This window comes from Micromesistius poutassou, assembly GCF_964030765.1.
Source record: "Micromesistius poutassou genome assembly, chromosome: 8".
Taxonomy (NCBI): Eukaryota; Metazoa; Chordata; class Actinopteri; order Gadiformes; family Gadidae; genus Micromesistius; species Micromesistius poutassou.
The window spans coordinates 4,191,781-4,249,420 of record NC_140278.1 but is presented as its reverse complement, the minus strand read 5'-3'; the positions used below and the strand labels follow the sequence as shown (position 1 = coordinate 4,249,420).

Genomic DNA, 57,640 nt, shown 5'->3' with positions numbered 1-57,640 from the left:
TTAATGCATTAATATGCATTAACTAATAATAAAGAAACAGTTAATTAACAGTTAACAAATGGTCTAGTAACCATTTACTAATGGTGTTCAGGACCTCTTCATGTTCATGCTTACTAAGGTATTAATTCATACATTATTTAATAGGGTTAGGGTTAACCAACATTATTAAATAATGTATACGTCTTGCAATGTGACTTGAATTTTCAGTATTGTACGAATTTATATTGGCTTTGAACCTTTACCCTATTTAATCCTGTTAAGATTATTAAGTTGCAGTGCATGGAAAATGTGAGTCACATGTTGATGGTAGACATTGTTATTGAGTCAAATATAGAGAATTGGTTGGACGTGTTTTTTTTTATACTTGTCAACAGGGCAGCGGAGGCCAATCACGTTGAATGGAAACTTTTTAGTGGTAACGGCTATGGATCACAAACACAGACAACATGTGACTTCTCCTTGGAATCTTTTAAACGGTTTTTCAGGGTTTTGCAAACACAATAATGTTTCCGTTTATTAGTTTAAAGGAAACGAGCAGAACCACATGTGGAAGGGCAATCCCATACTGCCACCAGTTAAAAGATTTGAGCTGCAAGACGCCGTGCCTGAGAGCGTGAGGGAGATCAGTCCTCATCTCTCTTCTCCCGTGACATGCGTTGGATGGTGTCAGCTTCAAAATGTTTACAGAATGGTCTCTGGCTTAACTCATTCCCTGCCCTAAATGTCTCGCTCTCTCACTTTGTTTTTGTTTCTCTCTCTCTCTCTCTCTCTCTCTCTCTCTCTCTCTCTCTCTCTCTCTCTCTCTCTCTCTCTCTCTCTCTCTCTCTCTCTCTCTCTCTCTCTCTCTCTCTCTCTCATTCCCGGTCTTGCTCTCTCTGCAGAGCGTTGTCTGGAGGACCATGAGTTGGTGGTTCAGGTGCAGGCGTCCATGAGCAGCGAAAGCAGGTTCCTCTTCAGGAAGAACTACGCCAAATATGAATTCTTCAGAAACCCCATGGTATGACGACATCTCTCAGCCCTGACCGTGTGTCCAGCTCTTATAATAACCTTGCGGGATATGCTGGAGCGCACTCCATGGCAAACTCCATCTGCGTAGCTCATACATTCAACGGCTTTGTGCTACTTGTATTTTTAACTCATTAATTATTACATTTTAAAGGAAAGCCTTATGGCGGCAGCAGTTTGTTTTATTTTATTTTTAGGGCTTGACCAAAACCAGCTGGCAGATCCCTTCAAGTGTGGAATAATTGTTGTGCGATGACAAATGCATTTGGGAGTCACCAAAGCTGCCAGTCACGAGTTTAAGGGTACGGCGATGGCAGCCTGTTCATTTCCATAAAAGAGGAGATGGAATGTTCCGTGTCAGAATGCGCCGGTCCGTCTGTCAGTGTTTAGTGTCATCATCTCAGTTTCGTTGTGATGAAATATCGGGACTGTCTGCGGCACTGATGCTTTGGCATGTCAGCCGCTAACCCACTAACTATACATTTATTCTCCCTTTGTCTCTCGTTCTCTGCTCCCTTTGTCAACCATTCTCTCGCTTTCTTGTTCTCTGCCTCTCTCTCTCTTTCACTCATTCTGTGTCACTCGATTCTCTGTATCTATCGCTCTCTTTCTCTGTATCTTTCTCTCTTGCTTTTTTTCGATCTGTGTCTCTGTCGCCTGTGTGACTATCTCTCTCTCTCTCTCTCTCTCTCTCTCTGTCTCTCTCTCTCTCTCTGTCTCTCTCTGTCTCTGTCTCTCTCCCAACAGACGTTTTTCCCGGAGCACATGGTTGCATGGTGCCAGGAAACCAACGGCACAATTCCACCGTCTCTACTTCTGCAGGTACACACGCACACACGCACACACGCACACACACACACACACACACACACACACACACACACACACACACACACACACACATACGCACAACTACACACGCACACTTGCACAACTACGCACGCACACACACACACACACATACGCACAACTACACACGCACACTTGCACAACTATGCATGCACACACAGACACACACACACACACACACACACACGCGCGCGGACAGCCGCGCGCCCGGGGAGCGACACCAGTTGGTGGGCATTTGTTGAAACATTGAAACATGAAACATTTGTTGACCTCGTCTCGTCTTTCTCCGTCGCACGCCAGAACGTGGCGCGGGCGACGCAGACACGGCACGCACGGCGGCGGCCGCATTCCGGTACCTCTGACCCCCCCCGGGGAGGGACGGGCGACGGCTTAATAACCCCTCGTTATCGCTGCCTTAGACACATGACGTGCGTCTGTCTGTGTGTCTGTCTGTCAGCGTGTGTTTGTGGAGTGCAAACAAACCGGCTGGCTCTCTCCTCTCGTCACGCGGGACGAGAGGAGACGCCCCCCCCCCCCCCCGGGGGCGTCGACGGCAGAGAACACAACATCAGAACAGCGTCCCGAGGAGCAGCGGCCGCCGCGGAGACGCTGCGTGCGCCGCGGCCCGCGGGACGCCGCGAGGATAGAGGGCGGGGCGCTCAGGACTGTTTTTCTCACGGCACACTCGAGTGGCGCCGCCCGGGGTCGAGTGACAGCAGAGCGCCGTTTAGCGAGTTGTTTGGTTAAGGTTTCGTCGGTCGGGTGTCGCGGGTGTCACGCAGTTCAGAAAAGCGCCGGGGGTCAAAGCACGCAATCAAAACAGTAATTAGGCGAATAGTTGCATGCGAGCGTTGAGGGTGTGATCACGAAATGACGACGTGACTTCCCCGACCACTAGAATGCGAACGTGTTTTCCGTTTGCTGGAAAGAGAGCGTTTCTGAAGACCTTCTTTCTCGCTTTCAAGGACTTTTTGTTTCAAGTGCTTCAGATATAGGTGTGCCTCAGGCAATGGATATATCTTCCCTGACACATGATTTTACACGTCAAAACGTGAATTTTTTTCCCCCTCACATTTGTTATAGATGTGCTCGGATGAGCTTGGGAGAAGACATCTATCTGTATCGATCTGTTTCTAAAGACTAGAAAAGATTGGTCTCAAAGCCCTCTGTAAAAACGGATCCGACAGTTGTACTGTTATACTGTTACTGCTATACTTCGGAGCAAGTTCCGTGTTAAGGGAAAAAAACTTTTCCCCACCGGTTTTTGATTCCAAAATCAAGAAACACAAAATGGGCATCAGAAGCAAGTTCTGCCTCAGGGCATGGGGCTAAAGCAACGATAGCCCAACGTTTCTTTTCTTTCTTTTTTTTCAGAACTTGTTGGCGGCAAGCAGCTACCCAGAGATCCAGGGCCATCTGTACGTGAAGGAGGTGGGGAGGAAGTCATGGAAGAAGCTTTACATGTTCCTGCGGCGTTCGGGCCTCTACTGCTCCACGAAAGGAACCTCAAAGGTAACCCCTGACGTTTAGCTTAGCATTCAGTGTGTGCTTGATTGATGGCTTGCGCATATTTAAACCGACGGCTCGTCAAAGGTCTTGTGTGCCGTGAATATATATCTCAAAAGTTGTTCTTTAGTGTGCTTCGATTAGTGTTTCGTTCTCTCCCCAGATTTATTAGCCAGTAAATCTTCGCCTCAAAGAACGGTGTGTATCGGAAGCGACAGACACACTGTCTGTCTGGTATTCGCCTACCCCGCCCTCCCCCTTTTTAAACTCCCCTCACGGAGCCATCCTTTCGGCGTCTCGTTTTGGATGGCTCTACCTGCTCTACCTGTTGCTCTGACGGCCTCACATATTCATTACCTCTCGCCCGCAGGAGCCCAGGCATCTCCAGTTACTCGCAGACCTGGAGGACAGCAACATCTTCACCGTGGTCGCGGCGAAGAAGCAGCACGCCACGCCCACAGACTACGAGTTCTGCATCAAGGTATGACGGCTGCAGCGGCACGCAAGGGCAGAGTCAAAAGTTCAGGGGGAAGCTGTTTCACATCAAGTCACTGACTGTATAGTCCAAAATCTGGAACACAAAGCAGGTGGATTGTATAGATCTAGACGTACATACAGATACAGATATAGATATATCTAGATGTGAAAAAATCGTGACGGCCATCAAGGGAAGCCAGTCGGACTGCATTGAGCAACTCCTGCAGGGGACTCCCTGCTCACACCTTTATACCGATTGTGCCGTGAAAGGAAAACACCACAATAGACGTTAGATGTTCCGTTCTATTCTACTCCACGGCAGCCACCCCTGCAGTGGCTGCCACATGACACTTTGAGACACACTATATGCCTCTATATGCCAGCAGGGCCACTCAGTAGCTAACCACGGCCAACCCTTGTAAATCCCCAGGCCAACAAAGGCAGGGCGGAGCTGAAAGAACTGAGGATACTGTGTGCCGAGGACGAACAGAGTCGTACCTGCTGGATGACCGCCTTCAGACTCTTTAAGGTACGCGTGAGGACCGGGCCGTAGCACAACGTCACCGACATTGACCGTTAACAATCCCATCTGTAGTTATGTCCCCCTCTCAGTGATGAGAAGGAACGCCCCTGCCTCCTCGGGGTGTTGTGTAGTCACACGGCCTTGCATGAGCATTAGTTGGTTTTGATACTACTGCTTGGTTTGGTGCGGGCGGTACCGAAGGTTTAAGTGGGGCTGCTAGACTAACCAACGTTTAAAGGATAAAACATGCATGCGCTGTGGAAATGCTGTGTGGCAAACTCAGATTTAGTCAAACCTAAAAGGTATAAATGTATATATGTAATAAAAAAAAAAACATGACCATTATATACAGTATATATAAGTATAGTAAATGAATTCATAAATATGCAGTGCATTTCTCAAATGAGTCAAAAACCTCAGCTCACTCAAGTAGATCTAAGTAGTAATCTAGGACAGTTTTGTTCATCCATCACGTGTCTCCGTTTTCTTCACAGTACGGAATCATTTTGTACCAGAACTATAAGATTCCCCAACAGAGGAAAACTTTGCTATCACACTTCTCAGCCCCAGTGGTAAGTCACCCCCTCAAGTCATTGATAAAATAGATATGTGGTGATGACGAGTATAGCCAACAGAATGTGTAACTTTGACTAAAAGAAAACGTATGGTTTGTTTTTTTATATCTCCTGCATGTTGAATACACTTTATGTTTGTGACGGTTTTGTGAATACACTTTATTAGTGTGTCAGTGTGAAGTGAACCATGCAGCCACATTGCCGTCTGTCGCCTGGCAGTCAAACCTTCCGTGTCTTTTTGCTGCCCCCTAGCGGAGTGTGTCGGAAAACTCCCTGGTGGCCATGGACTTCTCAGGGAGAATAGGCAGGGTGATCAAGAACCCTCTAGAAGCTCAGAGCGCCGCAATGGAAGAGGGACACGCTTGGAGGGTGAGACGCTACACAGGGTTGTTTAATCATCCCTAGTCCCTAGCCGTATTTAAATGATTTAGGTTTTTAAGAAGCCTTTGAACCTAGAAGTTGATGCTATTAACTCTAAAATGTTGTAGGTGTTGTAGTTTGGTGGCTCAACGTGCTTATGAGCTGACCTTGTAAGCAATACGCTTGTAGCGACCCAGGTTCAAGTCCCACCTGTGGTCATAAGGGCCAGCCCCTATCTTCTCTAACATGCCTCTCTTCACTGTCCTGATCATTATGGCACAACAATACCATACAAATAGATATATTAGAGAAAATGAAATAAGTGAAGGTCTTTCTGTATGGAAGATGTTACTGTTTGTTGTTTTATAATCTTGCTATTCAAAAAAAAAGGAAATTCTTGAAATTGATTGAAATATATTGTGTAAAAGATATGTATATTGAATATAGTAATGGTCAATAGTATTATTACAATGAGACAAATTCATACAAATATGTCTGCATGTCTATTCAATGACATTCTGTGCATCCTGGGTATCCATTCTCATCAGCTTCTGTGTGTGTGTGTGTGTGTGTGTGTGTGTGTGTGTGTGTGTGTGTGTGTGTGTGTGTGTGTGTGTGTGTGTGTGTGTGTGTGTGTGTGTGTGTGTGTGTGTGTGTGTGTCCGTCGCATCCCTCTCAGAAGAGGAGTCAACGATTGAACGTGCTGGGCTGCAACAGTCCTCTCCACCACTCTTCGCTAAGCTCAGGTAGATGTGACAAAGTAACAACTGCAGGCCTCTAACCGTTGAAAGATTTGCCCTCCTATGCGGGTCAATGCTAAACAACGTGGCTGAACGAGTTGCCTGTGTTTGCTGAATGGGCAGTGATCCACGTGGCCCAGCTGTGGTTCCACGGCAGGATAACCAGGGAGGAGTCGCACCGAATCATCCACCAGCAGGGACAAGTGGACGGGTGAGTGGGGTTTTAGTAAATGGTTGATGTTATTTTTTATTATTTTTAAATAGCATTTCGTTTTGGTATCGCTACCTCAAGGAAAAACTATGAAACTCACCGATAGATTCTTGTATGCTTTTTTTAAACTTATTAAATACTTCTGTTACTTCTGTTTTTAAATTAAATTTTATTAATAAAACACAAATGTAGGTCAATGGACAATCATGGTAAGTCAGTCCTTATAGCAGGCTGAATGAAAACACTATAGAATCACCACTGCCCTTCTTCCACATCTCGAGAGGAGACCTCTGCAAACAGAGATGATCACTTTAGTTCCTTAAAGTGTTGTGTGAATGAGTTTTGAATGTCCTTCGTTGCTCTCTTCCTGCAGGTTGTTTCTGCTGAGGGTCAGTCAGAGCAACCCCAAGGCGTTTGTACTCACACTGTGCCATCATCAGAAAATCAAACATTTCCAGATACTACCGGTAGGCACCACTCGGTTCTGTCATTGATTGTATAACACATACTTATGTTGGATTGAATGCAAGTGAAAATGAAGTATGGGATAGTGAGGGTCATAACGGGTTGTGGGTGGTAAATACTAAATCATTCTGTTTTTAGTTTACATGACAACCCATTTAAAGAAAAGAAATGCATAAGAAAACAAAAGCCGTTCCAATGAGCCTGGAGTTTTACCTTCAACATAAATCATTTATATTAATCAAAATGTGTCCTCTCTCTCTCTCTCTCCAACTTCATGTGCTCCTTTATTCCTGGCCACCCTTTGTCTGGTGTCTCCTTATCTGGTCTCTCCCCTCATTCTGTCTGTTGCATCATCTGGCCTCACCCTTCATCTGGTATCGCCCTTCATCTCAAACCACCAAAGTGTGAAGAGGACGGCCAGATCTTCTTCAGCCTTGACGACGGCTCGACCAAGTTCACTGACCTGATCCAGTTGGTGGAGTTCTACCAGCTCAACAGAGGGGTGTTGCCTTGCAAACTGAGACACCCGTGCACCATTGTGGCCTTATGACGTCTTCCAAATCCCTGACACATCCCCCCCACCACCCCTCACAACGCAACTTTTCCCTCTTGTTTTGTGGCGGTTTTTTCGTATACATTTTTCTCGTCTGGAGAAGCGGGTGAATGAACTGATGCTTCCGTTGTCGTTTTTCTTTATATTTTTTATGATGGACTCTGCTGGAGACTGCTGAGCTAATTTCGGGTGGTTTTGTGGGTTGGTCGTTACGGTTGGATGGACAAATCAAAGCGCTCGACACATCCAATCAGGTGCAAGGAAAACTAACAGGAACCGGAGAAGCTTTTATGGCCAAGATGGACAAGATGAATCTGCCATTTTATTTTATTTTGTTTAAATGCTGTCACATAATCGTTCAATCGTACAATCCCCCATAGATACAATCAACCAATAAACTGGTCACTCGCAATTAGCCATTTTGTTGCCACTGCAGACACAAGTTTATCTCTTAACTGAACAATCAGCAGGTTGCTGTTTTCTTCTGTACCATTATTTTTTTAATCCCCACCACCGATAGATGTTAATGTTTAGCATCTCTTAGCATATCTCTTATTTGCACTCCTTAATCTAGAGCATGCTTTTTGACATCACTCGTGGCTGTAACTATCCTCCGTCATGTTACTGGCAAGTCACTTAATAGCACCATACAACGACGCCCTCTGGGGTCCAATACATGTAAGGACATGCAAGACCTATTTTACACGAGAAAACCTAGCGGTACTGGTGTCATTGACATTATGCCATTTTAATCCCTGCCGAGGTCCGTAACCCTCAAGAGAGGATGAATGTGTGGCAAGTTTTTAAACCATTTATATGATCAAACAAACCTGGAAGAGGGAACATAGACAACAGCAGTGTAAACTAAGAGGTGTTATTTGATCAAAAGCTTAGCCCCTCATAGTGGTTCACCCTCACAGATGATTGCGCCAAACACACAGGATGTTATTTCTGCCACTGCTTTATCTTGCTTGTCTTTGCATTGTTTTGCGTCTCATTGTCACTCTGTAGGCTTTCTGTTTACGTGATGGGCTACCAAGATCAGCCGCCATTCTCCATTGGTTAACTGCACAGCTCACGTTCCCTGAGATAACAAAATAACAGGGCCTTAAGTCTTCCACATGGCCCGTTCACAAGAAAATGGTGGAGCCTTTTATTCAGGTTATTTCAACACCGTGATAAAGCTAGTTCATTTTTGTTCTTCTGTCGGTACCAAGATACCTCTGTTTTGCATTGTGATGTTATACAGTCAAACAAGGTCACTCTATGAGGTTTGGCTGGAAGTGCAGTTGATTTTCCTCAAGGTATTTAGTAAACCAATATTTAGCCTTGCTGGTTACTGTTAAGCCCCAGGCTGACCAGGAAGGATAACCACTAGATGTCCCTTTTTGTAAAAGGTTAACCCAATACTCCAAGTGTAACTCGGTGGAGTTGAATAACCGAGGAGGACTGGGAATACTGTCTCCGCCCATCGTTCCACTCTATTAACACCATGCCATTGTTGTTAGTAGCGCTTTCCCCCTTCAGAGAACACAGAAGAACTATGAACTATTAGAAGTACAACTGGATCAAACTCCAACTTGATTAAGACAACCGTATACTTTAAGTCATTAGTCAAACTGATTTATTTTATTGGAGCTTTGAGCCAATGTCCATCTTGGGAACTCGAGTAACAAAAAAAAGGTTGATGTGATAAATTAATCGTCTCTGACACCATGGGAATGCACTGGAATGTAGTAAAAAGGGCAATGCCATACACATTACACTTTATCATGACTCTGTTTATTAGAATCAGTGAAAGTGTTTAATTTTCCCAAATATTTTCTAAGACTTTGACCGTAGCCCATATTTGCATTTCTATATAAACACCTTCATAATGCATAATACATCATAATTATTTCTATACATCTTTGTAATTCATTTAGTTATATACATCATGTTGCACTTTATATCATATTTAATGGAGTGTGTATTCATAATGCCTTCAGCCATTGTAAGCTGCAAGTAACTCTTACAATGCATCAATCACTTGTTATCATGTATTATGAAGGTATTTATAGATTATTGTAGGTTTGGGCTTCACAAAAAGTCACACCTTTTTCATACCCTTGGTTTGGTCTGTTAACAAACAAACATACTCATACATCATGCATCCTTGTTCTTCCCACAGGATACTATGTTGGTGTAGTTTAAACTTGCTATACAGCCTGATTAAACCGATACTGAATATCCACGTAAAATATGGGCCCTACACGGTAGTATGGAACAACAATTACATATTACCTTGTGCTTTTTATTCAACAAAGCCTTTTAGAAAATATATCCTGGTTAAAGATTTGGCACTATCAGTTTTGAATCAGATCAATTTATTTTAAACAGAGTGGTCAACCCAAAATGCCATTACATAGCAAAACAAAATATAAAATCAGATTTAACTACAAATGTTAATTTACGTTTAATTGATGTCCTAATTCTACTAAATCATTTACATAACTCACCTGTATTGGAGTATAGCGTGTTTAAATTGCACCAGATTGGTTTCCCATCATAACAGGTGGTTTTGTCTGTGTTTTTCCCGGTTTTATTTTCCCTGTGATGCAACATTACGAAAGAGTCTTCACTTTGTTTGATTTGTTAAACAGCCCACGGGTTCTCTTAAGCTATATTGATGTGTTGTGTCACCATTATTTAACTCAAATGTAATGAATCAAATCAGTTTAAAGTAAGTATTGTTTCAGCGACGTTTATTTATTTTTCATTAATAGTGATGACTTGAACTTACAGTGCTGTTTAGTGCTGCTTTTTTTTGGCCATTGACATGTTATTGATGGCCCATAAGATTTCGATTTTTTTTTATTTTCATGTTTGTGTATTCAAACACCAATGTGGCAATGTGAAGTTATACATACACAAATTACAACGTTGATTTTTTTTTTAATTTGAAATAAAAACAATATATTTTTTCCCTTTTTCCGAGGACTTGTTATCGTGCAAAAAAATTCCACAATGAATGTCAGTGATAGATTTTCTTCTTTCTCCATGTGCATCCAGTAGCCTACTAATGGGCCGTGTGTCATTGAGATGAACTACAGAGTCTCTGAACAAGTTAAAGGACAGAGTGTAGCCTGGCCCCAGCTATAGACTCCTACAAATTGCCACGGCACACTTCTAACTCAGAAGACAAAAAAAAGACAAAAAGAGGCCTTGTTATCAGGAGATTCCACTGACTGAAATTGAATTGCACAAAATAATACATGAGGAGAAATAGGTATGTGCATATTAATTTGCGAGGAACAGAGTACATTATTTCTTCAGGGTTAACTTGGAGCAAGATATAAAAAATGACAGCAAAATTGAAAAGTAATTTTTGTTTTCTTTGTGGAGGTTTAAATGTTCCAAACTCAACGACAGCTAACAGCTTATGTTTGCTGAGCATCACCTCGAAAGAAAGCCCTCTAGCAACATGGATATGGTTTATCACAGAAACAAACAAAATACTATATTCAACTTAACAACAAACCTCCATGTGTGCAAGTAGTTTGCACCCATGGAAATGGAAAGTTGTATGGATGTGTATATGGTACAACGAGAACGCCCACCCATACACACATGTCATGACGTAACAACTTAACTTTACTTTACTAGTTGTATGGATACACAAACACCTGTATTTCTGCCATTTTTATATGGGACCATTCACCACTCCAAAAAGTCCAAACCCTGCTCTCAAGGTTGTGAAGCCTGCTATTTGAATAAGGTACTGTATGTGATTGGTTGGTTGGCTCCATACAAACTCGTAACATTTTAATTAACAGACACTCTTATTTCGGGTGGTTGGACTGTTGATTTTTTAAGGAATGTTGTGCTTAGGAAAGTAAATTGCGATGAAATGAAATTACCCCTATCCTATACTTGTGTGTGTCTTTGGATTTAACACTGTCACAATGTGAGATTTACTCACTGTATAAATCAGATAAGTAAATATACAAGATGAATATGATTTATTTCAGGGAATGCAAAACATAAAACGGTAACTTTTATTTGTAAGAGGAAGCTCCTGTATACATGTTGTGCTTTGTTTCAACCTGTAAATAGTTGAATGGCTTATACATCCTAATTGTAACTGTTTCAGGTATTTTTGTATAAATAATGGACTGATATATTCTGTTCATTGTAATTAGAATAAAACATTAATACATTGATATAAAAAGAACAATCCCGTGTTTTATTACAAGGATGACATGCAAAGTTTATATGTGTGTCAGGGCAATGTCAGGGCAATTATGTCGTTAGTAAAACACTTGAAACTTCTTGTCATGGCAAAGCAGTGACAGGATGCAGAACTTTCATGTTTGAATACTTTGTGGAACAATGCAAGTCTGTTCCTTCTCGCTTAATCTCCAAAATATACATACACAATAAAGACATCCATCCGAGGATGTAATGTTCTAGTCAATTGATAAAAGTTCTAATCAATTTACCATGCATTTTAAAATAGTGTTCAAGTTTTTTCATTCTGGGGTGGGGCTGCCGGCTGCCATGTAAAGGCCCCTTCATTTCAGTCTAATAAGCAGAGGTATGTCACATCAACCCCTAATCAGCACGTGACTCCGTATCGGCCAATAAGAAGTGATGCATGCAATGGAGAGGGAGTCCAATCCAATCCAACTTTATTTGTTAAGCCCTTTAAAACAACCACTGTTGACCAAAGTGCTTTACAGAGAATAAGTGAAAGCATCCCAAATACAAGACAATAAAAACAGCTCAACAGGACAACATAATTAGTAAGGTGAAATACAATAAAATAAGAAAAGATAAAAGATATGATAAAAAGATAAAATGAGAAGTTTAAGATAAAAGATAAAAGATAATGTCAATGTCTTCCTAAGTGTCAAAAGCCAAGGAGAAAAGATGGGTTTTGACGAGGCATTTAAAACCAGACAGAAGAGGCCTCTCTGATGTGCTGGGGCAGATTGGTTGCTGGTGGAGTCGTCAGTTAAAAGTAGGAAGTCACTTTATATGTACAGATAAGATCGTTACTATGAGAGTAGTTTTTGTTTGTTTTGTTTTTTTGATGTGGTTTCTTAGGAACAGGTAGTCAGATAGATTAGGCCTGCAAACCTGGAAGCATTTAGGCCTAATTCTCCTTTTTGTGACACAGGTAGCAGGTTTATGACATTTGCAGAGTGCACACATCTAACCAGCTTTACTGTTGGGATTGTTTGATTTGTCTGCGGCCTTGCACCCCAGGCCATCTATATATATATGTGTGAGCGGCTGGATGATGGGAAAGAAAAGTTGTAGACGACAGCCAGGTTTGGGAGTGTGGGCCAAAAACGAGGGCAATGGTGTTAGGACAAAAAGGTGAAGTTTTATTTACTCCAAAACCAAGGTCAAAAAATAAATGAACAAAAATAAATCAGTTACATTAGTTACAAAAAGAAACCACTGTTGCATCAATCAGCATGGCATAGCAATAGCCTAACAAAATATACCATGTACTCTTGTACTGGCCTCTTGTCAAGCCAGCTCCTTCCCCCCGACCACAAAATGAAACTCCCCTTAAATAAGCCAATCAGTCCCAGGTGGACTGATTAGGCCATACCAATAACACAGGGAACTTCCCTGGCCAAGGCTGGGTTAACCTTCTGCCCCCTAGTGCTCCGGAAGTCCAAATACCACATAAAATATGATGTGAGGGGAGAGACTAAAATGTGAATGACATATCCAGACGTTGGACCTCCTGAAAAAATACTACCCCCGAGGTAGTATATTCTCCGGAGGAAATGCTAATTACCTTATATGTGAATGAGCAGTAGGATGTCGGCATTTCAGACCAGTTGAGTGGGCGTGTTGATGACGCTTCGGTCTACGTTTGCATGTCATTGAGTGGCACCCGCATATGGAAGCTTGTAGTAAAATTCAAATGGCAATGCAATTTGCAATTTGCAATTCAATAAGTCATTACATTGTGCAATTGACAATTCATTATGCAATTTAATAATGTAATTTGTAAATACGTTATTTAAAGTGTATTTTAATATGCAAAGTGACAATGAAATCCTCAATAAAATTTGCAAAAGTTCTAACAATAAAAATAGAATAACATTTTGTCAAATTTTTTGAGTTCCTTTATTCAAATTGAAAAGCTATAGCGTCCCCGTGATTGCAATGCACTTCGCCACGCTCCGTGTGTTGCAAAATTCAAATGACATTTCAATCCGCAAAACACTTTGCAAATCGTTTTGCAAAACGTTTTGCAAAACGTATCAGCCAATCGCGTCTGGGGGGGAACTACGTCACTTGCTCGTCAGACCAGCTGATCATCCACGCACATTGCAATTTATTTATTTATTTATCCCGCAGCAGCTGCCAGACCGTCTTTTCCGCCATTTTCAGTTATAATTACGTAAACTCAGTCAAACCATAGACCTATTAAGAGTCAAATCTGGCACAATGCTAGGCATAGAAAATAAATTGCAACGTGCGTGGATGATCAGCTGGTCTGACGAGCAAGTGACGTAGTTCCCCCCCAGACGCGATTGGCTGATACGTTTTGCAAAACGATTTGCAAAGTGTTTTGCGGATTGAAAGGTCACAGTCCGCGCTGCCTGCTTGTTCTGGAATATTCTGATAAAAAAGCCAGAAGTTATTGACAACTCAATTATATTTAAATATATTTAATACAATTACATTTCTTAGTACTATTCCAATGCATAGCACACAAGGCATATATAAATCCACAATTTCCATCACCTTGTTTGAAACAAATGCCCAGGATCCTGGCACTATCTTTGCTGCAATGGTGCTATAAAAGACAAAAGGATAGCATGGTGAAATACACTATAAAAGACCTCACATGATTTTGACGTGACGTGACATTTGTGGTCAACATTTTAAGCCATTTAAGCTTGCTTAATTAATTGGCTTCCATTATTGGTTTAAGCAACAGTGGAGCAGGTGTGCATAGTATGACTCTAGATTGTGCTACCTTGATCACCACAAATGTAATGAACACATCACCAGAAGGCTTTTTTGAACACAGCAGAACCAACATTGAACGGTTGATAACATACTTAACTCTACAGGCTTCTTTAGAACACAGCAAAAGCAACATTGAACGGTTGCCAACATTGTTAACTCTACTAGGAACATTGAACGGTTCCTAAATATAACAATATGAATAATAACAATATAACACCATGCAAAACACAAAAACGAACCGAATATCAATTTACGGGAACAATGAACGGTTCCTCAATATTAGACTGAAACATGAACATGGATAAATAATGCCAGTCTCCATAGCAACTAAGCTTGGAGCAATCAAGACGTATCCGCTTAAGTTTAGGCTTCAGGACCTGTAAAATATACAATTTTCAAGTAAAGAATGAATCTGCATTGTACTACTGCAAATGTACATTACAGCTTCACTGTAATGGCTTTTTCATAACTTTTAAGTGAACATATGTGACAAAGCAGATTATTTTACATGACATAGATTACACTTCTCATGACAATGTGTGGCTGGAATTTAAAAACTAATTTGTGCCCACCTCAATTAAGATCCTAAATGCCCCCAGGACCAAATAAACTGTGCAACTGTACTATTGATCATGACCCATGGTATAATACAGTGGGCGAGGGAGGGTTTGGGTGGGTGTGTGTATGTGTGCATCACACTGTTTCTTGTATACTGTGTATATGTTATATGTGGCCTGGGGCCTATATGTATGTATTGTCTGTACCGGTACTGTTATTACTGTAAAGCAGCTTTATATGACAGCATTGGAGTCCAAGACAAATTTCCTTCAAAGGACAATAAAGTGTATCTCTCTTATCTCTTAATGTTATTCATTGAAAATCTTTCCTTCCTTTCTTTTAAAGTTTGCAGATTCATTTAACATCAACCCCCACAAATTTATTCTAGTCAACTTTGACTGCTCGGCCATGTGGTAAGTAATCCCCCCACAATACCTGCATTATCCAGGTAGAGTAAATACCACTGTGGATCCAATACACAGTGTGAGTTAAAAGTCATTTGCACTCACTTCAGTGCCAGTACTATCAGACTTTTTATGTATTCGTGTGACCCAAATGTGACCCAATAATAGCACATAGATTCTTATAGCACAACATAATGGATTTTAAGTTGGGAATGGACAATCCACAGACCAAAAAGAATACGGAATTGTATCATAAAAAAGTTATATGAACAATGTGAAATGCATTCTCATAACTATTTAAAGACTTGATTCTGATTGGTAAATGATGGTATTCAGGCATTATATTGGCATTATATTTTGTGTCAAATTATGCATTTCTTTATTAAAAAGCAGTGTAATAATCTGGATAATGTTTCAGGGTGCCCTATAGGTCATACAGAACCCCTGGCCCGAACGTCAAGAGGAGTTGGCGTTATATCTAAATATAATTATATACAAATTGGTTATATAAGCATTCAATAAAACTTCCAGTTTGGGCAGAAAATCCCAGAAAAAAAATCTTGGTATGGAGAATTTATATTTCTTTTAACCGTTTTCAATTCAACAAGCCATGCATTTGTGTTGTTTCAGGGTAAAAAAAAGCATAGACATAACCAGAGCTTTCCAAATGGATCCAGAGTACCTGAAACATGAAAACCAAGCATCTGGTAGGTGCAGTGCAGTCTTTTTGGCCCTACTCTACCAACAAAATAGCTTTTTTACTTAAATAGTTGGTTGGACAAACTATAGTGTGTCAGCCACGCCCTTAGTGCTGAATAGGACCACTGTTCGATGTAGTGGATTAATCTTAATCCAGTGCAGTCCAACAGTGTATGAGGTGGGTGTTAAAGGGTTCGAGATCTGAGTGATTGGCTTAGTTAGATAAGGGAGCTACACACAGGCTATGGCCTCATTTCATTAGCGACCAACAAACCATATATTTTAGTGGTTATTTATTCAATTAATAAACTACACATATGTAAGTGTACAACATTTGTATTGTTGAATGTGATTTATTTGGAGCCCATCATCATTAATCCAGATTTATTATCTAGAGCCATGTGGTACACTGCTGGTCTACAATGTTTGATAGCATTGTTCCCTTTTTATGAAAATAACCAAGGTAACAGAAATGTGTTATATAAATGATCTGACTGTTTTTCCATAGCAGTACCGGCTCAATGCTGGATGGAGAATCCAGTAACAAAAACATTATTCAAAAGGGCCTCAAACTGCAAAAGGTCCATGTCCATTACAATATCTAACTCCAAATTATTTTCCCACAATAGGTCTGGTTAAAGATTATATGGTAAGAGAGTCTGTGCTGTAGTTAATTTACAATAATAGAATTATAATATCATAAATAAATACATTCTAAATATCAAGATTTTACTTTTTCCCCTCTCTGCACCTCTTCTCCATACCTCTTTCTCCTTATCTCTCTCACCTCTCCTCTCCGCTGACTCTCAGCATTGGGTCATTCCTATGGGCAGGAGATTCCGCTCACTGAAGTTGTGGTTTGTCTTCTGCATGTACGGGCTCAGCGGCCTCCAGGCCTTCATCCGTAAGGTACACAGACTGTAGCATAGAAATATTGCTGTGTATATTATGAGTAACAGCAGTGTATTTATTATGAGAAACAGCAGCGTATAGGAATACAAATGGGATTGCATGAGGACTGACTTGCCTGTCACAAATTGGAAGCAAGTCAGACCAATCCAAATCAGTCAAGTCAAATTACAGCACAAATTAGAGAGTTGAGAGTTTTGTAACACCTAGAAATGGACTCAAATACAGGACTGTCCAGGAAATAAAAAGAAGAAAAAAATAATCTCAATGCAAGTTTTCTTTAGATTTTAACGAGTAACCATTGACTTGATTTATATAATAGATGCTTATAGAGTCAGTTTGAAGCCCCTGAGTTTGTGTGCCCAGCTTCAATTGTGAAAACACATGGAACATAGAACAAAAATATTGGTACACGATTTAATGACACAAGGCTACCATCTAGTGGATACATGTAAAAACGCCTACTGTCATAATATTTATTTTTCTACTTTTCATTTGAGGAATTATATTAAATATGCCTATTGCAGATAAGATACCAGATACATTAATCTTAATCTTAATATTTTAATCTTATTTTGTATAAACCAAAGGCACAGACTCTGATGTTGGGCGATATTAAACATTATTGAATATGATCTGAGATACACAATGTCTTTTGTTTGCAGCATGTGGAATTGGCCAAAGCATTTGAGAGTCTGGTAAGAGAGAACAACAACTTTGAGATCTGTGCTGAAGTCGTCATGGGACTAGTTTGTTTCAGGTTGAAGGTAAAAGTTGCATTCAAATATGCTATCGTGCACAAGTTATACACTATCAAACAGTGGCATCTGTCAACTGGCCGTCATTTCCGGAACAAATTACAAGTCTCTGGCTATGCGTTTCCCCCAGGGTTCAGATGAGCTGAACAAAGCCTTGCTGAAACAAATCACCAGAATGGGGAAGATTTACCTTGGGCCCTGCAAGCTCCGCGGATGTGTCGTCCTGCGCTTCGCTGTCGGGCAGACCACCGAGTTGCGCCACATCCAAGAGGCATGGAAGCACATCACCGAGCTGTCCAGTGAGCTCCTGCAGAACCCCTTTGATCATGAAGGAAAGGAAAGCAATACTGACAAGTCAGGATAGGGAATATGACCTCATTGTTGCCAAAAAACTGGCAGATGCATTTTCAAGCAGAACAGACCCAGAGAGATATATATTCGCAGCATTTCCCTTACAAATAGCAGACGGATGGCTATGCCATTTTTTTTATCTTACCTACAGCACATTTTATGTACCGGTACATTTAGTTGTATATCTCTTCTGAGTCAGCAGTAAGTATATATGGATGTTTGAGAACCAGTTGTAAGGCTGCGAACATGGATCCATAACGCAATTTATATTTGCTTCCTGATTTCAGTTGTCATCTTGCTTTTTTGGGTGTGCTGGGTACAATGAGGATGCACTCTTTTTCTCTTTAGTGCAGGTAAAGAACGGTTCTGAAAGACGGCATACCCATGTAGCTTACTAATGAATAAAATGTATACAAAAAACTGATGTCTGACACGTTTTATGAAGAAAGCGTTTTCAAAAAGCATTGGACATAGGCTATTGCCTGTTCTGGTCTATGTACCCAATGTTGACAACGTGACATGACATTGGTGCTATGCATTTGTATGGTGAGCTACCAACATAAACAAAGAGGAGCTAGGAAAGGAAATTAAGTATATGTTTAAGTTCAGAAGGGGGGAACGTGTGGCGACACAGCACTACAAATGTCAAGATTGAAAAAGCAAAAAAATATTTGTTGCACAGCTGAACGCTGCATCGTTAGCCTAAGTGGTTTGTTAAGTTCGTCGTACAAGCATCGTACAGTTTTCACACAGTTTCCCGAAAGCATTGTTGTGTGTCGTGAAAACCCTCGTAGCTAACGAGGGCTCCAGGGATACTCGTAGGGTACTAAGAGCATCGTTACTATAGCCTCAGTGGAGTCACCAGCTGGACATTCCGTGGTATTGGATGTGTTTTATTAAAACACATCCAATACCACGGAATGTCCAGCCGGCGCAATTTCGCAATACCCCCAAAACAGTGGTTACCGCCGATATATTACTCGTAGACTACGGTTAGATTTAAACAGCAAAGACAGACACGTTAGAAGTCAACAAAAATATAATTTATTGCAGCAATTAAAAATTCCAAAAATACATGCGCAGACGAAATGTACGATCAAACGCCACGTCACAAGGCAACGCTATCACAAGGCATATAATACAATCAAATGATTCCATTGCTTGTGTGGGAGGTCGCTTGCAAGCTGTACTTGCTGTCTCCCTCTGATTTTAATTCAACCATTGTGGTTAAAATGTCCTAATATTGATCAATGACAGAAGACATACTGTACATGAATCATGCTGAGACCAGCGGGTGTCGGAAAATTTCTGCAGGCATTTTTTGTTGTGATTGTTTGCCATATAGCACTGTAGGTGCTTCGGTGAGGCTGTGATGAAGTTCACTATTTATTGGACTGTGTCTAGACAGTTACGAACATCCCTGACCTTAGTGGAGTGCACAAACGCCAAGTTGAGAGCATGGTTTCTGCAGTGAACGTAGACTGCTTCGGGAAACTGCTGCGATGCGTGCCTTTCCCGCTTACATTGCCCTCACCATCATACCCCTGCCCAACAATATGGGCAGGATCTAGACCAGCAACAGCAATAGCGGTGTCAATGCATCTGCGTTTGAAGGATAATGAATTAATGGGACGTTGCATTTTTTATGTTTACACCAAAGATTCTAGACTAGAGTGCGCACCAATCAATGAAACCTAATGCGGAATCAGAGAAAGTCTGCCCTCTTTGCAGCGCAAAGTATTTCAGAAATCAGCACATATAGATAAATGCTATAGTTGTCTCACAGACACATTTTTTATTTTTCTAATATGTAATTATTTCAGAGGGGGGAAATGCTGTGAAATGTACACATGGTGCGTTCAGGATTAGGACTGATATAGTCGGCCTAGGCCTAATCAATTGTGTTTCAATATTTGTAGCATTCATATTAGTCTATTCTTTTCGTAGGCTACTCTGCTGTTGGCCTTGATGGGGAGATATTTTTGTGCTGCCACAAAATATAGTTTCATCAAACAACATTCCTGCGTCTCCCCCTCCTACAGAGCCCTTTTCAGCACCGTGTCAGTGGACAGCTACAAGCCTACGAACGTTGTAAGAGCAGTGCACGCACGTTCATGTTAAGAGGAGTTTCGGGAAATGCTCGAAAATCTTTTATGAAGCATCGAAAGATCCTTTGTAAGAATGATCGTATGAGCGTGGATCCATCGTTATCGATAACGATGGATCCACGCTCAGTGGACAGCTTGTAGCTTGTAGCAGTGGACAGCTTGTAGCTGTTCACTGACACAGTGCTGATCCAATACCACTGAGGCTATGGTAACGATGCTCTTAGTGCCCTACGAGTACCCGTGGAGTCCTCGTTAGCTACGAGGGTTTTCGCAACGTTCGTTACGCAACGATGCTTTCGGGAAACGGTGTGAAAACTGTACGATGCTCGTACGACGAACTTAACAAACCACTTAGGCTAACGATGCTTTCGGGAAACGGGGCCCAGAACACACATGATGGGTTTTGTTTATGTCTCTCCTATATATTTTTATGCATTTGTTTGTTTTCTCAACTTGATCTTATATCCAAGATCATATATATATATATATGTAGTAAGTATGCATGCAATTTCATGACATAATATTTTGTGATACCCTACAGGGAGCCCAACAGCAAGTACAGCCCCAAACCTCAGGGGCACAGTATAGAGACAAGGCCGAGTACATCAGGAAGCTCAGAGCTCTGCTGGAGTCCAAGGACTTTAGGGAGCGCATCAAAGGCATCGATCAGCTGGTGGCCGACTGCCAGGACAACCCCAGCATGGTCATCCACAGCCTGGTCCGTAAAACACCCCCACAGCTCATAAACGCCCACTACTTCACACTCGCCCTTATCCCCTTTCCTGGTGAGACTACCTCCTGTCCCCTTTTTTGGTAATCTGTTCCCCGTTTCTCCCCGCTCCCCCAGGTGTTTGACGCCTTCAGAGACCGCCTGCAGGTCGTCCAACCGTAAGGTGAACCTGTACGCCCTGGAGTCCCTGCAGGAGATGGGGGTGCTCAACCACCTGGTGCCCCACCATCATGGACAACCACCTGAATTTGAAGAACCGCGCTGTATACTCGGCCACCACAGGGACCCTCCGCGAGCTGGTGCTGAACCTCGGTGAGGACCATGTCCTTGTTGTTGCTGATGTGCAGACAGCAGCCTCCTCCTGCAGCCGTTCTGCTTCAAGGCACGGGTTCTTAGCGGCTAAGCAAAGGTGGATCGAGAAGGTTGCAGGTTTGTTACTGGCTAAAATGTTTTTTTTAGTTTTTTTTAGCAATGATCCGCACCAAACATACGTATACCATTGTGTGGCCAATGAAGAGGCATCTGATACACTCTGCTTTGCCGCCTCCATCTCCTCTTTCTCTTCCTCTTCCTCCGCCTCTCCTCTGTCTCCCATTCTTTTGTCTCTTACTTGGTTTCCTCCTCCTTTTCTTCCTCTGTCTCCTCTCCTCCCCCTATCCCTCCATCTCCTCCCCCCCAAGAACTGGTGACGGAGCTGTACCCCCGCCGGCCCCAGCTGGTGAAGCAGAAGGCTCCACCAGCTGCCCCTGCTGTGGTGCCTGCTGGGCCAGTCCAGAAATGATGTAATGATGGGAACAACGACTTTAAAAAAATGTAATAAATAACTGTTCTGCATTTCTATCAGAGCCTGCACTTTTTTTATACTGTTAAAGAGAACGTGCCTTACTTCTCACAAGCTCCTCGACTCTGGACCCTTATATCTCAGCGAGACTGGCTGTGCATCATGCTGTTTTTCATCAGGTCTCGCGAATCCTCCATAACCTGCTCTCTTTGCAGGTTATGGAGGTATAACAGGTAGCTTGTGTTGCACTTTAACAGGTAGTCTGTCATTATCAAAGCCAGGATTTTACCGATGCGATCCTAGGATCGTACTGTAGACCAATCACAACGCACCGTTGCAGAGTTTAAGGCGGAAATGCAAAGAAAATAATAATCGTGGTTCTATTTATTGAAGGTTAATTATGGAGATTTTTTCTCCATAAAAAGGAGGTTGCTTTCAATATTGGGGAGGTGAGATGGATTGGTGGGCAATTGTAATACTTTGAGGTGGCTTCTGTGGCGGTGTGTGTTAAGTAGGTCTGAGACTTTTATTGAATCTAACACTTTGTTTTAATAGAATTTGAAATACTATTTTGGGGGGCACTGATCTGTTTGCAGGCTAGTTAAGATTTTTATTTTCCCCTCAAAATTGAAATTAAAAATACATTTATATATATATACACATACATATATACATACATAAATACATACATACATATATATGAAAATACCTTGCATGTCTCAGGGGCTTAATGTTTTTATCGTCACACAAAATCTATTGAATTTGTATGTTCGCGCCATATTTTCATATATTGACACCATTGTATTAAATATTATCTTTCATTTAGTCTTTAATCAAAATTGTAATAAAATTGTAATAGCTAAACAAATTTGAGAGCTTACCATATAGCAGATGAGTTGGCTGTTGATGCGTGAGAAGCTGATCCCTGGTGTGGATGTGACATGGACTCTATGAAATACAGATCATTCTTAAATTTACCAAACTCGCTGGATAGTAATCAAGAAGCATAGAATGGGTCAAGTTTTATATCATATTTGAAGCAAACCTGAAACCTGAAGGCTTTATCACTAAATGAAGCACTCCAGCAAAGAGGGTTCCTTCACAGACTAAAGCAGTCTATGACCAAATAGCTCTGCTATAACAGACAAATATTGGAGATTTAAAATCAAAGGCCATCAGAGTAGGGTGATTTTTCCTCACAGCTACGCAGGAATTTGAGACATATAATTATAGTATTGCTATCTGGACAGCCCTCTCCCATATTATAGTATATGAGACTGAGAGTAGGTAAGTGTGTATGAGTAACTTTATCCTGGTCAACCGAAACACAGTTTCGAGTCTCTTCCATTCCGCTGTGTACACCAGTGAGAGTGAGAAAAAAAAAAAAGAACATGACAACAAACAACAAGGATACAACAACGCTCATTTGGAGCATCCCGTTCCTGACGTTTGGAACGAGATGAGCAAACCTGCGTTTGGTTATCACCTGTGCAAATATCCGTTGTGTTTTATGGAGAAAATGGGAAAAATGGAGGTGAAAATACCACAAATCTACAAAACCATTTAAAGAGATCACCCAGATACACAATCTGCCAAAATGTCAGATATGAAAAAACAAATACCACTGGAAAAGGCATTTGGGTTTAAGTTAGCATCCAATTATCCACATGCCCAAAATTAACTGAAGCCATCGCCACTTTTATATCCAAAATGATGGCTTCCGAAGCCTCATTAATAAACTAAAACCACGCTACGTTTTACCGACATGGAAACATCTGAGTGAAGTGGCAATCCCAAACCTGTATGCAGAGGTTAAACATAGTGTCACAACATCACATAATTCAGCAGAGAGAGTCGCACTAATTTGTACCAGCTCAACGTCCAGAGCAACGGATTAGCACCTGACAATTTCTTCTCACTATTTCGATGATGACTGGAGACTCATGTCTCCTGTTTTACAAACAAGGGCAATTTAAACTAGCCACACGGCGAGTAGTCTAGCTGAACTGTTGTCCGAGGCGGTTCAAGAGTGGGAGTTTACAAACAAAGAGCCAGCCATCCTAACGGACAATGCTGCGAATATGGTCCGCGCTGTGGAATTGATGGCCCTGTTGCACAATGGCTGTTTCAAGCAAATTCAAATAAAAAAATGTGATCGTCATTATTCTAAAAGGACCAACTATAGTTTGGCAGCTACACCCTTAGTGCTGAATAGGACTACTGTTGGATGTAGTGGATTAATCTTAATCCAGTGCAGCCCAACAGCGTATGAGGTGGGTGTTAAAGGATTCGAGATCTGAGTGATTGGCTTAGTCAGATAAGGGAGCTACACACAGGCTATGGCCTCATTTCATTAGCGACCAACAAACCATGATTTTAGTGGCATTCAATAAATAAACAACACATGTGTAAGTGTGCTACATTTCTTTTGTTGAATGTGATTTTTGGAGCCCATCATTCATTATTGATCCAGATTTATTATCAAGACTCAGGTGGTTCTGCTGGTCTACCATGTTTGATAGCATTGTTCCCTTTTTATGAAAATAACCAAGGTAACAGAAATGTGTTATGTAAATGATTTGACTGTGTTCCATAGCAGAACCGGCTCAATGCTGGATGTAGAGTCCAGGAACAAAAACATTGTTCAAAAAGGCCTCATGTAACTGCAAAAAGTCCATGTCTATTTGGGCATCATTATTGTAAATAACGATACACTCCACAATAATATCTAACTCCAAATAGTTTTCCCACAATAGGTGATGTGCTGTAGCTCATTCACAATAATATAATTACAATACCATACATATAATTTTGATCCAGCTTGGCTATCATGCCTAATATCAAGTATTAAACTTTTTTCTCTTCACTGATTGTATGATGATGGGCATGTCACAAATGGGTACACAAAACACAGTCAAATTAGAGTACAAATTAATGAGTTAGGAGTTTTGTGACACCTGGAAATGGACACCTGGAAATGGACATCTCCATGCAAGTTTTCTATAGATTTTTATGAATAACCATTGACTTGTTTTATGTAATGGATGCTTATAGGGCCGGTGGAACATAGAAAAAACTATTGGTCCATCCATGATGTTATGACACAAGGCTACCATCTAGTGGATACATGTCAAAATTCCATAACACTTATTCATACTTACTCATATATATGATACCATATAGATATCTTACCCTTTTATCTTATTTTGTAGAATGCAAAGGTACAGACTCTGATGGTTGTTGGGCAATATGTAAGGGATAATCACCGAGAGGCAGGGCAATAAACAGTTTGATATGCCCGGCTAGTTGACGGCTTACCACATGCTGCAAACAGAATACATTGTATATCTCTGATCATATTCAATAATGTATATTATTCTACTTTGTTTAAGAATCGTCATCAAATAGTAGATCAATACGCCACTTTTTTTCTATCACAGAAATTTAAAACATGAGGTCCATTGTAAAAATAAACCTTGTTTAAAAAAGTTTCTAAAATGTGTCGGAAATCTATCGGAGGGTCAGTCGATACATAGTTTCGCAAGCGAGATACAATGTAGCAACTACATTATTAAACTAGTGATCAGATGCAGCCTTGTGTGTTTGCTATAGAAACTAATAAGCTACAGCTGAGCTAACGGGGAGCGTACCTATGTTCCCCGGGTCCTATGTTCCCCGGTCGGTTGTTTTTCGTAGGCGGAATCCGGGAAAAGTTCCGCCTCAAGTGCTAGGATTGGACAGGCAAACTCACACGCTGACTCCTAACCCTAACCCTAAACCTAACCATAACCGTAACCCTCACCCTAACCATAACCGTAACCGTAACCCTCACCCTAACCATAACCATAACCGTAACCCTAATATTCATGATTCTTCCGGATTCCACCTACGAAAAATTTGCTAACGTTATTCACCGTAGTTCTAAAGGGGACTACTTTTTGAGGGAGATGAACTCAAACAGAGTATACATTTATTAAGCATGCAATATGAATAAGAAAAAGCAGAATTATTAAAGTATTTGAATTGTTTTATTATGTTGGCAAGCAAGAAGTAGAATAAACGGGATAATCACCGAGAGGCAGGGCAATAAACAGTTTGATATGCCCGGCTCGTGGAAGGTTGGAAGCCGTCCACTAGCCGGGCATATCAAACTGTTTATTGCCCTGCCTCTCGGTGATTATCCCTTACTTGTTCGCCTGCTGCAACATTCTGTTCTCCTGCTGCAGAGCGCTACAGAAAACTCTTCTTTCTGCCTGCGGGGAGAACCGACTTTATCTAATATAAAATATTGGATAAGGTAATTCATCTGTTGATTGTCTTTAATGATCATCACAAAAGTAGGAAGTGATTAGCAAACTCTGAGTAGCAAACTCAGATGTATATATATTTTTGAAAATAACACATGGAAATGCACATAAAAAAAAATTGTTGCATCGAGATGCATCGACAATCATTTTAGAATCGAATCGTTGACCTCGGAATCGGAATCGAATCGCATCGTGAGGTACCAAGAGCTTCCCACCCCTAATATTTATGCGGCTACATTGTATTAATGTACATTGTATTAATGTAGCCACGTAAATATTGTCAGCTGATCATCTTTGTCAGCTGATCGTCTTCTCTGTATCTCAAGATTTTTGTATGTGCTTCTGTTGACATGTGAACACTCGAAAGAAAGGACTTTGTTTGCTTCGTCAGTCAGTTCGCCAAGAAGAATCGTTCAGAATCGTTTGTTTGTTCATTCGTTTAGTCGCGTTTCCAGTAGCGGTGAATCACGGTTCTCAGCTGAGTCGGTCAGACTCAGCTCCTCCCTCGTCATCAATCAACACAACATTACCTAAGTTCCTTCAGCTGAGGAGCGCTTCATGAATTTGTGAAATAGCAGTGAGCCTAGCTAATTCCTTACACTGAACACAAACACTGAATATGGTTATGGTTTATCAACGGTGTAGATCGCTACTGCACTCAATCCGAGATTGGCTTTAGCACTTATCTCTAACTATTTGCAAAGATAGAATATGTAACCATATGAAACCATTGTATTTTGTTAGGTTACCCTGTTTGTATCATCACCCACCATTTGTGTCTGGATTTATATCATATGAATGACTGAAATCCACATGAGATCATGGATTGATAACCTAGATTAGGTTTAAGGTTACAATGTTATACATTAGATTAGATAGACGTTATACAAATACGTTACTCATTCTAATTCATAAAAACACAAGGATTATCATTATTATGACTGCATTGTGCTATCATGTAATACTGTTACACTATTGACATTGAGGATAGTAAGTTTTCCAACAGTATCATCAAAATAATATACTATTGCTATTAGTGATAGATTCCATGATGCTTTTTTTTTTGCGTCGGTCAGTTCGCAAAGAAGAATCATTCAAAATCGTTTGTTTGTTTGTACGTTCAGTTGCATTTCCGGTAGCGGTGAATCATGGAATGCACGGTTCTCAGTCAGACTCAGCTCCTCCCTCGTTCTTAAATGATCGTGCAAACGGTCATCAATCAACACACAACATTACAACTAAGTTCCTTTCAGCTGAGGAGCGCTTCATGTTCGGAATCAGGATGTTGTTGCACAGGCCAGTCCCTCTTCACCATTCTGCTAACTTAACACAGTGAACAGCGATTGAGAGTCAAGTCTGGGAGAACGAAGGCTTTAAACTGACAGCTTCGGCAACAGAAGTTGTGGCAAACTGCGTATTTCCTGGATGCACTACTGCAGTACTTATGGGGAAATGATGCTGTTAAGATGTGCTAAAATTGACCGGGACGTTTCCATTTTTTTTAATATTTCCCAGAGATTTGGAATGGTTGGAAACATTTGGGATAATCCAAGTACACAAGAAAAGAAAATATATAACATAGGTCTAGTCGTTTTTTACATATTGCCAGAACCAGAACCTTAAATATTGTGCCTTAACAGTGAACACATTTACTTACAACATTTCACATTTCAACAACAAAAATCAAATCAGGACCCTCTTTCCCTTGGAATACTGGCAGAAACAAACAAACTGGATCACCTGTTTGCGGACACAAGCCGGACACATAGTCCGGACGGCAGGGAAACCCTTGGTTCAATGTTCCTTAGAATTCCTGATGACACATTGTTGACCTGATAACCTAAAAGCCTGTGAGGACCTCAGAGTGTAATCCACAACAAACTTCTTTCAACTCCTGACACGTCCAATGTTCACCACGTCAAACACTTAACTGTACATCTGAAGAAACATTCTTCTTAAACGAATCCTGACTCCCTTCAACCTCAGTTCACGGCTATCTTTGAGACGCAAACCTGTTCTGTTTCCACATGCTAACGTCTGATGCTAAAACGGTTATTTGAATTAACTGCCGGTAGGGCGCAACACAGTCCGCGAAACTCCCGTGGACAATAACATGGGATTTTTGAATGATCGTACATAACAAACTCAGTAGGTGATGAAGAAGTAAAAGCTGTGTCACGTTTTGAACTACACACTTTTTTCATCTAGTTTCGACTGGGTTTTTGGATTGTCTGTGCTGTTAAAGCAGCATGTATAATCGTTTACTACTTTAACGGCAACGTGACGCAGCTTTTAATTCTTTGCCACCCACAGAGTTTGTTATGTACGATCATTAAAAAAAAACATGTTATTTCCCATAGACATTTGACCGAGGGAACCGGGATCCTCAGAGGTGGGACCTAGGCCCAGTCCCATTTCTCTCCCCTTAACAAGAACACTTGCTTTGAGTGCCCTTAGCTGCAAGTCAGCTCGCGAGCTGGCTAGTGTTCAAGGGTTGATTTTAAGGGAAAAACAGCATTCCCCCTTGCTCCCCTAAGTATTGGGACACCCTACTCCTTCGCGGGAACGTGAAAAATCTAGGGTTAGGGCTCAAATCTAGGGGAAGGGGGAGAATTGGGACAAGGCCTTATTCTTCAGAGGTCTATGGCAACCATACAAATACATACTTCTGATAGGACCATGTCTGTCCATCAAAAGTTCCCTAGACATGTCTTCAGAATAAAAGCTCCTAAGAATACCCTACATATCGCAGCCCAAAATAACGTTGCATTGTTCATGTAACATTTTCAACAGCTTAAAATTTGATATAAAATCAAGCAGCGATTAACAGCGTTCTGAGCCATTGGCGTTGGGCATTGTCAGATTGACAGTTCTCTAGCCCAAAGGGGGATAATATTTCAGGGGGGACGGTGCCACCCCAGCGCCTATTTTTGACGCGCCCCTGCTTTTATCACACTATCATTCACATTCGTATGTTCAACATTAAAATAACTTCACAAATTGAAAGGTTACATAATAGCAGATTAGTTCGTTGTTGGAGCCGATCGTCGATGAGATTTTCCCAACTCAGTGGATAATAATAAAGATCCCTAAAATTGGTCACGTTTTATGTCATATTTTAAACAATTTACCCGCCAAAGGTTGAAACGATGATGTCTGAATGTATGTGTGTTAATTGTGAGCCAACTGGTTCCTAAAAACAACAAAAAACGGTCGGCTTTATATTATATATATATATATATATATATATATATATATAATATTATATATTTATTTGCGCTCTAGCGCTGCTCGCTCTCTCTCTCTCTCTTTCTCTCTCTCTCTCTCTCTCTCTCTCTCTCTCTCTCTCTCTCTCTCTCTCTCTCTCTCTCTCTCTCTCTCTCGATGAGAACGCATGTGACGAGGTTATTGACTGCGTTGCAAACAAATAATCATTGTGTTTATATTATCTTATCAATAACCTGGTCCGACAACCTTGATAATTGTCTGCCTTGATAAACAACAATATTGTATATTCCATGATCACCTTTCCCCCATGCTATCTAGATAAAAATTGGATTATGATTTAATATTATAACGAGCACGGTCCTACATATAACGATCCTACATTGGTCTGCGGTGAATGGATCTAATGCTGTGTTGGTATATAGAACAGCAATGTTATAGTTTCCATCTATTGAACATGCTCGAAATGTGTGAAAGCAGGCACAAAACGTACAGCTGTTATTTTTTATTAAAGCAATTCACACCGATACCAAATTGCAAGTGCTGTAATGAGCATAATTTATTTTATGAAACATACAACGAATTGATGTCATTAAACATAGCTCAAGTATGAGATTCGTGTGTTTGGTCCCGCCCCCCGGAGGTGTGTGTGTGGAGGGTGGGGGGGGGGGGGGGGGGGGGGGGGGGGGGGGGGCTCCTGATATAAACCAGCGCGTGTGTTTCTCGTTCTTACTATCCGTCTATCCACGAGGGGACAGCTCCCAGGCGCTCAGATCCTAAAGCCAACTGCTGTTTCACCTGCCTCACCTGCATTATTTGTAAGTACACGCACGCACGCACACGCACACACGCACGCACGCACGCACGCACACACACAGAAAATCGATTTACAGATAGGAGTAAGTAGCCAAATGTAGATGACAACATACAAATGAATGACACTTGTTGAATGGCCAGGACTGCTGTGTAAATGTTCTGGGTCAATGTTCACGTTTTGCCACCTGCAGTATATGAGGATCATGCACCATCCCTCTTCAATGGTTTTGTGGTCGGCATGCCCATTGGGGTCACGCTCCGTAGCAAACAAAATCACGGCCATAGGATTACAGGCTTTAGTACAATAATCTCAGAGTGAGAGTGTGTCTTGCAGATTTCTGCCCTGTCACCCAGTTGTGCGTTCACAATTAGCCAATTGTACTGCAATGGTAGGATGTTTGATGTTTGGGATATACAGTGTTTTATTCAGGGCATGAACTGGACTCATTGTTAATGATCAATATGTTTATACAGCTCTGGCTGTTTTGTCAGAGTTGCAGGAGGCAAAGGTTCTGTTTTTTCTCTCAATGGTCATACTTCATCAATGGTTTACTGTATAGCATTCTGCCATGAACATAATGCAGGCTCTGTCTCTGCTCTAAGATGAAGTTAAAAAGCCCTCATGATAGGATATATTCGGCCAATCAAATAGTACAGGCTGACGCGCGCACACACACACACACACACACACACACACACACACACACACACACACACACACACACACACACACACACACACACACACGTGATTATACCACAGGGAGTCAGATTTTCCCAGCCCCTCAAAATCTGCAAAACCTGTGGATTCAAAATAAGTTTAACAGTATTGGAGCTGTCTATATATATATATGAGAATATGTGAAATTATCTTATGTCAATATATTACAATGGGCGAATATGTAAAAATATTTGAACAAACAAAATAATGTACTTGCAGTTGCAAAACTGCAAGGTTTGTGATTGCACATCCATTTTGCAGTAACATCTTTACACCAAAAATCTGCCTCTTAAGACATCACAGGTGTGTCCACCTAGATGTGTGACGGATAGATAAGCAACGCTTGCTACAAGCCACTGGGTAGGCTGGTAGACTGATCTATCCAGCACACATCTAGGTGGACACGCTCACTTTCTGCCCCTTATGATGTCATAAGGGGCAGATTTCCAAAACGGCTTGTAACAGCTAATCATACCACACCTGGTGGCATGTCATGAGACCTTTAATATAGTTTAGCTATGAAGAAAACCAGTGTTGTGCAAGTTCACACTTCACATGAACTAGTTCAAAGTTCAGTTCATACAAAAGAAAATTAATAAATTCATGTTCATAGTTCACAAATTCAGTTTTGAACTAGTACAATGTTCAGTTCATTAACAGTTTTTTTAGAAACCGAAGAAAAACTGTGGGAGTGCGTATTCTGTGCTTATCTTTTAAAATGAATCCTCTCCATTACCAGCTGCCCATCACTACAATCTCAAATTGTTGTGGATATTATTTGTACACCTGTTTCATTCATCACAACTTAGGCACAACTTAAACATGTCATCTGGACCTAAGCATCAATTCAGAATGTCAAACAGAATCTGAACTAGTTCAAGTTCTTCAGTTAAAAATATGTTACTGAATATATAATACATGCACAATTCTGAAGAGAACATTCTGCTAGATTAGTTGATTTAACGTGACGTTGAATTATAAAAGTTAGCTTTTTTGTTAAATTCTTTCAAAAGATTAGCAATATGGATCCACCTGATTCCCCCCATGCACTTCATGAAACATTAGTGGGAAATCCATTGACAGTTTGTCCTAAATTAGCAGTTCACTGGACCAAAATACTGCGGCCTGTTTAAACATTCATTCATGTAGCCTAATGTGGTGGTAGGGTTAGCCTATTGATAGCCTATTATGATGATGTATTGCCAACATGAAGAATTTTTAGGACAGCAATACAGCTGGCGACATATAGTAGAAAGACAGTGAAAGCAATATAATGAAGGATTTCCGTTAATTCTATCTACCTGTGAGGGACACAAATCCAATCAACTAGCTAGCTGGCTAATGGGGCCTGATTTGGGTAACTTCACGATGGCAGCCACCGTGAGTAAACATTATTTCAAATTTATTATCAAAAAACAACAGATGACAGACGGAAATTGAGATAGGTTGCGTGCCAAATTGAGTGTCATTTCAAGTTGGTGCATGGTGCATGGTGGTTGGTGCTTTTATTCTTTTGTCAACTTTTAAAATGTGCGTGACGCTGTATGTGTGTTTGTTCCTCACCTCCAGAGTTACCATGGACGCAGCAGAGTTCCGTCGCCGGGGAAAGGAGATGGTGGACTTTGTGGCGGACTACCTGGAGAACATCGAGCACAGGCGAGTGTACCCAGACGTGGAGCCCGGGTACCTGCGCTCCATGATCCCCTCCGAGGCCCCGCTGGAGCCTGAGAGCTACGAGGACGTCCTCAGGGACGTCGACAGGGTCATTATGCCCGGAGTGAGTTCACACGTGGATTTGTTCTATTGCATTTTATTTAAAAAGTTTTGGCTTCGTTATTCATATTATAAAACTGAATTTGTAATATGAATTTGATTGTTCCCATCTTATCTAAGTGAGAGTTTGATCATAACATATGTTTATTCATACGTTCCCCTGAGATGGGGTGATTGTAATGACATCTTTATCTTTGTTATAACAACGTATTTTTAAAATGGTTCACTTTGAACTTCTTAGATAAATAGTGTGTCCAGTTGATTAAATAAAGTATCCTGAAGACAGTGTTTCAGATATATCTCAAGTTGTTGGCAGAGGAGTGGCATTTTTCTTCTTTAAAATTATTTCTTAATACATTTTTCAAAATTAATGTAGAAGGGAATCTAGCATTTATAAAAGGTCTGGCCACATACTTACAAATATCTCCACCATAATGTACTTAACCTTCAGCACATTGCTGTAAAATATGTAAAATAGAATTTGTGATTAATTCTGAAAAAATTCAACCAAATACCAAAAAAGAGCAGACGTGGCTAATTTGAAAGTTGAAAGTTTCCCTCCGAGATTGACAGAGTATCCCTCACCAGCCCATCTCACAAAATGTTTTGTGAATGGACATCTGGATAGGGGGTAGATCGGTTGGGTATAGTGGATTACTACTACGAGAAGCAAAGAGGCAAGCAGCCTCTGGCTTATACACACAAACACACACACAAACACTTACACACACACACACACACACACACACACAGGAAAGCAGATTTAATATGATGGAACAGCAGTCAGTCAAACAGTACTGTAGACCAATTTTCTCTAAATATAGTAATGTTTTCCGCTGGGAATACGACAATTGGCGAATTGAATGAGCAAGATATGTGCTCTGCCGCAGTTTACATTTAAGAGCATAGCTTGAACCAGAACACAAAAAAATGAACAAAACAAGATGCATCTGTAGTTGGATCATGGGAGAAGGTGACTGCATCAGTGTTACACATCAAACACCAACTCCGCACACTCAAAGTATGTCTCCATCTGTTGTTGTCGCTTATAGTTTCTCTTGATGTCTGTCTTTTTTTCCAGATAACCCACTGGCAAAGCCCACACTTCCATGCCTATTTCCCAAGTGCCTCTTCCTACCCGGCATTTTTGGCGGACATGCTCTGTGGTGGCCTAGGCTGCATTGGATTCACATGGGTAAGGCAGAAACACAGATGCTTCGTGAAAAAATGCTTTGAGATGCTGTTGGTACAATTTCACAGTTGTAGTGAGAGGGCAGTATTCAGCTGAATGGAGTGAGATTATGAAAATGAACCACCCTAAAAAACGGACCCTCCCTTTCTGCTCCCTCTCTCCCATCGTTCGTTTGTGGGCCGTCGAGATGATAAGGATGTGTGCACAAATTTCATTGTCAGGCAATATGGAATGGTCAGCAATTTGCCACGAGCAACCTAAAATCTAGGGGTCTCATACAGCGGCTGGAGCATTCCAAATTCTCACTGAGAATTTCCCTTGCTTACAGTTGACTGCCATTTCTAACAGATCACACTCAAATGTTTCTTCTGAAATCCTAATTACAACACCTTTAATCAAACAAAGTCATACAGACAAGATGTATACTTTTTTATACAGTACTTTTTGCTTGTTTAGGCTGCTAGTCCCGCCTGTACTGAGCTGGAAACTGTGATGTTGGACTGGCTGGGCAAGATGCTCCAGCTTCCAGAAGTCTTCCTGGCAGGAACACAGGGTCAGGGTGGAGGAGTCATTCAGGTCAGTCATCACAGCATTATTTTCTCTGTTCAACATTTGTTTAATGTCAAATGGTAAGTGGGATACACCGGCTGCTTACTTTACTCTGGTACCCATAACCATCTCTATTATGCTGTTCTGTACTTGTTGTTTGCTTGTTTACAGTAATGGTTCAGATTCAGAAGGATGGCTCAACCGCAAAACATTTCCTTCATAGCAAAACCATATAATATCACTACTAAAGATTAAACCAATTTTAAAGTTGAATGCTTACTTGTTTACTATTATAACTGCTGCAATCTTAAAACTTGCAAATCTCACCCAAGCCCAGCATTACCCAGGCAGGAAGTAAAATCACCAACCTAACACACATTATGTATTATTACAAGCTTGATTGGACATCAAGGCACTGTGAAGGTTGTTCCACGCATGCTAACAATGTGAGCGCTTTTACGAAAACCGCCTGTATTGATTTGTCCTTTCTTTCGCGTTGTGGAAATTGGCAGGAAATTGCCTTTTAATATGTCAGCCACAGACGCCAGCCGCCTTTTAGCGCTGCTGGGATTGTTTTGTGCTGTGAAAGGGCTGAGGATGAAGGTCGCTTGACACAAACACGGGAAACCCAGGCAGCTGGGTCCCACCGCCTCTCTCCGCGTACGTGTATGCAGGTGTCTGTTTTGTGCTAAGTGGCGGGGCATGAGTGAGTACACTGATGACAGATCATTTCATGTCAAGTTATTGTCGCTGTGTGTGCGCACATGCACACTTTACCCTCACACAGCCTGGAGGTCTGTGTGTGTGATTGCTTACGTGTGAATGTGCTTATATGTGTGTCAACCATCCCCCCACCCCTCCACACCAGCTTTCTGATGCTGCCTCTCTTTTTTTAAGTGCAGATCGCTATGGCAACAAATGGGCCTGCTCCCACTTCAGCAGTGCTAATGAGTGTTGTAGCAGGGGTGTGTTGTAGCAGCCTCACAACAGAGGTGGTTCGTCTATGATGACCCGACCAGAGCAGTTATTAGCTATAGCTATCGCTAACGCAATTCAACCTGTTGAAAGGGGCAAGCACAGGTCTGTGACACGAGGAGGCTCAGAGTTCCCTCTGTAAGCAAAGGTGTAGTGTGTCTTGGGGTGGGAAGGCTGTAAGTTCCCTTCCATGTAAATGATGAAACACATACGACTGAATGAGGTGGTTTTTTTTGTAACTTAAATTTTTATTGGCAGTTTTACAAATTACAGATAATCACAGTTTCATTGCAACCATAATAATACAGACAACAAAATAACTAAACAGAAATAATAATAATGTAATAACAATGATAATAAAAAATAAAAAATAAAATGACAGTGTGACATGTGGGCTACTCCTTATTCAAACAACATCTCTTGCAGGTTTCATGGTCATGCGGCGTCCTATAAACGTTACATTTGTTCCTCTCTCTTGTACTCAATCCATTTTACCCATCTCGAGTCAAGCTTCCCCCCTTGCACCCTCAGTATAAACGTGAACCTTTCCATATCGTATATTTCCTCTACAGCACTTAACCACTGTTCTTTTGTAGGCGGGTCAACCTTATACCATGCTCTAGTTATAGCTTTCCGACTAGCGACAAGCAAGATCCTGACCAGATACAAATCCCCAGCTTGTATGTTTATCTCCGTCAGATTTCCCAAGTATAGCACCAATCCAGTCATAGGCACTTCATAACCCAAAATCTTCTTCAATATCCCCCATATTTCTTCCCAGTACACCTTCAACTTGGGGCACTTCCAAAATATGTGTGTATGGTCAGCCCCAACCTGGCCACACTGTCTCCAGCAGTCATTATGTTCTGGTGCATACCTCCCCTTCACTTTTGGTGTTATGAAGAACCGGATGACATTCTTCCAACCAAACTCCCTCCACAACCGCGAAGCCGTGGCCGAGTGCTGAATCCTACATACCTTTTCCCATTCCTCCTCGGTCATCTCTATCTCCAATTCTCTATCCCACTTGTCCTTTATATAATTCGTTGAGTTACCCCTGTTCTCATGCAGTGCTTGGTATAAAGCTGAAATGGCCCTCACTTTCTTCCCTTCATATGCATTAACCACCAATTGAATCAGCGGGTTCCGTCCTACAGATTTGTCTATTTTTATTTCCTTACCATAATAATCTTTCACCTGTATATACCTATAATAGTCTCCACCCCCCCAAATCAAACTTGTCCTCAAGACACTGAAAGCTTTGTATCTCCCCTTTATCCATTATAGTACATATTGCCGTGATACCCCTAATCTCCCATCTCTTAAAACTCCAATCATCTTTCCCTGGTTGAAACCTACTGTCATGAGCCAGCCATCTAAGAACCTTGGTTTCCTTTTCCAGTTTATACCTCTTAATTACAGTGTTCCAGATGTCTAAAGTGAATTTGGTGATTGCATCCAATAATTTCCCCTGTGTCCTAAAAAGTTCCCTATCCCCTAACATTGTCTGGATCTGAAAGCCCTCTCTCCCTGCTAGCCCTCCAGTTTCTATGAACCTCCATCTGGCTTCATAATTTGAATCGCACCAGCATATCACCGCCCTGAGCTGCGCTGCATAATAATAATCCTCGAGATTGGGCACTGCCAAACCCCCCCTCTCTTTGGGCAACTGCATAGTCGTAAACCTAACCTTGGTCTTTTCCCTCCCCAAATAAAACGAGATATAAATTTGTCCCACTCCCTGAATTGATTATGTGGTATCTGTATTGGCAGAGACTGGAATAGATACAGCAGTCTTGGCAGCATGTTCATTTTGACCACTTCTATCCTTGAGCTAAAATCGAGGTTGATAAGTGACCACCTTCTCAGATCCTTGTTTATTTCTTGGTTTATGCGTGGATAATTTGCATCGTATAATTTGTCTATCCCTTTCGTAATGTATACCCCCAAATATTTCATTTTATCTGAGTCCCATCTGATTTTTTCTTTCTTTGAGCCCTTTTGGAGGTGAGTAATTCAGCGTCAAGATCTGTGTCTTCGTCACATTAATTTTATACCCTGAATAGTGTCCATATTCCTGTAGTAAGCCCATCAGAGCCGGAAAGCTTACATCTGGTTGTGTCATGTACACCAGCAGGTCGTCCGCAAACAGGCCCAATTTATGTTCTGTCCCTCTTATCTCTACTCCCCTGATGTCCCGGTGCTGTCTAATTGCTTGGGCCAAGGGCTCCATGAAAACAGCGAAGAGCGTGGGTGATAGGCAGCAGCCCTGTCGAGTCGATCGTCCTAATATAAACCTATCTGATAGACTCCCATTCACCCTCACTCTTGCGGTTGGTTCTTGGTACAATGCTTTGATGCATTTAACTGAACTATCATTGAATCCTAACTTTTCTAACACAATGAAAAGGTATGTCCAGCTTACACAGTCAAAGGCCTTTTCAGCATCTAAACTCACCAGGGCCGCACTCTCTCCTCTCCTCTGTGTCTCATCCACAATATGAATGGTCTTCCTTATGTTGTCCTGTGTTTGCCTTCCTCTTATAAAGCCGGCCTGGCCCTCATCCACTACATCTGGCATGAATGTCCCAAACCTCTTCGACAGTATTGAGGTGTATATTTTATAATCTACATTAAGTATGGATATCGGTCTGAAACTACTACACAGGTCTTTGTCCTTTCCTTCTTTTGGGATCGTGGTGATGTTAGCTTCCTTCCAAGAGGGGGGAGTTTTGTCCTCCTTCATCGTATACCTTAATGATGCCATCAATATTGGGTTCAGCTCCTGCCTGAATACCTTATAAAACTCAGATGGAAATCCATCGCTACCTGCCGACTTGCCATTTTTAAGCCTACTTATTGATTCCTCTAATTCCTCTTCTGTTATATCAGAGGTCAGGAGGTCATTCTGTATTCGTCCTATTGATGGCAGTTCCAGACCATCTAAAAATTCCTTCATCTTATCTGGCTCTGCTGCTGTGGGTTGTGTGTATAATGCTTTATAATAATCGACAAAGACCCTCTCTATGTCCTCTGGTTCTCTTACTAGCTCATCAGTCGTGGGATCCCTAATTTTATGTACAGTGTTTAACTTTTGTTGCATCCTTATCCGTCTGGCTAATAATTTACTTGCTTTCGGCCCTCCCTCATAATAAGACTGCTTCACAAATCTGGCCTTCTTCTCTACTTCTGTCAATAGTAACTGATCAATCTTCCCTCTTACTTCCTTAACCCTGTCTAGCGTCTCGATGGTATTCAGTTCTTGGTGATATTCCTCTAGTTTTTTAAGTTGCCCGATTAAGTTTTGATAGAGTTCCAGTCTGACTCGTTTGAGGAGAGATGCTTGTGCTATTAACTTCCCTCTTATTACTGATTTTAGTGCGTCCCACAAAATAGTCGGGTCCACTTCTCCATTATCATTCTCCTCTCTGTATCTAATTATATCTCGCCTTATCCCTTCTGAATGAGGTGTTTTTATGTATTAGGTAAGGGTGTCTTTGTGTGTCAGGCCGTCCTCTTCAGCCAGTCGCTGTCTCCTCCTTTGCCTACACACCTGTTGGCGATCAATCTTGTCAGTCTCAAGTATATAAACCCTGGTTTTCCAGTCACTCCTCGTCAGACCGTTGACTTCACCTCGTGGAAGCTATGGCACAGATTCTGAGAGATTTGTCTGTCCAACTACCTGTCTGCGGCCTTCCCCTTGCCTGTCTGACTAGCCTGCTGTTGCTGACTCCTTGATTGTCTGTCTTTCTTGTGCATTTTGGGTCCACTCTGCCCCAGAATCTGAACAAAATGTTTCTAAGTACGAGTAAGTGGGTGGCTGCCTCGGCAAATATTGGATTTTATCATCGATCCATCATGATAATTTATCCTGACAGATAAGAAGTCATGATTCATGTTTCCTGTCTGAGTTTTGCTCAAAGACACAAATTAAAGTCTATCTGCTTCTCTTGTCTGACTTGAATGCTTTATTGGTTTATGGATTATTTATTTAGTTTATATTATTATGTAAAAACATGTCTCGTTAATGTATAATTCCTTTTCTTCTAGGGTACGGCTAGTGAAGCGACTCTGATGGCGTTGCTTGCTGCCCGCTGCAAAACGGTGAAATGTGTCCACGAATCCGATCCTCAACGATCGGAGGCTGACATTATCTCAAAACTGATTGCCTACACCTCCGAAGAGGTACTATTTCTATTTTATTCTGAGTCTAAAAGTTGTTGTTTGTTGAATGAGTGATAAAGTGTCAGTTTCAGTAAGATAGACCGAATCTTCGTTAATGTCTCCTACATTTACCCATTCATCCTTATTTTGTTATTTTTCAGCCATTGTTAGTAAAGACATTCCACAGAAGGTAGCTAGTAGTATGTCGGTTCTGACATTTAAAAAAACGTGCAGTGTGACTACACCCTTCTATAGTAATAGTCAGAGAGCAGGGCAGGGTTAAACAGAGAGAACGGGTCACTGGCTGGATCTAATCAGGTTTAATACAAGACCAGCTCCGTGATTAGATTAGAGCATTGCCTGGGGGCCATACAGACCTTTATAGACAGAGATGCCCTTTTTTCCACCAACCATTCAAGTACAATGCTCTCTAGCTTACAATTTCCAAGGCGAAAACTATAACATTATTTACAATTGTACACCACCACTAGAATTGTAATTCCTCATACTCATTACATCACCAACATCTCAGAGTGGTTTCTGACCACCATTCCTAAATAGAAGTGACAGGCTAAATGACGTACCTCACCCTTGGAAACATAGAACATCCAAAACCTATACGAACCCTGGGGTCCAAGGCTTGAGAGGCTGGGGTGGAGGCTGTTTGGTGGAAGACCCTAACCTGGAATCTCTGGTCCTCACCTTCTTCCTCAGGCACACTCTTCAGTGGAGCGAGCCGGCCTGATTGGCGGAGTGGCGATAAGGATGGTCGCCACGGATGAGCACTTTTCTGTCAGAGCAGAGGCACTGGAGAAGATGGTGGCTGAGGACAAGGCCGCCGGATTCATACCCTTCTTTGTAGGGAAACGCGCACACATTGTGTGACGCATCCATGCACACACACTACGCATGCACGTATCGTTGTTTGTTTTCACGCCGTGTTAAATCACTGATCAAATACGCTATCAAAATGCAACGATTTTGATAGGGTTTCTCGACTTTAGATTGTTATGGAATCACGCTAATGGAAGTCTTCTGTAACAAATGGGCGCATGGGCAATCTGTCGCTAAATATGTATTTTTTTAAATTTGTAGATTAACGATGACGAAATCCTTGTTTAATCACCAACGAGATACACATCCATGGCGCTCTCTCGCTTACAAACCGACCCAGAGCTGGAGTGAGGAGGGGGGGGGGGGTGCACTCCCTGAAACGGTGCTGCCCGTAAAAAAGGAAACGAGTCTGACCAATAAAAATAAAAAACAACAGGCTCAGAGCACGGCGAATTAAAAGCACCACAGGATGCCTCGCCTACCATGGCAACGGCTGTGATGATGATGATGATGATGACACACTTCCTGGCGGTGACTCAGCGCTGGACGGAGTGTGCTCTCAGGCCAGAGGGCTCTTTGTTGTGTAGCACACGTTATTGTTTCGGCCACGGCTAATGAGAGCAGATCTTTTAGACCCCCCCCCCCACAGATCCCTATCAGGGAGGAGTACGCTGTGAAGTAATTGGTGCCTGGGATCCCTTTGGCAAAGCACTACAGCTCTGAATCACGTGTCATTACGGGGCCACGCCACAAATGTCTGACTCCAAATGAGAGTGGGGATTCATGGTTCTGTCTGGTAGATACCATACGTATGATGTTATTAACGCTAGGCTTCCCCAAAAAGAGATACGTCCAAGATGACGACTTTGATAAGACTTTAATTTTGCACGGATCTAATGCGTTAGAAGAGCATCAGAACAAGGATATTGCATAGGACCTTAACATAAAAAAAAGAAGGTCATGTACATGTATGTTCAGTAGCAGGTTTCTGAATCCCCTAAGGGTTGTCGAAGAAAGTCAAACTGTTAAGCACCGTTTCAAAATGAACATTTACATTTATGGCATTTAGCAGACACTTTCATACAAAGCGACCAACAATAAGTACATTTGTCAGAAGAAAGTGAAAAAATATATCGCTGTTGGTACAGTAAGGATGTTCATAGAACCAAGGGCAAAGCACCAACAATCCCTAGTTAACCCATTCCCCAGTTAACCCATTCCCCGTTTACAACAATGACAGCTAGGATAAGATGCTACGTGACTAAGTACTACAACTAAATACGACATAAATGGTTGCCTTCAGTTCCATATACAGTACTATTCTTTATAAAGAGGCAGAGATAGAGGTGCCTACATGAAAGTTGTCAAATTTGACTGATAATTTGTGTGAATTCTGCTTTCTCTGTGTCTTTCAGTTCTGCGCAACTCTTGGCACCACTCCCTCTTGTGCGTTTGATAAAATCACTGAGCTCGGGCCACTATGTGAGTAAGACCCCTAGTAAATCCAATAAAGGGGACCCCAGCTTGTGTTCCCGGTTCTTAGCGGGGCTTCTCAGCCTCCCTGTGAACACGCTCTGTAATCCTCCATAGAATAATGGACCAATTATTTGGCCATCTTGCATTTGTTGAATCAAAGGCTGCTTGTTTATTTCAGCTCATTGGAAGAGAATTTGCAATGGCTTATGTTGCTTCTACTAAATAACGTTTTTCTCGTTGTTCCTGCTTGTATGCTACAGGTAACGCAGAGAACATCTGGATGCACATCGACGCAGCGTATGCTGGAAGTTCATTTATATGTCCAGAATTCAGACCTTTGTTGGATGGTGTCGAAGTAAGTCCAATTCAACATGTAATTGATCTTCTATTAAAATGTATTTTTATTAATGAACGTATGCGCAGAGCAAGAAGATACAAACGCATACATATTAACATCTGGTGGCTTACATTTGCATGGTATGACGTTAATGTCAACCAACAGGTGGGCGTGAGTAACCGATAACCACAGCAAGAGAGAGAGAGCGAGCGATGTGCCTTTTAGAGGCAGCCATTGCAGCTGCGGCTCCCCGCCTCCAAGACAGACAGAGAGGCACATGAAGCAATAGATAAGAGCAGGAGTAATTTCCTGAGGCAGAGTTAGACCTTTAGATAAGGTCTTTCCCCTTCCTCTTCAGAAAAATATCACTGTTTGTTCAGGGGCGAGAGAGAGAGAGAGAGAGAGATGGAGAGAGGGAGAGAGAGAGAGACATATAGAGAGACACATAGAGAGAGACACACAGAGAGAGACACAGAGAGAGGTAGAGAAAGAGAGACAGAAACAGAGACAGAGAGAGAGAGACTTAGAGATTAATCCAGTCCAAACAATTCAGTCCTTAGTGTTATTTGGTGTAGCATGGAAGAACAAATGACTGGAATTGGTTCGTCAAACATTGAGACTACAAAGGACAAATGCCCTGTAGAACATAAAGGGTCACCTCAGAATTGACGGGCAGCTGCCCTCCTCTCCTCATCTCCTCCTCTCCTCCTCTCCTCCTCTAGTGCTGGTTGCTAGGATATGAGTGATGGGCAGGCAACAGACCCCCCCCCCTTTGAATCTGTCAGCATGGTAACTGCCAGCCAGGATTGCCGTATTGTCTCTCGGCCACCGGTTATTTAGATTGTTTTTTTGCGACGGCAGATGGAGAGGAGGATATTAGAAAGGAGATAGTGATCAAATTACAGCAGGTTGCAAATACGGGCGATTCCTCTTTCTTTGAAGGAAAATCCTGCTCCGGAGAATGAGGCTTTTCATGGGCTGTTTTTGAGGCTTTGGTGTGTAGATGTGGCTCTTTTTTATCTATCAAAACAAAAACCCGGCTGTTTTTGAGTAGATAATGGCTTTCCGGAGAAGGCCTGCCTCTCTGCGAATTGGTTGGTTTTAAAAAGCAAATGATGACATTTCTAAATGGAGATTCAAGTAATATAATATATATTTGGAATGGAAAAATTGTAGACAAAACTCATTCATTGAATATCTGAAGGATTGAGAGACAGACAAGACGTCTGGTGGGGTTGGAGGTTATTTATATGAACCAATCTGAACAAATATCGGAATACAAATGTCGGAATATAAATTTACTTATTTACTCTTAATACAATATCGGAATAAATAAAACAACTGAAATGTTGATTAAATGTCATGTGAATGAATGCCAAGCCTTCTGGAAGTAATTTGTGAACTAACGTTTATCGTCCTTCCTTTCGTTTGATTCATTTTAAAGTTTGCAGATTCATTCAACTTCAACCCCCACAAATGGCTTTTAGTCAACTTTGACTGTTCTGCGATGTGGTAAGTCACCCTAAAAAGTGTATACATGTATATATATATATTTGTGCATCTTTTCATCAACTTATCTAGCTACAACCACTGAGTCATCGACGCAGGTTAAAAAAGGAGCAGTAAACCTCCCATCTGCTCCTCTGTCAACAAAATGAAAAATGAAACACCTCTTGCTTCCTAAGCTAGGCAGCTACAACAAAACCACCCCATTTGGCACATAGGAAATGAGAGCCACAAGGCTAATATTGGCAATCGGTACAGTACAATAGTATTCATGACCTTCACCTTGGCGGTATCATTTCAGGTAACATTTCAAATTCCAAAAGGTTGAAAGGGAAATCTGGCAGCGGTCCATATTTTCTCGAATTGGCCTATATAAAGATAACATTGCTTCCCCCACATGCTGAGCTGAGTTTACAATCTGTATTTAGTGATGTATTAAGTATTAAGTGATGTAATGGCAGCATCTGAGGACTTACTGTATTTACTTCTTGAATGTTAATGGATGCTGTAACTAAACACATGGAAAAAGGAGTGTGTATTTTACTGACAGTGATTCTAATGAGAGTTGGCTTCTTCATCTTTTCCCCACGAGGGCAATTGATGTCTGACACACTTAAGATCACGTTGACACTTACATTTTTGATGCAAAACATTTATGAACATATGTTGATCTGTCTATTTGTGATGTACAACACATCCTATGTCCATTTGACCGTGTTGTTTGGTGTTTCACTTTGACACAGCTAAACTCAATCTCTGTATATAATATATATATATATATATATATATATATATATATATATATATATGTATAACGATAATACAAGATTGATCCCTGCTAAACAGCTTCCTAGTATCCAGTTATCCAATGCTAAATGATATTATTTATATTCTGATATAGTTTAATGTATATCTAATAGTGTTATATGGTTATGAAATGTGCAGTTATTTTTCACATTTTTTTAATGGTTTGATGTAACATAGGGGCCATTCACATTTGACTAACTCTTGTGATTAACTCCACTAACTAACTCTTGGGATTAACTCCACTAACTCACTCTTGTGATTACTCCTAACTAACACTAACTAACTCTTGACCAGCTGTATAGCATTAAGATGCAAGCCTAGTCATAGTCTAACCCTGACCCTCAGACCACAATCCAACGCAAACACATAAAAGAGGTACCTAGAGAAACCATTACTGGACAAAGTAGTTTCAGCAAACTGTAACACCATTGTGTTTTCATCCGTGGCTTGGGCTTCAGCTAGTCTCACAAATCTAGGTCAGACTAGGTCAAATATGTCTAAATGGGGGCGTTTCACTTTCTTTTGCATCCTATTTGTTTTGACCAATCGCGTTGTGGGAGGCGGGTATCTGTAAGCTGGTCATTGGCGAACACAAATTTAGCAGTAGCTTACTGTAAAAAAAAAAGGTCTGTAACAAACGAACTGTAAGAAAAGGTTGCAAACAACACCATGTGGACTGTGGTCAATGTACAAATACACTACAGAAGTACACAGAAATACACACAAAACCGTACAAATACACAGAAATACACAGCAGCACCTTCTCAGAGCCTCATTAAACCGCGCTAGTGCGTTTTCTTCCGTAGAACATCTGTAACGAAACAGGAAACAAGGCGTGGCTCCGCCCCTTGCCTTGCGCTCTGTGCTGTCTCCCGCGGGTGCTCTGCTATAACCCAATCGGACTGCTGCATCCGAGATAGCTTCACCCAGCTGGACATGACGTGTCCTTCTCTGCCGTGACACAGGGTCAAGAAGCGAACTGACCTGATAGGAGCGTTCAAACTGGACCCGGTCTACCTCAAGTACGACAACCAGGAGTCAGGTACGTGCCCATCAATCAGACTCGGGAATAATATCTAAAGTCATCTCAAATCATCATCTCAGAGTTATCTCAAATCTGACGGCCGACCAGCTCAAATCTGGGCGAACGCATCGTTTCACATTGTTCCGCGCCACATTTGTCTCGACCAATCGTATTGCTGGAGGCGGGGATCTGGAAGCGCGTGATTGACATCTGAAATTGGTACAGCACTAGTTGACTGTGAGCACGTTTCTGTAAAGGTTTCAAATGACTGTCTTGCAGACTACCCACTGTAGAAACATGCTTATAAAACCAACTTCTAAGAGATTCATCCACTTGCACAAAGTAGTTTTCTTTCATTGGAACATCTCTGTAAGGGAACAGGAAACAAGGCTTAGCGCCGCCCCTTTCCGTTCTTTGTTTCCTGCCCAGGCTCTACTATAAATTCTACAACATAGTAGGTCTGCCCGAGCTTAGGGCAGCACAGTTTTTTCTAAAATACATTCACACACCCGGTTTTACCATTCTTACTTTGTCTGACTTACTTTGGTCTTATTTGTAGTTTTGCAAGTTGATCAATGAAACCATCCTTCATGATTCTAAAAGGAACCAGCCATGGCAGGGCAGCTATAGTGCTGAGTAGGACCACTGTTGGATGTAGCTAGGGATTAATTCGTAATCCAGTGCAGTGTGAGTGTGAGGTGGGTGTTAAAGGGTTTACGATCTGAGTGGCAGCTTAGGCGGATAAGCAAATTATGTTTACACACAAGACACAGGCGTTGGCCACATTTCATTCACGACCCAACCGTGTTTGTGAATGGTGGTTCTGAGCTGTTTAAAAGAAACGTACACAAGTTACACATTCGTCAAATACAAAAGTATACTCCACAAAATATAAGGAAAACATAACTAGATAAATATACCCAATGATAGTCGTGTGTGCATACAGGCGTGTGTGCACATGCATGTGTGTACAGTCCCCGCTCTCTCCCCCGGCAGATGTGCTGAGAGATGCACCGTAATCTATTTGACAGACAGACGCGAGCGATGAGACAAAAGGAGTCCACCTCCTCCCATTGTAGGCCCCTCACGACTCCTGGCACACAGGATCTGAGCTCTCCCACCTAATGAGCGGTTGTGGGGCAGCTAGCCTCGGGGGGGCCTCTCAGTCCACCCGGTGCCTAAGAACCGAGCTGAGCTAGCCCACGACAGCAGTCGAGATGTGTGTGTGCTCGGTTGCTAATCAACTTACTAACTAACAACTACTAATTTTTTTTAACAGCACAAATCATACTGAATCGGGAGAGGTTTGAAACCGTTTTTGAGGAACACATTTATAATCAGTCAATGATTAAGACGTAGATGTAATTGGAATGTAAATAGGCAAAAAAAAAAGTGATATTCCAGGGGACGTTCCTTCGGATCTCCCTACAGAGGTCCGGGCTAAGCCCTGCATGCCCTCAAATTTGAGTCGTCCCCTGGGTTTAACCAACGACTGATCCTGTGGAACAGTCCTGTGTCATGTATGAGAGGGTTTATCCTGGTTACGGCAGTGATTCAATGCACCGTGAGGGATTTAGATTGCTTTAACAACATGGAAATGGGAATGATCCTGTTAAGGTGATGCAGCGTTGAAGCCGGATGTTCAACATTTGTTTTGTTGACTTATGTTGAGCGTGTCATCCATGATCCATATTTGTTGTTTATTTTTAGCTCAGGTGGGCTTCTGTACTGGGGTGTGATTGATGGCATTGTTTCCTGTTTAGAGAGAAATGCGTCTGTTTGTTCAAGAAGATAAAATCCAGTGTTTTATCTTTATCTGATGGCTTTCCATGCTGGCTCTCCCTCATGGCACTGGAGGTAGAATCCAATCCAAATCCACTATAGAACAATTTATAGTAAAACAATATCCAAAGGACGTTATGAAGCTGAGAGTGTCCATGTGTGTATCATTATTGTATATATACATCTTTAACAAATTGTTTTTCCACAATAGGTCTGGTTACAGATTATAGGGTAAGATACAGTTATATAACCATTTTTTGCCCGAGAGTGGCTTTGGTGTCGTGTTAAATATTGTGTTTTTTCCTTTCTCTCCACATGTTTTCTCTCGACATATCTCCTCCTCTCCTCCTTTCCTCTCCTTACCTCCTCTCCTATTCACATCTTTCCTCTTGACATATCTCCTCCTCTCCTCTCCTATCCACATCTTTCCTCTCTACACATCTCCTCCTCTCCTCTACTCCTCCCCTCCTCTCCTCCTCACCTCACCTCACCTCTCTCCTCCACTCCACCCCACTCCACCTCTCCTCTCCTCACCTCTCCACATCTTTCCTCTCTACAAATCTCCCCTCCTCCCTTCTCCTCCCCTTTCCCTCCTCTCGTCTCCTCGTCTCCCCTCCTCCCCTCCTCTCCTCTGACTCACAGCATTGGGGCATTCCACTGGGCCGGCGGTTCCGCTCACTGAAGATGTGGTTTGTGTTCCGCATGTACGGGCAGAGCGGCCTGCAGGCCTACATCCGTAAGGTACATTACCGACCAACACTGAAATGAAAAAAAATAAATAAATAATAACAAAAAAGACCTAATATAAATACAACAGGACCATTCACTGATATTCATGTCTTTAAGATTGAGGTTCCGATATTACTAGAAGTAGGGATCTCAAACATGTCCGGCTTGAATAAAAGGCCATCGTGTGTGTCTTTTCTAGACTCTCAAATCCTCCTTTCTCCCACTTCATCATCCTCACTTAATGACCTCCTGTCTCCCTCTTGCCATCCTCACTTAATGTTATTTTCTTGTAAAAAACAACAACAGATGCACAATCTCAAATTCGCAATAGAGTGGACGATGAGTTGGAAAATGGTCCCCACAAACGGCAGGTTGAGACACTGAGAGAGGACCGATGTCAGTTTGAAGCCTTCTATTTTTATTGCAAAAAGAAAAGATTTCCAATGAACTGATTTGTGGTGTATACCCAGAAAAGGGTTTTTTCCCAAAATATCCCAGAAAAAAAAAGAAAAAAAAAAAGAAAAATGTGACGGTAAAATATGAATCACGGGCAGCAATAAAATAGAAAGAGAGGGAAAGCATGAAGTGTGGCCGGCCAGCCTTGAGACTCATCAGCGCTCCCCAAGATTGAGTTGTTTTGGACCGAATGTTTTCAAGGCCAATGGTGATTCACTAAAGATCGTCGTGAAGATTGAAAGGCAGCTGTAAAAAGTTTGACTTTGATCTGTTAGATTTCAGCTTATTTCTAAACTGTTCGTATAGATTCTGCTTTGTGTATTTTTTCTTTTTTTCTCATCTTCATCTTTTTTTCTTCATCTTCTTGGAAATCAAGGATGATTTCCATTTCAAGAATTACTACTATGAAGAAAAGATACAGCTTGACAGGTTGGCTCAGAGGGTCAAATAGATGGTTTATTCCAGGATGTAATACAGCACGATACAGACTTAGGTTGAATAATCTATAGTGTAGGCAGGTGAGGAGCAGTCTCCTGACGTGCTCCTTGGCTGTTGATCCCCCTTCTCCCCGAACCAAAGGTTTGAGGCGAGTATTATAATGAAGAAAATGTGAATAAATAATGAACAAATGCAGTCTCTCCCTTGATAAGGTATATGGCCCTGGCTATGCCCCAGACGACCGGGTTGGTTCGTCCTCGTTGGGAGATAACAAATGGAGGAATGTTGGAAGTACCACCTGGTATCAGTTGGAGAGGCACTGGCCTGCTCATAGACTTAAGAAATGTGAAAACAAAAAAATACCAACATTGTACAGATCCATCCATGTAGCCTGCCCCCCCCCCCTGCTGTTTTACTGCATCTTCCTCCCCTCCAGCCTCTACCTCTTCATTCAAATCAGCCTGGATTCTCCATGATGAATCGTGTACACGTAGCGTCTTCCGTAGCCATCCATGGTGCCTCTAGCCACAGTTTGTGTCATACCACATTTATCTACCAAATTGGACGCAAAGAGGAAACAAAAGCAGACATCCATGGGAAACGGTTACACAGCCCTTACAAGGACAAGACAGACTGCCCACGGTGCCTGTCAGGGCAAATAACATGACGTAAATAGATATGTTTACTTATTTATACACCCACCCGCTATATACTCATGGTGTGTGTATATGTGATGATGTTTTTATCTCTGATCTATATATATATATATATATATATATATAATTATGAATGAACTCTTGTACTACTATCATTTGTGTCTTTTAATCCCATATGGGCTGGCCACTTATGAGGTGGAGGGACACTCAAATTAAGTCCATCCATTGACACAAAAGCATATGCATGCAATGCCTTCATATGCTTTTGAAGGCATTCAAAAATTGAAAATTTACACAAGACCAAAAGTGATGCCATTTAAAATGCATCATGCTCTGAATCATCACCACTAACATCCTTTCCACAATATCAAACAGAACGAGTCAAGTAACAAATAATTAAAAGAACAACAAGAACATAATTTCACAACTATTGACATGGGCTGTAAGCCTAACGTTATTTGAGGCAAATGTGGATGTTAATGGATGTTTCAGAATGTTGGTCATGGTGTTAAGCCAGTTTAGATTGAGGGACTTCATTTATAGATCAAGTCAATCCTCCTCGCTGTTTGTGTTGCAAAGATATCAGTGACCTGGGCCCCGTTTCCCGAAAGCATCGTTAGCCTAAGTGGTTCGTAAAGTTCATCATACGAGCATCGTAGAGTTTTCACACCATTTCCCGAAAGCATCGTTGCGTAACGAACGTCGTTAAAACCCTCGTAGCTAACGAGGGCTCCAGGGGCACTCGTAGAGCGCTAAGAGGCATCGTTACTATAGCCTCAGTGGAGTCACCAGCTGGACATTCCGTGGTATTGGATGTGTTTTATTAAAACACGTCATCCAATACCACTGAATGTCCAGCTGGCGCTATTTCGCAATACCCCAAAAACAGTGGTTACAGCCGAAATATTACTCATAGATTACTGTTATATTTAAACAGCAAAGGCATGTTTAGACATGTTAGAAGTCAACATGGGGTTTATGAATGATCGTACATAACAAACTCTGTAGGTGGCGAAGAAGTAAAAGCTGCAGCACGTTTTGAACTACACACATTTTCCTTTGGCTTTTTGGATTGTCGGTGCTTTTAAAATAGCATTTATAATCGTTTACTACTTTAACGGTACAGACAATCCAAAAAGCCAGTCGAAACTAGATGGAAAATGTGTGTAGTTCAAAACGCGACGCAGCTTTTACTTCTTCGCCACCTACAGAGTTTATGTACGATCATTCATAAACCCCATGTTATTTCCCATAGACATTTGACCGAGGGAACCGGGAGCCTCGGAGGCGGGACTTTTTCTTCAGAGGTCTATTCGTGAATAGATGTTGACGCGATTCAGATCCCTTAGCTAGTCCCACCCACTCAGAGGAGGAATTTCCTCCTCTCTCCCATTGAACCCCATGTTATTCACCGGCCGCCAGTAGTGCCCAAGAAATTAATGGGAGTCAATGGAGGCTGAGGGAGGAATGTCCTTTAAAGGCATTAAAGTAGTCATATATAAGGGCATTAATTCATTACAGTAGTCTGGGAAATCTACATTTTTTATTCTCAACAATGTTAAGGCGGATCTTCCTCCCTCTCCTCACTGGAGAAGCCTCCACTCATACTCTCATACTACAGCTGTAAACTAGTTCTGGATATTGGTCATTAACCGCATACATCATTACAGCTCTTGCTGGGGTGAATAATTGGCTGTGAATTAGGAAGTGATGCTGTGATTAGCCAGCTCATTGGCTCAGCACGCAGGTTTGGCTGAATCAAAGATGTATACCAGTCCTGACCACATTCTGGAACCAATTTTGTCTATTAAAGTGTAAGTGTGTAACACAGTTAAAGCACAAAATTGAGTGTAACGTTCACAAACTGGTTGGAAGAAACTGCAATTGTTTTTCTAAATAATGGTTTTATTTTAGTTAGTGACAAAATGGCATTTTACAATATTGAAAACAAACAAAAAATATTGTGTTCACGACCCCCTTTAGCGCTTTCTTTATAATTGCTTTTAACTGTACTTTTATAGTAGAACAAAATACAAACAATGCAAGGTCACCATCTAGTGGAGTTTGTAAGAATTGCTTCCGTAACGACAATTATAAACAGTATAGAGCCAGTTACATAGGCTATACGTTACTATACAAAGCATACCGCTATTGTGCTATCTTTTTTGAACGCTATGATTGTAATGGTAAATCCATTTTAGACATTTAAATTAGCAACAAAAAAAGTTATTGACTTTACTGCTTCACTTTGATGTTTGTTGGCCGATGCCATATATTATGGAATATGATCTGAGATCCACACTCTTTTGTTTGCAGCATGTGGAACTGGCCAAAGTGTTCGAGACTATGGTAAAAAAGGACAAAAGGTTTGAGATATGTGCAGAAGTCGTCTTGGGACTCGTCTGCTTCAGGTTGAAGGTAAACACATCCCCCATTCTCTCTCTCTCTCTCTCTCTCTCTCTCTCTCTCTCTCTCTCTCTCTCTCTCTCTCTCTCTCTCTCTCTCTCTCTCTCTCTCTCTCTCTCTCTCTCTCTCTCTCTCTCTCTCTCTCTCTCTCTCTCTCTCTCTCGTTAAATACGTTAAACGTTAAATAGGCCTACGTTAAATACAAAAAATATATATATATATCAAATATTATACTATAAAAGTAATATAAAAAAGTAAAATGTGCGATATTATAAAAATAACAGTATCTCGTATAAACAGATAAATTAAAGATACACTGTAAATACACAGTATTTACAATATGGAGGATGTGTGTAATAGTGCAATTATTGTGTATAGAGTGAGTCCAGGGGGATGAGTCTGTTTATGGGGAGTTTGAGGTCCTTCTCTCATCACAACAGGTGACGAATCTTGCTGCTGCGATCGCACACTGTTGTATTGCTCCCAACTGGTATGGCAGTTTGTGAGCATCTGGAGTGTCTTTAAAGTGTATTCTCTCTCCCTCCGTGCGTTTCCCCCCAGGGTTCGGACGAGCTGAACGAGGCCCTGCTGAAGGAGATGACCCGTCTGGGGAGGATCCACCTGGTGCCCTGCAAGCTCCGCGGGCGTTTCGTCCTGCGATTCGCCGTCTGCGGGCGGACCACCGAACTGCGCCACGTCCAGGAGGCGTGGACGCACATCACCGAGCTGTCCAGCGAGCTCCTGCTGAAGCACCATTCATAATCATAAGAGTAGTATTAATGATGATTATCATTAACCTCGAACCCCGAAGTAAAATAAATGATGCTTGAAATGGGGACCAATGTCTGGAGAGGGAATGAGACTTCATTGTTAAAATTGTTATGTTGTTAGAGTGGCTGTGGGTACGATTTAAGAGCTGTGATTTCAGTGTAATTTGTCTGAAATGCCATTGCTGTCTGGTCAGCTATACGTGGGTGAAATGCTCTGTGAGAATATCTGTGCTGTTGACTGTGCCTTCTTCTGTATCGTGAGACCGTTTTAGATTCTGACCGCTCAGGGCTCATTTCCGACCAATCAGGAACTCTTTCCCCCGATTGGTTCAATGAATCCATCTTGCCCGTCAATCACATGCGCGCACACAGCGTTATCTCTACTACAGGTAGAGCACGTGTTTTGGGGATGTTTACTTTCAAAGTATTTTTTGCTGTGTAATGTTATGTAGTTTATTCTTGTACTTGGGTACATGAATACATTACATAACTATTTTATGCTTCCTGATTTCAGTTCTCACCCTGCTTCATTGGGTGTGTGTTCATTATAAGAATAGGCTTATCTGTAGTTATTTACCGTGCAGCAATTGTATCGCTGTTGGAGGTGGCTTTGTGGATGTGTGTGTGTGTGTGTGTGTGTGTGTTTGTGTCTCCCTGTCTGTGTGTGTCTCTCTGTCTGTCTGTAGTTTGATGGGGTGTAATCAAATGCTTCCCTACCGTGCGTCTTTCATTGAATGTACAACACGCTGCTTTAAGGGAATTTCAAACAATGTGGCAAAAGTTATTTCCATATGCAGGTAAGAAGATCAATTATTTAAAACGGCAAGATTTTTGCAACTTTTAGATGAGGACATACACACATTTAAATCCGAATTGAAATGACAAGTAATGCTTATGAAGGAAACCCCAATCATCCATGCTGTATAGGCAGACATCAATTAGGGGGACATTTGAAGTTGTTGAATGCTGATGCAGATGTCTTCTATCACACAATATCTATTATATTATTAATAGCTAATATTTGTCCCATAGCATCACAGCATTGACGATCAATATTTGTCCTTCATAAAGAACACAGTTTGAGGGATAATCTTAGCCCCTATAAAATGACTTTGCTGTGAATGATCTGAGAAATGCAATTTATTCTCATCTGAATGTGATGTTTTGTCTGATCAACTAGATTTTAAAAGCCTAGGTAAAATGAATCTGATGTTGGTGATATTTAAATGTTTTATTAACCCATACCACCCCCTTTAATCACTTACAGTATCTTACAATGACTGAATTAATGTGCATTGTATAGATAATGATCCACACTGTGAAATGATAAACTAAAGTATGCTTAAATGTAAAAACTTCCTTAACATCCTATATCTAGAATGTGTGACCCTAATTAGCAAATTTCAAAAGCCTTATGTATAAACTTGCATATATACCAAAGAAAGCTTGTAGGCCTACTTATCCGTCTTACATTTGAATAATACCTTGGGTTGAGGATATATTAGTAGTGCCTCCTAAGTTATCCCTCAGTTTCGGAAATGGCAAGCCTTTACCCTAGCAAATGAACACATTCTTAAGGAATACACTAGCTTTGTTGAAGCTGTACTATCATTATGTATAGTGTGACCGTAATAGTTATGGAGGCTTGTGGGACCAATAATTAACTTGTAGGCCTACTCGATAAGTTCACTTGCTATGTGCTGGACAGAGCAGCAGCTCTGGTACGGTTAGATAATGCATTTGTATGTGTCTTGGTGTGTTTCCACTGTGCAGAACTATGAATTAAAATTACACTGCCAAAAGGAAACATTATTTCTGAGTTTTCTTATCAAAATAATATTGAGTATGTAGCCTAAAAAAAATACTAAATAAAAGTCAGTTTCCTCTGCTATTGCCGCATACGGAGACAGTATAAATTTAAAAAAATAAATAACATACATCCTTTGTGTCATATGCACTTTTTCACAAATCATTTAAACCAGAAAAATAGTAACCCATTTCCTGAGTTTCAGTACCAAGAGTCAACCACAAGAGTACGCCACTGCTGTAATATAGTTTGATATTAAAACCTTGTTATCGGTAATGTCTAGCTTAGTGGGACCCAGTGTTGTGCAAGTTCACACTTCACATGAACTAGTTCAAGGTTCAGTTCATACAAAAGAAAATTAATAAATTCACGTTCATAGTTCGCCAATTCAGTTTTGAACTAGTTCATGTTCAGTTCATTAACAGTTTTAGAAACCGAAGAAAAACTGTTGGAGTGAGTGAGTATTCTGTGCTTATCTTTTTAAATGAATCCTCTCCATTACCTGTTGCCCATCAGTACAATCTCTGATTGTTCTGGATATTATTTGTACACCTGTTTCATTCATCACAACTAAGGCAGTAACTATATTTAATAAACATGTCATCTAAACCTAAGTATCAATTCAGAATGTCACAAAATCTGAACTAGTTCAAGTTCAAGTTCTTTAGTTAAAAATATGTTACGTTCAGTTCAAAGTTCATAGAAAAATGAACAATGTTCAATGAACTAGTTATTTTGAACTAGTTCATACACAACACTGGTGGGACCATGCTTATCTCACAAGTTCATTAGGTATTGAATCAATCCTCTTGAATACACATTTTGACAGAAGTCATTCCAAATTGATAGTAGAAATTGTTAAATATTGATCAGTAAAACAAAGAGGGTTAAAATAACAAAACAAACAGAATCAATAATGAAACAGTATTAATGATTCATTAATACACAGGATCAGATGTTATAATCCCTTGTGCCAAAATCCAAGGAAAACACATATTCAGATTTTATTCTAATTTATCAATATCCATACATTTGTACAAATATGGATTTTACAACCTATTAGTATGAGAGATATCCAAGCAGTAGCATTTGATTCTGTTTCCTGCTCCAGTGGCAGCTTGCCCGATTTGTTTTCCCTAGGATGGTGAAATCGTGACCTGCCCTACTCGCCTCTGATAGTCAGAACAAGCTCATACTCGTTGCCTCCGGTGGTACGGTGGGCTGGGTCTGGGCATGCAGAGGGAGGGTGAGCCAACAGAGGCAGAGTAGGACTGCTTTAGTTCCAATTTATCTTAAAGATGATAATACTATCCTGCACCATTCTCATAACTGTTTTGTGGATTTGCAATGAAATAGTTCACCAGTTTAATCCATGGTTACAACCCAGGCCAAATTTATGTTTCCTCTAAATTACGAAATGGCATTGATTACTACGTTGATGATCATATAAGACATATAACATTCAAAAAGTCAATGAAGAATCTTTTAGGCATACCACTGCATGCTACTTCAAGGTGATATCATGCAGTCGCTTATAAAGATAATGGGAAAAAGGGTTGAAGGCTGTTTAAATCTGCTGTAACAGACTTGTGAACGACTGAGCGACAGGCATATTAAGTGAGTCATTATTTACTGATATCTTGGCTCTGTTAGGCAATCTGTCTTGGTAAATATAAAGATGTTATTTTTCCAGATTTGAAATTAAAGACTTTTTACACTCAAATAACACAATCATGATCCTTCAGATAAGCTCGACCGACAGCTCATTTGTTATCTCACACGATCCAACGGAGCGCACACACACACACACACACACACACACACACACACACACACACACACACACACACACACACACACACACACACACACACACACACACACACACACACACACACACACACCTCTCTCTCATATTAACAGGTGGGGTGGGAGATGATGTCATCTGTGGTTGTGTTCGGCCCCACTTACCTCAGCATCCTTTATCGTGCACTCTGCGGTGGAGCTGGGAGGGTTCGAAGCGCCGTCCACCATTTCCTCTCTTCATCCCGCACACGGGGATGAAGAGAAACGCATTACTGCTCTGTCTGGCCGGCGTCATCACGTAATTTAATCCCGACTATACTCAAGACTCTCGCAGATTCCATTACATAGCCTTTTAAACCCGATGAAGATAAGTGTTTCCCCGTTGTAATTTAATATCAGCCCAAATGAGTGCTGGTCCTCAACTGTTACCAGGCAGGCACGAGGCGAGGCAATGGAGAAAAATAACAACGCAACATTGTGCGTCTTTCGATGGCCAAATGTGGTGGTTGTGGTGACCAGTGCATTCTGTTTCTTGTGTGTGTTTGCCACAAGGAATATCACAACAAGGTGGTGAGGAAATACACACACAAAAAAAACAAGGGTTGTGGGTCAAAGACTTCCCCAATGCACACATTAGTGGTCTGCTGGCGGGGTAGATGTCTTCTGGTGACGTGTGGCCGGGAAAGCATCATTAGTGTGTCTCCTTGGTGCATTACTGAGTGCTTAAACCAGATCCATTAAACCCAACATGCAGAGTTTTATGTGACCCGGCAGGCTAATAAGGAATCACTATAGACCAAGTTGTATGACAAAGCCACCTTGGGAATAACACTCAAAGAAATTATAACATATCCTCCGCCTAGAGGACTTTGGCTGGGCTGCTCCGGACGAGGACGCAGGGTGGTGGTGTTGGAAGCCTGTTTATTGTAAGGTTTGCAGACAATGATAAGAGAAGCAGGTGCTCCATGTTGCAAAAGACCTCCTGAGTGTGTGTGCGTGGTGACGGCTGGTTCAACCTGTGCAGATTGATTACTCGATGTGCGACAGGTGTGCAGCCTTATGGCCCATTTATTGGATTTCATTTGTTGGATACGCACACGGATACGGACGGAGCCCTCTGTCCGTACTCTGCGTACATTTCGTCCGTATTTCTGCACGCATCCTGCGAGCTTGCGGGTGTGCACCGAAACGGACCAAACGTTGCAGCCAAACGAAAAAGTAACCATACCAACTCCTATCAGAATACTTTGGGCGCGCCTTTAACATTCCAGTCACTGAGTTCATGTCTTGGCCGACGCTGCAATCGGCAAGGGGCGATGCCTGGGTAACACTAATAACGTGGAAGCAGTGGCGGGGACTGAAGGAGCAGGATGAAGCAACCCGAGAGCTGGAAACAGCCGACCACCGAGCGCGCGTGCCCCATTATCCACCACAACCAGCGCGGGTCTAATTGCATTGTTCCAAGACATGGCGAGGCGCAGCGTCGGGAGGCTGCAGGATGAGTGCCTGGGCTCTCGCTAATTGTTGTGGCCACAAGAC

General features: G+C 41.5%; 2 protein-coding genes and 2 pseudogenes across 4 annotated transcripts; all 4 read left to right on the top strand.

The window, feature by feature from the left end:
- The first annotated feature begins 885 nt into the window (after positions 1-885).
- On the top strand, positions 886-7,674 carry LOC311351203 (growth factor receptor-bound protein 10-like). Its single transcript, XM_084471302.1, has 11 exons — positions 886-997; positions 1,753-1,827; positions 3,229-3,366; positions 3,731-3,841; positions 4,268-4,366; positions 4,855-4,932; positions 5,188-5,304; positions 5,975-6,041; positions 6,159-6,246; positions 6,620-6,713; positions 7,115-7,674. The coding sequence occupies exons 1-11, from the start codon at positions 929-931 to the stop codon at positions 7,259-7,261; spliced, it is 1,083 nt and encodes a 360-aa protein (XP_084327428.1). The 5' UTR covers positions 886-928; the 3' UTR covers positions 7,262-7,674.
- Positions 7,675-14,880: 7,206 nt separating this feature from the next.
- LOC311351713 (aromatic-L-amino-acid decarboxylase-like) lies at positions 14,881-17,940 on the top strand (annotated as a pseudogene). Its single transcript has 6 exons — positions 14,881-14,890; positions 15,782-15,917; positions 16,539-16,558; positions 16,720-16,818; positions 17,484-17,585; positions 17,707-17,940. The product of its transcript is annotated as an aromatic-L-amino-acid decarboxylase-like (transcript).
- A 2,417-nt stretch (positions 17,941-20,357) lies between these two features.
- Positions 20,358-21,776, top strand: LOC311351711 (TOG array regulator of axonemal microtubules protein 1-like; annotated as a pseudogene). The gene is made up of 6 exons: positions 20,358-20,363; positions 20,577-20,753; positions 20,883-21,077; positions 21,113-21,194; positions 21,446-21,547; positions 21,762-21,776. The product of its transcript is annotated as a TOG array regulator of axonemal microtubules protein 1-like (transcript).
- An 8,050-nt stretch (positions 21,777-29,826) lies between these two features.
- On the top strand, positions 29,827-54,258 carry ddc (dopa decarboxylase). The gene is made up of 14 exons (XM_084471453.1): positions 29,827-29,896; positions 32,184-32,391; positions 33,469-33,582; positions 34,036-34,155; positions 39,154-39,288; positions 39,982-40,125; positions 41,517-41,583; positions 41,838-41,932; positions 43,359-43,426; positions 45,193-45,269; positions 47,245-47,264; positions 47,676-47,774; positions 51,629-51,730; positions 52,280-54,258. Exons 2-14 carry the CDS (start codon positions 32,191-32,193, stop codon positions 52,478-52,480), a joined length of 1,443 nt encoding a protein of 480 aa, XP_084327579.1. The 5' UTR covers positions 29,827-29,896; positions 32,184-32,190; the 3' UTR covers positions 52,481-54,258.
- Positions 54,259-57,640: the final 3,382 nt, after the last annotated feature.

Excerpts from the sequence above, each read along its gene's own strand:
- ddc (XM_084471453.1), top strand. The coding sequence starts at position 32,191 with ATGGACGCAGCAGAGTTCCGTCGCCGGGGAAAGGAGATGGTGGACTTT. Across the intron at positions 34,156-39,153 it reads AGGGTGGAGGAGTCATTCAG|GGTACGGCTAGTGAAGCGAC; the intron begins GTCAGTCATCAC and ends CTTTTCTTCTAG. Across the intron at positions 51,731-52,279 it reads TCGTCTGCTTCAGGTTGAAG|GGTTCGGACGAGCTGAACGA; the intron begins GTAAACACATCC and ends GTTTCCCCCCAG.
- LOC311351203 (XM_084471302.1), top strand. The coding sequence starts at position 929 with ATGAGCAGCGAAAGCAGGTTCCTCTTCAGGAAGAACTACGCCAAATAT. Across the intron at positions 4,933-5,187 it reads CACACTTCTCAGCCCCAGTG|CGGAGTGTGTCGGAAAACTC; the intron begins GTAAGTCACCCC and ends GCTGCCCCCTAG. Across the intron at positions 6,247-6,619 it reads CAGCAGGGACAAGTGGACGG|GTTGTTTCTGCTGAGGGTCA; the intron begins GTGAGTGGGGTT and ends CTCTTCCTGCAG.